Source organism: Aplidium turbinatum, chromosome 3, assembly GCF_918807975.1.
Source record: "Aplidium turbinatum chromosome 3, kaAplTurb1.1, whole genome shotgun sequence".
Taxonomy (NCBI): Eukaryota; Metazoa; Chordata; class Ascidiacea; order Aplousobranchia; family Polyclinidae; genus Aplidium; species Aplidium turbinatum.
The window spans coordinates 14,790,533-14,862,621 of record NC_137474.1 but is presented as its reverse complement, the minus strand read 5'-3'; the positions used below and the strand labels follow the sequence as shown (position 1 = coordinate 14,862,621).

The 72,089-nt window shown below is 38.0% G+C and overlaps 3 protein-coding genes across 4 annotated transcripts in view; 2 read left to right on the top strand and 1 right to left on the bottom strand.

Annotated features, from left to right (window-relative positions):
* Window positions 1-5,300, top strand: part of LOC145766278 (kelch-like protein 12) — a 21,932-nt gene extending 16,632 nt beyond the window's left edge. Inside the window, exons 8-9 of one of the 2 annotated variants that reach the window (XM_082577952.1) lie at window positions 3,142-3,308; window positions 3,802-5,300. In XM_082577952.1, coding sequence (XP_082434078.1) covers window positions 3,142-3,308; window positions 3,802-3,939 — 305 coding nt within the window. In that variant the 3' untranslated portion in view covers window positions 3,940-5,300. Of the gene's footprint in view, window positions 1-3,141; window positions 3,309-3,801 lie in introns of those variants that run through there. The other variant, XM_082577953.1, reaches the window with a different exon arrangement.
* Window positions 5,301-14,692: 9,392 nt separating this feature from the next.
* LOC145766600 (acyl-CoA synthetase short-chain family member 3, mitochondrial-like) lies at window positions 14,693-34,071 on the top strand. Its single transcript, XM_082578318.1, has 15 exons — window positions 14,693-14,806; window positions 23,256-23,389; window positions 24,250-24,394; window positions 25,064-25,147; window positions 26,317-26,426; window positions 26,887-27,016; window positions 27,352-27,573; window positions 28,179-28,274; window positions 29,095-29,246; window positions 29,799-30,001; window positions 30,332-30,477; window positions 30,704-30,826; window positions 31,332-31,431; window positions 31,938-32,107; window positions 32,667-34,071. Exons 1-15 carry the CDS (start codon window positions 14,708-14,710, stop codon window positions 32,742-32,744), a joined length of 1,992 nt encoding a protein of 663 aa, XP_082434444.1. The 5' UTR covers window positions 14,693-14,707; the 3' UTR covers window positions 32,745-34,071.
* A 124-nt stretch (window positions 34,072-34,195) lies between these two features.
* Window positions 34,196-60,320, bottom strand: LOC145766231 (UDP-glucose:glycoprotein glucosyltransferase 1-like). The gene is made up of 32 exons (XM_082577900.1): window positions 60,085-60,320; window positions 57,114-57,333; window positions 53,802-53,958; window positions 53,066-53,230; window positions 52,644-52,709; window positions 51,982-52,169; window positions 51,247-51,332; window positions 49,626-49,686; window positions 48,988-49,076; window positions 47,455-47,608; window positions 46,770-46,980; window positions 46,194-46,327; window positions 45,612-45,718; window positions 44,953-45,085; window positions 44,244-44,430; window positions 43,771-43,855; window positions 43,420-43,534; window positions 42,665-42,808; window positions 41,955-42,161; window positions 41,327-41,459; window positions 40,990-41,192; window positions 40,564-40,683; window positions 40,101-40,329; window positions 39,359-39,609; window positions 38,576-38,682; window positions 38,125-38,323; window positions 37,462-37,571; window positions 37,161-37,254; window positions 36,543-36,682; window positions 35,922-36,153; window positions 35,304-35,439; window positions 34,196-34,955 (listed from the first exon to the last, which is right to left on the bottom strand). Exons 1-32 carry the CDS (start codon window positions 60,210-60,212, stop codon window positions 34,909-34,911), a joined length of 4,638 nt encoding a protein of 1,545 aa, XP_082434026.1. The 5' UTR covers window positions 60,213-60,320; the 3' UTR covers window positions 34,196-34,908.
* Window positions 60,321-72,089: the final 11,769 nt, after the last annotated feature.

The following is a 72,089-nucleotide window of genomic DNA, read 5'->3' as shown; positions in this document are numbered from 1 at the left end:
TTGTTTGTTTGTTGAACAGACCCCAATCTTTCAGCTCGCTTCGCTCGTCTGCCCTTTCTTTCCTAGTAAATGTCCCCATCAATCTTAGAGAGCGATCGGCGCCCATGACTGTAGCCTATATGCTTCTTATGTACTTTCTGTTTTTGGTGTTACAAAGCCATGTATTGTCGTGTCCTGTTGCCGTTTTTCGATTGACTGAATATGATTTATACAAAAACTTTTTGTAAAGTAAGCTATAGTTCCATTTCATGCATCATGGGACAGCTTTTGAATGTATTTCACCAAAACCTATATAAAAATATGTTTAGATTTAATCCATTGGTACTGTCCTGGCATAGCACTTCCGTTACACCAAGGTTGGTTCGAGTAAGGGATGAAGTAAATTAAACTATAGGAGGAGATTCACTTTTGGGTAGGTCTTTCATCATCTTCCCAACTGAGAGCATTGTTAGATTTGATATTTTGTGGTGTCCTAGGACCTATAAGACTTCGTTTTGACCACGTTTGGTCCATGTACTCTATGATGAAATAAACCCACTTAGGGTTACTTTGATGACATCTTACATCACCTTTCCACCCGAAAATATTGTTAGATTTGGTATTTTTGTTATGCCGTGAAATAAGATTTCGATTTAACCTACTTTAGTCCATGTAGCCTACCTTATGGGGTGCAATTAACCTCCTGGGGGGTCACTTTGGGGGAGTCTTACATCATCTTTCCTCCCAAAACTATTGTTAGATTTGATATTTTTGTGATGTCCTGACATAAGACTTCGTTTTGACCAAGTTTGGTCCATGTACTTTATGGGGTGAAATACATCTTCCGAGGGGGTCACATTAAGGGAAGTCACTTTGAAGTCATCTTACATCACCTTTCCACCCGAAAATATTGTTAGATTTGATATTTTTGTGATGTCCAGACATAAGACTTCATTTTGACCAAGTTTGGTCCATGTACTTTATGGGGTGAAATAAACCTTCCGAGGGGGTCACATTAAAGGAAGTCACTTTGAAGGCATCTTACATCACCTTTCCACCCGAAAATATTGTTAGATTTGATATTTTTGTGATGTCCTGACATAAGACTTCGTTTTGACCAACTTTGGTCCATGTACCTTATGGGGTGAAATTAACCCCCCGGGGGGTCACTTTTGGGGGGGTCTTACATCACCTTTCCACTCAAAAATATTGTTAGATTTGACATTTTTGTGATGTCCTGACATAGAACTTCGTTTTCACCAAGTTTGGTCTATGTACCTTATGGGGTGAAATTAACCCCCTTTTTGGGCTTTTTAGGGGGCTCTAGCGTCCAGATCCACCCGGTGCGGTCAATCTTCCATACTTTTTGTGAGTGACATGGTTGACCCCAGTAACTTCAAGGGGTCAAACCTTTTGTACCTTATGGGGTGAAATCTTCTGTCGTAGGCTCTCGGTCTATTATGAGCTAACAATATCAAAATTTTTACGACTAGGCGTACCGCCTGCGTAAAACTAATCGTTTCAAGCAGCGGTTTTAATAAATGCAGTTTGCGACCTAGGTGTCACTATAAACAAGACAGTAAGCTTAACCAAAGACTATTTTAATTGAGTAAAATAGCGTTATGGTTATGACGTCATCACCTTTCTCGCCCCCAAGGTTTTTTGAAAAGTCGGCGCCTATGCACAGACTTAATTGGATTGTTTCAATAACTAATGTGGAAGTTACCTACACCGTTATGGTTAGCGAATCGTAATAACTCGCTGTTCTAGTGAGTCCTCTACCTTGTACTGACTGCCTGGAAGAGCGCTTCTTACTGCATAACCAGGGCTGCGATTTTTTCTGTCTTGTCGAATGACCTAAATTTCTGCGTTTGTTTGTCAAATAATAATATGACGTCACAATTTTCAGATAAGCGTTTGGCCGCGGATTATCGCACAAGTTGTGTGGATGTACGTCAGAGTCACTTACTTAAGTTTTCAATCGCTCGCTGGTTGAGTGTACCTACCGGACGTGTATATTGTTTGTTTTGCTCCAGGAAGAGAACTGTTGTAAACGCGAAACTGAGGATCGCAAAAGAAAAAAGCCCTTAGGCTATACCGCTAGCGTAACCTGCTGCGTGATAGAGATTTTTTCCTTTGGCATCTCTTTAGTTTCGCTTAGTACGTAAATGGTTATGCACGTACCCGAACGCCAACACAGTTGGGCAAGTTACCAAGAAACACAGCGAAGATAAAGCGAAAAATGAACGAATTACATAATAACAGTGAAAAGAACGAACATTAGTAACAAGACAAACATTAATGCCAGGGCATGCTTGCTGCTAGATCTTGATTTTGCTGCCTCTGTATGACTTTAGATCGGAGATTTCCGGTACTTTTTTTTTAAGATAGAAATGCCAACGATTTGGAAACAGGCAGTCAAGTGCTTTTCGCAACAATGGTTTCGCCAGTGAAATCGGTGGGCCGCACATGCCAACGAATTGTTCATCTTGAATAGCTTCGTCAGACAGCGGCCTTAAACGCGAGTCGTGTAGTGCGTAGCTGGAGCAGAATGACTCGACGATACATTCGATGCAACAGCGCACCAGGTACTTCAAGCAGAAGTGCATGAACTCACTTAAATCCTGGATAATTTTTTTCGATGGAAAAAAACTTGCGTAATAAGTATCCCACAGAGTCAATTTTGTCAACTGGAAGTCGGCACTCTTATGATTGCATCACGTGATGCCCCCCCCCCCCCCCCCCGATTGCTCCTCGACGGCTCGACCTGACTTGATGTCCTATCTCAGTTTTTTTCCTTTATTTTTCTGTAAGGCACGGCGTTTGTCGCGTTGATTAGTGACGGCGCGTGTCGAGCGGCATTGCCGCCGAAAAAGTTGACAATCACAGCCCTGTATAACATTCTAGTGATCATGATTTATGACCCTCAAAGCGAAAATCATATGATATCTCGAAAGTCAGAGTGCATTGCAGTTATGCAATTGTAAAGTTTGGTAGTGTTATTTGTATTTTTTTAACAGTATTTCTATGCACATTGCACAGGCTAGTCACAGAAAAACATAGTTATTCCAAAAATTGTTTTTGTTTTTAATAAGAATTTTGACAAATTTTAGTTTGTATCACTAAATGAAAGTTTTATTTATTTTTTACTTTTTATAACAGGCAGAGTTGGAGAATACATTCAGGTCCAGTTGGAACGTCCGACTCGTGTTGTTGGTGTTGTAACTCAAGGACAGCCAAGTTATAATTATTACACGAAAATTTTCACTATTGCTTATGGCAACTCAACAGACAACATGCAAACTATTGCACAAGATGGATCGGATAAGGTAAGATTTCTCGACTTAGTAGCGTGCACTATGCATTGTCAGCAACCTTTATAATGCTTCAAGTGTAATGAACGATGCTGTTTCATCTTTCTCAGTTTTTAACTCGTTGCTATGTTTGTGATGTTTCTTAATAAGTTACATAGTTATTTCAATGGTTATTTCAACTGGCGAAATATTTATGACCTAGTTATGAAGTTGTTGTTTTTCTTTAGTGGAAATGTTATCCCCTTTTTATGGGATCACTTCAAAACCTTAGTCCTAAAACTTTCACGTTTTATTCACCTTCTTACTGACGTGTATCCAGTCACTGAGGTTAACAGTTTAAAATTCCTGCTTGTAAAGTGTTGTTTGCTGCTTTGTTCTGAGAGTTACGGATTTCAAACTTTTTAGTTTTTCATTCACTCGACTTGGTGTCACCAGATCTATCGCTGCAGAGGCCACTGCTGTCACCGTAAGTTAGATGTTACGTTGCTTTATTCTGTAAATGTTTCAGGTATTTCAAGGCAACACGAACGGGAACACTCCAGTCACCAACATGTTTCCTAAACCGGTTACAGCCAGATATTTCCGCTTAATTGTTCAGTCGTGGAAAACCCAACCGGCCATCCGAATGGAATTACTTACTCGTTGATAAACCATTTTTTAAGATGAAAGCCCTTGTTTTCCGGTGATGAGAAAGTTTCTGTTGTTTTCGAACAGTCATGTGAAACACCACAGGATTTAGTTAACATTATGTTGTAACACAAATAAATCATGCACATCAGAAACGTCTAAACTTTTTTACTGGGAGCCACATTCGAAAGGACACCGATATTGTAGCCATTCGTTAAAGGCGCGAGGCTCATATTTTGTGTATTGAAGTTAGTGCATCAACGTGCGTAGACTGTATGGCCTGACTAAATAATTAAAAATCCAATATTTTGAACAAATTTCTATTTGTATTTATTGGTTACGTTCAACTCAAAAGGCCCGTGTGCCCCTGTTGTGCAGTTGTTTGAACACCCCTGTTGTGCAGGGAGTGTTTTGCTGTTTCCACGGAGTCTTCATGAGAAAATCTAAACACCGCATACAATTAGAGGAGGTTTAGTTGAGGAGGCAAGCAATTATAATAAAGACTTGATTGGTGGTACAAAACTTTAAAATTGCGAGTAGAAGGTTAGACATAGCTCGAATTAGCAGATTTTCGTCTGACTCTCTTCAGGAGCTAACGTCAGAATAAGTGGTAACGTCCAGTTTTAATCCAGTGATGTCCCCGTTACCGAGGTGGGCGGATTCACCTCCAAGTGCCGCAATCGTCTTCACACCCTGCCTCCACCTCGATCTGTCTAACGTGTCCTCTCTTGTCAAGCCCATCTTGCTGCTTCCTCCTCAACTTGGCTTTTCCACGTTTTCTTGGGTCTTTCTTGTAAATAAATAAAGTAAACTTAAATATGGTGAAGCGTCTATAGTAGATTTTCTTTATAAATACTTCACATTTATGATGGAATTCACCACATTCATAGTGGAAGAAAATCTATTGTAAGTACTTCATCACATTTAGGTTTATTTTGTTCTGACGTCAGCTCCTAAAGAGCGTCAGACGAGAACCTATTTGCAATCCGAAGTAGACTACCGAGCATCTCTCTCCTAAATGGGAGACTCTCAAAGTAAAAACTTCGGGTAACTTGTCACTTTTTGAATTTCTTTTGTGTCAAATCGCCCTTGTTACACTTGCAAGTGTTGATTGGTAGGCTAGGCCTATTTAATAACAGATAAAATAAAAGTTTTCTCTTTCTCTTCTAGGTTTGGTGCCTGTGCATTTTTAGAATCGAGTTTTTCAAACACTGTTTTAACGATGCATATTTTTAAGCTTTTGGCTTAGTCATCTTTCCCTTTTGTTGGTGTCAAATTCGTGTGTTTACTTTATCGTTCTCTACATGTTCGCGCCATCAATGAAAAATAAAATTGAATTGAATCTCAGGAAGAACTTGCTGATTTATCTTCTGACTAAGTAGCGGGTTGAATTTGCTGAAAAATGTTTTGACACCTTTACATGTTTTGGGTTAACGTTAGCGGTAGCCTACATGACCGTCGGAGATGGAGGCGGTCGCTCTCCCTCTGAAAAAAAACGTCGCAAATTTGGGCAAAAATGTCCAGTTATTTGGGCAAATCGATCTTACTATAATGTTTCGACGTCTTAACAGTTTACAAACTTTAGATAGTTGTTATAACATAACTTTAACTTGTTTATGAAATGAAATAAAATATTGAAACGAAACAAATAGAACTTGCAGACGTGGAGAGTCACAAACAGGCAATACCGTAGTCTATTTAATAAAATAACATGAAATTTGACGTTGCAACTGGCTTTCTTTCGACAGCCGCTGATGCAAAATCCATCGACAGAATTAGGCTAGTAGTTCAGGCCCTTAGGGGCAAAAATGAGCATCTTTAGGCTAAACGTGTTACACGTTGTTTTTTTGCATTTTTTTGTAGCTGATGAATCTAACTTCAATTTTAGTGGGTGCCGCAACTTTTTGGGTCACGTGATCACCCCCAAATCGGGGATTCCCCCCAAGTCAATTTTGAGCTCTTTTCACGGCATTTTTATGCAATTAGATACGTTATTTTTTTACATTTGGACTGACTGCCACTACAAAATACACGAGATAAAAATCGCACAAAATTATGTTATTAATGACGTCATTGTGACGTCATGTATTAATTTTTTGCTTGTTTTTTTCTTATTGTAGTCGCTTGTTTGTTGTTGGTGTTACTTTTTTGGTTACAATAAGTTACCAATGGTTTTTCAACTGATTTGATTAGTATTGAGTGTCAGTACTAACATATTCAAAATCTTAAGGAATCCAACTTCCGGAAAGTGGTTATTTTCAAGATGGCCGCTAAACCATTGAACAAAACAGTAAATTGACCATAACTCGGCCATCATATGACCAAAACATGTAGTTTTGGTGTCTGTATCTAGGTTTTTATACCCTGTGAAGTCAATGAGACTATTCTCAGAATTGTTGAATTATCTGATAGCCTATAAATTCAATATGGCCATCCAAGATGGCCGCCAAACCATTAAAATAACAGTAAATTGACCATAACTCGGTCATCATATGACCAAAACATGTAGTTTTGGTGTCTATATCTAGGTTTTTATACCCTGTAAAGTCAATGAAACCATTCTCAGAATTGTTAATTCATCTGATAGCCTATAAATTCAACATGGCAATCCAAGATGGCCGCTAAACCATTAAAATAACATAGTAAATTGACCATAACTAGGTCATCATATGACCAAAACATGTAGTTTTGGTGTCTATATCTAGGTTTTTATACCCTGTGAAGTCAATGAGACTATTCTCAGAATTGTTGAATTATCTGATAGCCTATAAATTCAATATGGCCATCCAAGATGGCCGCCAAACCATTAAAGTAACAGTAAATTGACCATAACTAGGTCATCCTATGACCAAAACATGTAGTTTTGGTGTCTATATCTAGGTTTTTATACCCTGTAAAGTCAATGAAACCATTCTCAGAATTGTTAATTCATCTGATAGCCTATAAATTCAACATGGCAATCCAAGATGGCCGCTAAACCATTAAAATAACATAGTAAATTGACCATAACTAGGTCATCATATGACCAAAACATGTAGTTTTGGTGTCTATATCTAGGTTTTTATACCCTGTGAAGTCAATGAGACTATTCTCAGAATTGTTGAATTATCTGATAGCCTATAAATTCAATATGGCCATCCAAGATGGCCGCCAAACCATTAAAATAACAGTAAATTGACCATAACTAGGTCATCCTATGACCAAAACATGTAGTTTTGGTGTCTATATCTAGGTTTTTATACCCTGTAAAGTCAATGAAACCATTCTCAGAATTGTTAATTCATCTGATAGCCTATAAATTCAATATGGCAATCCAAGATGGCCGCTAAACCATTAAAATAACATAGTAAATTGAACATAACTAGGTCATCATATGACCAAAACGTGTAGTTTTGATGTCTATATCTAGGTTTGTATACCCTGTGAAGTCAATGAGACTATTGTCAGAATTGTTGAATTATCTGATAGCCTATAAATTCAATATGGCAAACCAAGATGGCTGCCAAAACAATTAAAAATGTACAATAACAATGTATTGTTTATTAATAAACCCGGTAAATTTCTATATGTATTTGGGTTAACTGAGCAGGCATAAAGAGCTCATACGATGTGGTCATGTAGACTCTTGACATAATCAGCGTAAAGAAAGCAAATGGATCAAGTATTACTAATGCTCATCGCTGTGACTCTCGATGTCATCGTCTGTAATTATGTGATTGCTGTATGGACACATGAACCAGTTTGGCATGGTCCACATCCAGCATGGTATGGTAGCACATATCTCCGGCAACTACAGTGAGGTGAACACGATTCGCAATTGCAGTGATCACTTTCAGTAGGTTGTCCGGGGCAGCTTTCATGTTCGTCATGATTGGAACCATCTGATTATTGTCTACTTTCCATCCCCAGTCTAGAGCATCCATACCATCGTCAGTAGCCTACCCATCCTGACCATAATCTGGTAGTAAACTCTGAGGCAGTGGAATTTGGTAAAGGATGATGTAGGTGGCAAGCGTTCAGGGTGAACAAAGGATTTGGCTGTTTTAATTTTCTTGACCAATGTATTGTATCGCTGTGTTTCTAGGTTACTACTGCCATCGTTGCCAAACATAACGGTCATAGCTTTGTTTCCAAGATCCTTAATGATGTGGTCTGTCTGATTTGGGAGAATAAAGCAATTTGCACATTCTTTGATTATTGGTTGACTTTTCACTAGTTTCTTGAAAGCGTCTTCTTCCCGATACCAAATATCCTTGACGTTGAATCACAACCGGTGAATGAATGAATGAAGAGGAGCTGTAAGCATAATTATGTCTGGTCCGATGATTGCTTTAAGTTTGTTGATGTCGTGTATTTTGGTTGCGTAAGCCTTTTCGGAGCGGAAGTAGAGGTCTTTAATGTCTGGGTCAGTGTCAGCATAGCGTAGTATCAATATTAAAAGGTCCGTGTCTTCACCAATTAAAGCCGTACTATGTCGATGAGGGCTGTCCATCTGCCGTCTTGACGATGTCAACATCTGCATCACCTGGAGCGTTCATCACATTGCAGCTTCTATTCCTCAGTTGAGCAGAAATTAATCCTTCCTTGTTGGAAGCTCGAGGCAAGAACTGCTCCTTCTTTCCAATGAACTGGGTGTCTACAGTAAAGTGAACAACCGGGTGGACGTTCATGCCGCGTCTTTGATGGGTATTGTCTTTGATAGACGGACCACCATATCCATCAAAGACCACCGTTGCTAAGCGATAATGACGAATGGTAAAATCTGCATACGACTGTGCAATAGACCCATAACTGTCTCCAGTTTCCATGGCACTCGATGCAACAAGAACCCTTCATCAAGGAATGTAGTGATCGGTTTTCGAGGCAGATTCTTTCACTACTTCATAATCGGCTGACATCACACTGCTGGCATGTTCTGTGATGGCAGTAGCTATCTGAGGCTTATCTTCTGCAAGAAACAGGGTCTGGATGTTACGTGGCTGTCACAAGTAATACTCGTCTTCCTCTCAACTGGTCTGAGTTTTTGGGAAATGACAGCAACAAAACTGTGTTATATCAACTGGTTCAACAAGCTGTGATAACTTCAGTCGATCCAAACTTGTTTACGATTGTTGTAACATCATTAGATACAGCTCTTAACAATCAAACATTGGACATGTCTGATGTTTCCCCATGTGATCACGAAGAGGCAGACACCCGTATGTTTCTCCATGTGAAACATGGAAAATCCGATGCCATAGTCAAAACAGTAGATACTGATGTGGTAATTATTGCAATTTCGTGTTTTGACAAGTTAGAAATCTGTAAACTATGGGTTGAATTTGGAGTTGGAGAAAAAACTCGCTTCATTCCAATCCATGATATTGTTTCATCTTCACCTCAATCTCAGATGATTTGCGCTTCTTTACCTTTGTTTTATGCTATCACAATCTGTGATACTGTTTCGTCTTCGGAAAAAAAGGCTTGGGATTGTTGGATGCTTAATCTTACCGCAATGTGTGGCTTATTTAACTCTCTGAATTTCTCAAGCTCACCTAGTTCTATAAATGACATACAAAAGTATGTCATAGCTCTTTATGGCAATGGTCCTACTATCACGGATGTAGACGAATGCCGTTATATGATGTTTACCAATGGTTGCACTATTGAAAAGCTGCCACCAACGTCAGCTGCTTTGATGCAACATACACGCAGAGCGATACATCAAGCTGAAATACGGACATCAAGCTGAAATACGGAAATCAAGCCTCGTAAATGTTCAGCAACTACCTTCTCCTTTAGCTTGGGGTTGGAAACATAATGATGCAAATCAGCTTGTTCCGTTTTGTCAGTCTACTTGTGGCTCTCGATGTCCCTGTAAGAAAAAATCCATAAAATGCACAAGTCTTTGTTCATGCGAGTACGAAACATGCAATTCGACCACAAAATATCCAATCCTCTCTGATGTTTCATCTTCAATCCACATTGACGTTTCATCTCCAATCCACAATCATCATTCAAGAAATGCTTTTGACTTTCTAAACTCTATCTTGTAACTTGAAAAAACTTGTCGTACACGATTTTTTTTAATATCAAATTACGTATGGTAGGAATTTAACATCGAAAACCGCTAGTTTTTTCATCTTGAATTAACAGTGTTAAGACTCTGACATTGCATCATCTGGGGTCGTGTATTAATTGGATTTGTAGATCATAATTAGGGCTACATAATTATTTTAAATTTTAAAGTGGCATGACCAAAAGGGAAATTCACCCCTGGTAGCTGCTCTTCTGGTTATTCCCTTGATGACGTCGTTATTGCGTCATACTGTACTGGAATTATTGTTATTGCTTGCAATTGTAAAATTTTAAGCATTTGCAAAACTAATAATGAGAGTATTTGATCGCTTTTTTCGGAATAAACTTACCTTTGGTTCCTGAATTTGAAGTTGTCTAGTTTTAATAATGTAATGATGACGTCATAAAAGACGCAATCATGACGAAACTACTTTTAGGAATTGTGAAATGGTTTTAGTAACCGGTACTCCAACTAAAACCAACAGCAAATGACCAAAATAGGTTAAAAAAGCAAAAAAAAGTATTTGATGACGTCACAATGACGTCATCAATTAAATTATTTTGTGTTTATTTTGTCTCACTTATTAGTATGTGCTTTTTAAGTTAAAATATACAAAAATCGAATATGTAATTGCACAAAAATGACATAAAAAGAGCTGAAACGTGATTTCTGGGGAAATCCCCGATTTGGGGGTGATCACGTGACCCAAAAAGTTGCGGCACCCACTAAAATCAAAGTTGGGTTGATCAACTGCAAAAATATGCAAAAAAACAACGTGTAACACGTTTAGCCTAAAGATTCCCCTAAGGACCTGAACTATAGTTAGGCTATTGTTTTTTCAATTGAATGTGTCCTTTTTTAACGTTTTTCTTTTAATTTTTGGGAGTGAAGTGTCAAGTATTGCTTATATCATTACCGGTACTAAAAAAAAAAAAATGTCGTTTTACCATCAAACTGAGCCTTTGGCAAATGTATGTTTTCCGTTTGACATAGCCTACTTAGAAAAAGTAGCCTAGGTAGCCTAGCCTACAACAGAAACTTTTGCCAGCTTGTTTGAGATTTTAGCCGGAGGTAGAAAACAATTAGCCATTCCACTTTACACAAACCAACTTCTGCGTCAGTGATTCAAAGCCTCTACAAGTATGCGAAACTGCCAGGATTAAGCTCTGCAAGAAGCTTTCCCAGTCCGAGGATAAAGATTCAATCAATCAATCAAACTACGGTAGCCACATTTTAGAAAGATAAGAAAAACAGGGTTGCCGGAGAAAACACAAACATTGAAAAATGCGCAAGGAGCGGAGGATCACGCAGCCGTAACAGTGGTAGCTATTTTTCCATCTCTTTCTTATAACAAACCATGCCAAAACACATTTTACTTCCTCACGACAAGCGTTGTGCTCTGCCAGTCGCCATTTTTTCACAGCAAATACAGTTTATAGTTCCCTAACTAGTGCTTCCGATTACAGGGTGCCAAAGAATACGAAACGTGAGAAATCGCGATGCCCCGCGTCCCGCTTTGCCCCGTCTTCCCTTATAGCCAACGATGGCCCAGCAATCAATGTTTGCTGGGAAGCTTGAGAACTGTTCGAGCCATCTTCGCAGGTTCCTCGCGCCTGGGAGCGTTCAAACATTTATCCTTTGAAAATGTTCATTTTACCAAACCCACGCTCTGCTTTTGTTCGAGCTGTTAAGAATGCCGCAGAGACGTCATTCGGCTTGCAGGCTGATGAAGCTTGTCCCACAGGCCCCTAACTTTGAATTGATTGTCAAAACTTCGTTTAATTGTTTTGCCAAAATGAACTAAAACGTTTGAACGCTCCCAGGTGCGAGGAACCCGCGAAGATGGCTCGAACAGTTTGCAAGCTTATGAATGGTGGTTCACGCAAGACAGCAAATGTAGGCTATTTGAATTGATGTCATCACTTGATTGTGGTTAACAGTTTCTAGTTATAATAATAATAATTTATTTGCATCAGACAAAGCTGTCCATATCCAAAACAAAACAACAAAATAATACACAAACTGCAAATGCACAATATCAAATTGTCCAATGATATTGATGTGCATTATTTCTGTGTTGTGTACATGCTATCCAAGTTAATGCACAATACGGCAATAGTCGTTGTCTTTCTTATTTTGTCCGTTCTTTATGTAACTTTATTATGTAATAGGCAATAAACTTATGAAATATTGGTACGTTTGTAAAAAAACATAACAAATACCACTTTAATGAAACGATCAAGTGAAACAGCCAGTGCAAAACAAACATTCTCATGCAGTAACACAGCATTGTTCAATACAATGTAGACAGCATAATAAGCCCTTCAGTTAGACGAGCAGATTTCGAGTTTCACATCCCGTAGCACAGTCTCTATATTACTAATATAGAGACTGTGCTATATTAGTAATAGCACTGCTCTCTATTACTGGTATGTTAGTAATATAGAGCACATAATATACCAGTAATATAGAGCACAGAGACTGTGCTCTATATTACTGGTATATTAGTAATATAGAGCACAGTCTCTATATTACTAATATAGAGACTGTGCCCGTAATATAGAGACTGTGCCCGTAGTGTCAAGATATCCCTGGGCCCATCGTTGATTTTTTAAAACTTCATGCTTGGATGATTTGTCAAATCGCAATCGGATTGCTGGAGCCGAATGTTCTGCTTTATGCAGCATTAATTGCAGCATTCACCAATCATATGTTCTGCAACGTGTTCTGCAACCAGCTTAAAGTGTAGGCCTGTAGGCTGTAGCCACTGATAAAAATGCTTCCACCCAGGTGTAGAATTTTGGCGAAAATTGTACGTTGGAGAATGTGTTCCTCTTGGCACCAAACAGTGGATCGGTAAAAGTAATGGTCCTTGGATATAGCCTACTACCTTTTGAGACCTCCAACCAGACAGAGTACAAGCCAAGTAGATTGATTGAACTGAAGGTGGTTTTGAATTCTGTTAGTTTATTTTAGTGTGCAAATATATTTCAATCCTAAGCAGAGCAGGTGTAGAGACAGTTCAGTGGACACCGAAGTCAGCAAGGCTTGAAGTGATAAATCTGTACAAATACTGGTAATATTATTATTATTTGTATCAGACAAGAACATCCATAATAGTCTGAATGAATAAACTTGTGACAATTATGCAGAAAATAACTCAACTAGTATGTCTTATTTAAATAGAATAGAATGAATGAGTGAGAATAGAATGGAATGAGAATACACTATTTACCGTACAATTAGCCAATGGACAAGAAATATTGTTTATTTTATAAACTCTTTACTCTTTTCTATTTTTTGATGAGCAAATACATGTTCACTTTGCTAAACTGTTCTACTGATATAGGAAAGCAAACAAAAACCAATTTTCCTGTTTATATCAGTTGGTTTCAAAATATATTTGTGTAGGCCTGCCTGCCACATCTGCTTCTTCAAAGAGATGTTTTTCAAGTGCAGGTTTAACTGCCACCAAGTTGAGATCCCGTTTGACTGGTGAACATTTAGAAAGCCTAAATTTGTTACACTGCAATAAGCATTTTTTGTGATGTTCATTGTTTTTGTAAACTCATAAAAATCATTAAAATGTGTCGATGGTTAAAACTGTCGATTATTCTAGAACAGATATCTGTATTCTATATTCGGTTTCGATATTCTAGAATATTCTAGAAATATTCTAGAATACCTAATTATTCTATTTTACCCATTCCTATATATGGCATATTTCTAAAACATGAAAAACATATTTCTGTCGCCTTCTCATGAGTTACGGTGGGTCTTTGTACTTGTAGACCCAATTTCAAGTATGAAAACTGTCATAAATCTATTTGTTAAATTTGTTTTTCTGGAAAGAATAGGCCTAATGGACTAAATAAAATGCAATTGTTTTTGTACAATCTGATAAACCATTGAGTTTGTGGACAAAGAGATTTTAATTTGGTTAAATGCAAGTTTTCATTGAAAGCAACGTAATGATATGTTAACATAATTACACAGTTTACATAGTTTTATAGGTTTTTTAGAAACAATAAGCACTGTTTGGTTGGCTAATACTTGATGTACCCAAATTATACAAAATTGTAAAATAAAATTAATACCAGGGCTGGCGCAAGCATTAGGTGAACTAAGCAGCGGCCTAGGGCATAGAGCTCAGCATGATATAAATTTTGACCAGCATTTAATTTTGAACCGGTGTTTAATTGTGGAAAAAGCTAACCAAGAAAGGCGATCTGGTAGTAAGACATTTCCTCAAGTGGGTGATCTACCTAATCAAAAGCAATCACTAAGAAAACAAATCAATAGTTTTTTTGCTAAAGTTTAAACTTTAAAATCATTTGACTAGGCTGTCACTCACAGTTCAGTATTTCAATAAAATTTTATGTTGTAGAATTGGTTTTCATCCATTTGCATTCATCTGTACAACCAAAAACAAAAAATTACATTTTAAATGAAACTTAATACTGTATAGCTATTTTGCATTAATTTTGCATCTGTACATTAATTTAATTAATAGCAATTCAAGTTACACATAAATCATACGGTAACTGTCATTATTCACTTGTCACAGTCAAAAGCGTTGAGCAATGGGGCACAGAAATTAAAGCTTGCCTAGGGTGCAAAATAGCCGTGCATTGATATTTCTTTCATCTTATCTAAAAACAATTGTGTTGTGTTCATAGAAAGGTTTCAAAACAAATGTTTTATTTCAGGTTATATAAGGTATGAAAACATGTCATTGTCTACCAAACTAAAGTCATGGCTATTAATCAAGAACATCTCTAACTCACTGAATTATTTTCACAGACGGCTTGTTCATGTTGGTCATGAAGTATGTTTTCTTGTTTGTTTACTTTGTAATATTGAAATTGTGCACTGATATATCATAATTATCTGTTGCCATTAGCCAAAGTGTTTTTTTCACTCCATTTTTTGTTTTAATAGTATGAGAAGTTGGGATCATCTGACTGACTCACTAAATGATCTTTTGCTGTTCCTGGCTAAAAAGATTGAATTGAATTGTCCAACACTGAGTGGACTTTAGTGTTTTTCCATGTTTGTGAATGGTATGTTGTTGTGATGTACAATAGGGTGCGGCTGATGCCCCGACCTGAAGCAAAACACCCTAACTTTTTTTTATAGGTGACACTTGGTACAAAAACAATATTTATGAAGTTTAAGACCAATCTATTAATGTTTAGGGGGTCCAGATTTGAATTGAAAATTAAGAAATTGTTGCTTAATCGGGTAGTTTTACAGTACTACACAGTCCTTCATTTATCATGGTAAATTCTGTATTTAAGGTCATCTAGGCTCCACAGTTGCAATGTTTGACACAGCATTATTATGTTCCATACTATATTTTAACAAGTAGAGTTTTGCAAGCAGACAGCCAAACACTATATTGAGAAGTAATGTGGCAACCTATTGCAAAATATGCTTCAAGTAATTGCTGGAGAATGCAAGTATTTAGCAGTAGAACAACATAGTCTGCGTATTAACCAGTACAACACACAACTTTTATTAAATGTGAGTGGCTGAAATCTTCCTGGTCACTACTTGTCAGCTTTACCTTAAGAATCGCTAAAAGTGAAAGTATGCCTCTGTGATGTCATAATACCTTCAAAATGACTTACCACTATTTAGTTCAGTCAAATACCTCCAGTTTCAGTCTAGTAAGTGTAGATCATTTCTAAGGCATTGTTCCCAGGTTGAGATAAGGTTAAATGTAAGGAGAGTCGTTACAGAGTCAGACTTAATTATTGGTTAACTAGAGCACTTCTATTTGAAGACAAGGCTCGATGATGCTGAGCTTGCTGGCTGTAATGCCCTCGGTGTTCAGCTACAGAACGGTGGGCCGTCAGTACTTTTCGACAAAGGAGCTGCCTTGCCCTGAGAAGGGCGTTTTCCTATGTACCCTGCGCTGAACCCGGGCCTGGTTTGCTCGGGTGTGACTAGCTTCGCTTTGCATATCTCTTTTCTGTCTTGAAGATATGGTACTGACAGGAGGGACCACGAGAAGGTGCTCGTTCTTCCCCCCAAGAACGCAGAAGAACTTGGTTTAAGTGCGGAACACTGGACGAACCACATGTGGAGCACGGAGTGGCAAAACCACACCTCCACCCTCCGTGACTTCATACTCGACGCCGATCCCCGTCCACCGAGGATGTCCCCCACAAGGTTTGCTTGGGTCAAATGGGTCAGGTTTAACCACATGCGAATTAATGTCATCCACCACTGCCTAACCCACCGGCCTCCAAACAGTGCACATGGTCTGAGGGTCCTGGACGACGAGACTGCTGAGGGGCTGATGATTTCCTGCCCTGCTATCTAGCCTGAAAAGATCTGCTCTTATGCCGATGATGAAGACAAGGCTCCTAACCATTTTAATTGTGATAACTTAGGAATGGTGAATAACCTTAGACATTTAGTATGCTATTATATGGTGAAACATTTATAGAATCGTATTTATCAATTGCAGATCAGAATCAATACATGTAGTTTGCATTCAGTTGGTAGGATATTTAATCGAAAAAAAGTTTGCTAGGCTATGTCTGTAGTAATTCCTGACTTCGATGGTCAGTAATTTAAACTGAGACACAACATAAAACACTAACTGATAACAACTAAATGGTTTATTACATAACATCAGAATTGAGTAGTTCTGCTGTACTGATATCAGTTGTACTGCTGTAGCCTACCAGCAAATATATCATAATGGCAAGCAGTGTTGCCACTTGATTACAAATAAAAATATATAATTCATATTACTACATCCCCATCGCTTCAAAGAAAAACACACAACGGCCATGGGCCAATAACTGATTTACACTTAACGCAAATGCATGGTAACGTAGGCGATTAACAAAAGATGAAGCGTGCAATACGCTTTTATGATTGGTATCTAACTGGAGTCTTTACAATTCTCCCGGAGCGAGTCTTTCTAGGCTGTGGCGAGATGGTCGGTTGTGGACTTGCATTAGCCGGGAGCTGTGTTGGCTCGGAGGAAAGGACGTCATTGCTGGAATGCTCGCGAAGGTGCACGCGGTTACGCACAATCTCGTTGCCGTTTTCTGTAGCAACTCGGTACGATCGCTCACCCTCTTGTGCGACGACTTGTGCTGGTTGCCATTCGTTTGATCGATTGATGACTCGTACCGGTTGACCTTCATAAAGCATTGGCAATGGTTTCGTTCGCTTATCCGCATACTCCTTTTGCTTTTCTGACGATTTTGTCATTTGGTTGCGGTACATTTCCCCTTTTTCGTCAGTGCTATGGCTGGGCAACGCTGTAGGGATCGGACGACCGAAGATGAGCTCTGCGGGACTAGGTAGAACATTATCAAGTGGGGTAGCACGAATATTTAAAAGAGCACAATCAATATCGTTTCCACTTTTAAAACATTTTTTCATGATCGGTTTAATGTATTTAATTTGTCGTTCGATGAAACCATTAGACTGGGGATATTTTGGCGAACTAGTTGTGTGAGTGATTCCCCATTTTGTACAAAATTCATTATATTTACTCAGAAATTGTGGACCGTTGTCAGAAATGATTTCACATGGAACACCAAACATACTAAATACTTCCTTAGTTACAGTGATGATAGCATCGGCTGTCAGAGATGACAGTTGTTTTATAACAGGGTATCGACTATAGTAATCACAAATTATAAGAAAATGTTTGCTATTAATTTCAAATAGGTCGGTGCCTAATTTCGACCATGGGTGCATTGGTTTTTCATGCATCATCATGGGTTCCTTGCTTTGATGTGGCAGTAGTTCCTGGCAGTGTGTACAGTTCTTGCACACCATTTCTATGTCTTTGTAGATCTTTGGCCAGTAGACGCTTTCCTTTGCCAACAATCTGGTTTTTTCGATACCTTGATGACTCTGATGCAACTGATTTAGAATACAAGTTCGGAGTGTTTCTGGGATTATTACCTGCTTGCCTTTAAAAATTACACCATTTTCGAGGCCCAGTGCTTCTCTGTAGCTCCAAAATTGCCTTAATTCTGGGGGTACAGATTTGATGTTCTCTGGCCATCCTTGGTATATCAATTCGGACAGTCCTTTTAGGATGTGGTCTTTTGAAGTTTCTTCTTGGATCTGGATTTTCTTCTTTTGAGAAAAGTGCATTAAGTCAATTTCAATACTTTCAACGTGTTGGTCGAAGTCAATGTCTTCGCGTTCGTCTGGGTCAGGCAATCTGGAAAGTGTATCTGCTAATGTCATATCTTTCCCAGGACGGTACATAATATTGTAGTCGTAACCTTGAATCTTCAACATCATTCGTTGTAGCCTAGGGGGTGCAGAGTGAATAGGTTTTTTCAAGATCACCTCAAGAGGCTTATGGTCCGTCACCACAGTAAACTGTCTGCCATATAGGTAGTGACTGAAGCGTTGGATGCCAAAGACTATTGCTAAACATTCTCTTTCAATATTTGAATAATTTGATTGAGTTGTAGTGAGAGTCTTACTTGCAAAACAGACGGGACCGTCTTTCTGGACAAGTGTTGCGCCAAGTCCTTTAAGAGATGCATCGACTTCAACGCGGACCTCCTCCTTGGGATTGTAGTACTGCAAGCCTATGTTGTCTGCCACTAAGTTTTTTATAAAACTAAAGGTCGTGTCATGTTCTGTGTGCCATTCAAATGGAACATGTGGTTTCAGAAGATCTCTCAAAACTTCTGCTTGTTTAGAGAGGTTTGGAAGATGGTTTGCAAGGTATGTTGTCAGTCCTAAGAACCGTTGTACATCCTGTTTGTCTTGTGGTCTTGGCATCTTCTTTATTGCCTCGACTTTTGCGGGGTCAGGGAATACACCTTTGTCTGTGTATAGTCTTCCGAAGAATGCAACTTCTCTGGCTTTTATTATGCATTTCCCCGGGTTCAACTTTAGGCCTTCCTTCCTTGCTACCTGAAGGAATCTTCTCAGTCGCCGGTCGTGTTCCTCTTCAGTGGGACCATGTATGACAATGTCATCTGATATTCCGACACATCCTTCACATTGGTCAATTATTTCGTCCATTCTTCTTTGAAAAATGTCTTGACTTACACAAAGTCCGAATGGTAGTCTTTTGAAACAGTATCTTCCAAACGGTGTTCGGAATGTAGTTAGTTCTTGTGACGCTTCTGTTAGCTTGACACTCCAGTATCCGGATTTGGCATCAAGCTTAGAAAAGAACTTTGAGTTTGTAAACGCAGGTGTGATTTCTTCTATAGTTGGAATCTTGTGTGGGCAACGTTTGAGTGATTCATTCAGCTTTTTTGGGTCTATGCACATTCTTAACTTGCCATCTTTTTTTATTGCGTATGTCATTGAAGAGCACCAATCTGTGTGATGATTTATTTTTTTGATTACATCTTGACTTTCCATGTAGTCTAATTCTGTCTTTATTTTATCTTTTAGGTGCAAAGCGCATTTTCTTGGAGCATCTATAAATGGGGTGGCTCCAGGCTTTAAGTAAAGGTTTTCCTCATCCTTGAAACAGCCAATCCCATCAAAGCATTCTGGAAATTCTTTGGCGAGTTGCTCCAATGATGTTACTTTGTGGCTTTGTGGAGGAATCTTCATGTCTGTTTCATCAATATTGAGTTTGACTAGATTTAACAACTGACTTGTAGGGAGACCAACAATTATAGGGCCTGAAACATCAACTACATAGAACTTTTGACATATGTTAGTGTCGCTTCCTTGCTTTTGAAGGTTCAAAAGTATGGAGCCTAAACAAGGTATGTTGTTACCGGAATATCCTGTGAGCTGAGCACTGGGTTCAGGGTTTGCAATACTGTCAACTCTACAATTTCCAAACATTTGCCTGAATGTCCGCATTGGCAATGTGTTACCTCCAGCACCGGTATCAACTTTTACTCGCATTTTACCAAAAACATTAGGTTGTGAATGTTGAATACATAGGGTAGTAAATGCTTCTTTTGAAACAGCTACATGTGATTTTAAATCGTTAATGCAAAGTGGGTGAAATATGGGAGTTTCTTCTTCTTCTAAGAACAACTCATTTTGCTTATTTCTTACCTTTGGGTATTTATCCTTGTCGTAAGGTCTTCTTCCCTGGTATGTTTGCTTTGGGGCTGGACGTGACTGCTGGGACTTCTTTTTACACATGTTTTTCCAGTGATTTCGTCCCCCACATGCATGACAGGTCGCTCCGTAGGCTGGACAGGCATTCTTTTGGTGCTTCCGTCCACAACGCTGACATTCTCTATTTGCTCTAATTGCATCAATGTTGTTCATTTGTGAGCTTTTCATCTTTTGCAGGGAGGCATTGGAGGCTTCTACTGCTTCATATTGCAAACCTCTTTGCTGAACTTCTACTATTGAATGTCCCTTGGGTTTGGTCATAAGTTCCTTTCTGAATTCTTCATACTTGGTTGAGACTATGACCATTTCGATTAATCTTTCATCTAGTTCGTCATCGTTAAACTCACATCTTTTGGCTTTTTCTCTTAGGTGAGATAGATATGAGGTAATTGATTCATCTCTTTGTTGATGAAGCTGAGAGAATTCGAGTCTGTGAATTCTGAAATTCACTTTGCTTGATACATCGATTTGTGATTCAATTAGATTCCAAATGTGGGTTGGATCTCTCTGTTGTGCTGCTGTCAGTCCTGATGAAAGTATTCGCCTCATACCTTCATCTCCTAGGGCTATGCGGATCTTCGTAGCCTTTCTATTAGGGTCGGTTATGTCATTATCTTCAAAAAACAGTTCGATTCTCGCTTTGAAAGCATTGTAAGAGTCTATCAGTGGCTGGTGCTGCCAGTCCATCATTGGCATTTTTGAAGCCATGTTTAATGATAGCCCAGTTCGATGCCTTAACTCCAACAGGCTGCTTGAATGCAGGTTATTTGGTCTTCTTGACTTCTTAACTTGCTTTTACCGCTGCCACCATGTAGTAATTCCTGACTTCGATGGTCAGTAATTTAAACTGAGACACAACATAAAACACTAACTGATAACAACTAAATGGTTTATTACATAACATCAGAATTGAGTAGTTCTGCTGTACTGATATCAGTTGTACTGCTGTAGCCTACCAGCAAATATATCATAATGGCAAGCAGTGTTGCCACTTGATTACAAATAAAAATATATAATTCATATTACTACAATGTCTTCTCATGCACAACATGACCCTCGGTATGTTTTACTCGCTACGGTTCCCACAAACGTAGATCAACATATCAAAGGTAGCAAGTTACCAACCTACAAGTAAGTGATTTTCAAAGTAATTCAAACAAGGTTATCAGGAAGGCAGCTAATTGTACAGTTGAGCAAGTTTTTACGTTTTATGGTTCAAGCCTGTTCTGGAGATTCTTTGAAGCTCAATCTTCATCCATCTCAGTCACACAGATACAGAGTTGAAACAGCGCAACATATTTCAGAAAAAATTCTCTCCGCGTGGTCACCACCTGCTGTTGGTGCTTTACATTGCGATGGAAAACTTCTGGAGATTTTAACCAGCAAGTAAAAGAAAGATGAAAGGCTCCCAATTTTGATATCTGGCATCGGTGGCAGTAAATTGTTGGGTGTTCCAAAAATCCCAACCCATTCAACAGAAAAAGATGGAGCACTTGTGTCCAAAGTTACCATGCAGTTGCTTAAAGATTGGCATTGCAAAGATTTTGTGACATCTCTTGCTTTTGACACAACAAGCTGTAATACAGGGCATAAAACTGGTGCTTGTATACAACTTCAAGAAGATATGTATGAAGTATATACATACTTCAAAAGTTTGCCATAATTCTGCAAAAATTTCAGAAATTTTGTTGTAGGAAGTATGCAAAATTACCTCTAAATTGACACACTGGTTCTAAGTGAAACCTAAGTTGCTGTTCGCAGCATAAAAACTATAATTTGCAATGATTTACAAAAATTAACTGGTATCACATGAACATATAAAAATTACGCAAATTTTGTTAAACATAAATCACTCAATTTAATGTCAAAATTGAAATTTGGGAAAATCGATAATCCTATAAAAGTTTGATTGCAATCTGGACCCCCTAGACCTTATTCAATTTTGCTGAAACTTCATATTTAAGCTTTGTACACCAAGCCTCACTTCCAAAAAAAGTTAGGGTTGTTACGATCAAGTTTTAAATTTTACAGGGCATCAGCCACACCCTAATGTACAATAAGCATATTGTCATATAATCTGATTGGCAAATAAAGTTATTTCTTTCTTACAAAATTTGCCATATCCTATTTCAAGTTACGGTACCGTAAGTACTTTATTTACAGCAAACAACAGCCATACTGACATGTATATGGCTCTACTTTTGTGGTACAAACTATGCTCCTGAATGCTGTACTGTAGCAGATGGTGGTGATAACATAATGCTCTTTATTGAAAATGTTCAGTAAAATACAATGTTTGCAGCGAGTTTCAAAATTATCTGAATGTGTCTTATAATATTTGAAATATTATTGTTGTGCGTTGCTCAAGCATTTGCCCTGACAGTCAAACCATTGTTGCTTGACTTGGTGGTGTTTTTTTCACTAAGTTGGGCACTTATTCAACTGTGTTATTGTGGCAGGCAATGATTTGTATCCATCAGCCCATACCACATAAGAATGTTTGCATTGACCAAGTCAATGCTGCTATCGCACACAAGAAATTATTGCGTATACCAGTGTATGTTGCACAATTACAAATGAAAAGCTCGATGTTATCAAGTTATACAGTTTTCACGTTAAGCAGTGAATAATTTTTCTCTTACATAAATGCATGGCCTTTTTGTTGAAATAACTACTGGGGCAAGACTATTTATATATATGAGATAACCCTTTTTATGGGCTTATTTTTGTGTGTGTCGATGTGTAGCTAGCTTAATGCATAATTATATAACATTTTGAATGATAAAAGCTTGACAAGTTTCATGGTGCATCATGTATGAATTTCATTAATTATATTCGTTAAGTATTACTTTTATTGATTACAATTTTTTCGTTATTGAATTGTTGACATTTTTAATAGGCCTATAATATTCTACTTTGATAAATTTTTTTGTCACCATCATCATGTAGCCTACAGTGCCCAGGAGCGTAGTTTGCAGTGTAGATATGATACTATGTCATCATGTTCCTTCCTCGTATTAAGGGTTGGATGCAATGTGCCATTGTTCACAATCATGACCTTACGTACCTCACCATTTTCGTAATTTAACTTTGTCCAATTGGAGATGGTTGTTGTCCAAGTCATTCCTGTTCTGCCAATTTTTCTCTTTCCATTTTATTTACTGTTTCTTTGTTTTCAGCTGTCATATAAAGAGCATTACAGAAGAAGTATTTATGACACCGAAAGTTATTGGGCAGAAGCAGCTCATAAATTGGTTTGGAACAAACCTTGGAACAAAGTTATAGATAATTCCAATCCACCATTTACAAAATGGTAAGCCCAACCTGACAGATTGTTAATTTGGATTCAAAATTACTTGTAAGTTTAAATCTTTATCTTCGGACTGAGAAAACCTCTGATATGTTGTTTTTGGCACTTGTAGAGATTTTGAACCACTGACGCCGCCCAATTGCCGAAATTGGCAGAGTGAAGCTTCCAAAAGTTGTTGAAGTGTTGCTGTCTGTAAATTATCCCATCCGGTGAATGGAAAGCAATCATGTATCACTAGAATCTTGTGACTAGATGAAAGCAGTCCAAAAATGCATTGTTGAAGCATACACCTTGAGAACCAAACCAGCATCACTTGATCTTTTTGTGTGTACAAGGTTGGTGCTTAACCACTGAGCTATCGGGGCAGACATGCTTCCACCTCACCTACTGCTATTCCCATAGCTTCACTGCTTGCAACTTGCAAGCATAAATCATTAGTACAGTACTCAAACAACCACTGAATATTAGTTTTAACCTTACGGGTTTGACAAGTTGGTTTTTAATCCATTTGGAAAAGTCCAGTGTCACTGTCATTATTTTCCACAATATCATTGTCAAAGATATCTCATCTAGTCTGTGGTTTTCTTAAACAGATTTTTTGTTGCAACTTAAGTCATTATTTTTCTAATAGAAATTTGTATGAATTTCATAGTTTCCTCACAAAAATATGATATAAAAACTTCTATTTTTACAACACATGATTATTATGTTTGCACAGTATATTATAGCCTGCCCTACAGTATGCTATTGCTATAATGATCATTGATCATGCCGATTAACTTTTTTTTTCTGTGTAACGGCATCGTGAATGGTGTAGGCTTGCAATTTTTTTTGACAGATTAAACGAATTGCTAACATGACAGGTTTACAGAAGGAGAGATTAGCCATTGCTACAATTGCGTGGATCGTCATGTGGATGAAGGAAATGGCGACCAAGTTGCGATCATCCATGATAGTCCTGTCACTGATAGCATTGAGAACGTAACATATAAAAGTTTTCAAAATCAGGTAGTGTTGTTATTATTTTCGAAGCTTTTTCCATGGACTGCAAACTTACACGACATTTACAGACTGTTTGAGTTGTTTTGTTTGATTGTTGGAGTTCGCCTCGGCCCTCGAGAGCTCAGCGGTTAAGTGCCCGACTCAAGTTCACGCGGCGCTGGTTCAGTTCTCGGGGTATGCGCTTGAGCAGCGCATTTCAGGATTGCTCTCCTTTCAGCGGCACCTAGTGGATGGAATAATTTCCCGGCAACAACACTTCAACAATCGGAAATTTCACTCTGCCAATCTCGGTAACCGGCCCTGCGTCAAAAGCCTCTGCAAGTATGCAAAACTACGGTACCAGGAGTAACCTAACAAACGCTTTGTCAGTCGAAGGATAAAGTTTCAAAACCAAACCAACCTTTTTTAAGTTTTCAGTAAAAGCTATTTTAAGCATTAGCTTCATGGACTCATGGCATTATATTATGTTTTATGTAAAACTATTTGATCTGATTTATTCACTTATTAACTGCTTGATTGAAAGCTGGAAATTGATTTTTCAATTGTTTTTTTTTGACAATTCATTAAACTTGCCTGTAAAATATAACATTGATGTAAACTTTAAAAAACTAATAACTGCTTTTTTATTGTGCATTATTATTGATTGTATGCTTTCATTTAACCAAATACTTTCAGGTTTCCGCCCTTGCTGGTTCTTTGTCGGACATCGGTGTAAGAAAAGGAGACAGGGTGATGGTCTACATGCCAATGGTTCCTCAGGTTGCTATTGATTGCTTTTTAAGTGTGCCTTTCATTTGACTTTAAATCAGTGGTTGTTTACCCTTTTCGACATGCAGCACATGTAAAAACTATTTTTAACATTTTGTTACAAGTTAAGTTGTAAATAAAGCTTCATGTTTGGTTTCATTTCCTAATTTTTCTTTGGAAACTTTGCTGTTGAAAAACTTATTTTGAATATTTGTAGCAAATATATAGTCTTCAATTGTCTTCTCGTAAATTATGCAAACGCAATGATATTGACTGAACTCGCTCCTCCTTCGCTTGTTATTGAATAGACTATTATATATTTATGTTTGCAATCTCTTTTAACGTTATTTCAACATTACATTTCGTTTTTTCTATGGAAATACAAGCGTGACTGTGATTTTCAAAGCACTAATCGTATGCTTGTGGGTGGTTTCACTTCCTATAATTTTTCATGGTTGTTTTGCACACTTACAGACTGTTGCTCTTGAAAGTTTTACTGTTCGAACCTTTAGGTTCGATAAGATGTGTTTGAAAAGCAGAATTTAATCTATCTTGCCGTAGTGTAGTATCCAGGCTTTACGCCAAGTGGTTAAAGATTTTTATTAAGTGGATCGAAAGGCAAGAAATTCAATCTTGTATCCAACTTCAGTCACACCTGTCAAGGCCTTGTCATAAACAAAGCCTCATGCTCTTGAGCGGTGTCAAACCGACTGCTTTCGTGTGCCATACCAGGACTTCCACCTCTTTATTATGCACTACGCAGCCGACGTAATGTAGTCATAGAGCAAAAGTTTGAGTGTTCAAATGACGATTAGCAGACGTTGAATCAATGTTAAAAAAGCCGGATTTCCTGGCTGGTTGTATTTTATAGATCTGCATTTGTGTGATAACCGCTTTTGTGTATCATACAGTAGCTGGCCACTTGCAAGCGAATTATGACAGTTTTGTAAGGTTGTATAATTCGAATACTGTACCTGCAAGAATTATAAACTCGGGTCTCATTCATTGTGTCGTTCAGTAAAAGCATTTAAATGCCCATTGAAAGTTTCATAATTATCTCTGCAATGTGCACAAGTTCACTTTGTAACTTTACATTCGCACAAAACGGTAATATATTTTATTTTCGAATGAATTATGTTGAAGATCTTGGACTGTCGAAGTTCAAAATCTATTATCTTCAGGCGGTGGTGGCAATGCTTGCAGCGGTGAGGCTGGGTGCCATCCATGTCGTTGTATTTGGTGGATTCGCTGCCAAAGAACTTTCTGTTCGTATAGACAACTGCAAACCAAAGTAAGATGATTTTCTGATAGATAGGCCAGACAGAAACGCTCCGACTGTTCAATATAATTATGATGTATGCTGATAAGTACACTGACGTCTTTGGATCGACAGGTACAAATTATGTGAACACTGAACATGTTTCTTGAATATGAACGAAAGGGATTTCATTGATCATGGTTTAAGCCTACCGTTTTGCTTTAACTGAAGTAGATTGAGACGAAAGTGCCTAACCCACACAATTGTATAAGCAAAAAAATAATAAAGTCCAGGATACATCTATAATTCTATATTAGATAACCTATTGTAGACTCCCCAATTACGTCTAGCACACAAATACGTGCAAAAGTAGGGTTAGGTTTTTCGAAAAACATCTTAGCTTCCTGATGCGTCTTTACAAAATGAAATGTTGTCTGATGCACCAGTGCAATACATGACACGCTGCTTAAATTGTGATATATTTTCAATGCAGAGTTATAATCTCTGCCAGTTGCGGGGTAGAGCCATCTCGTACCATCAACTACAAACCTATCATTGAACAAGCCATCTCACTGTCAAGTCATAAACCGTTGAAAACTATCGTATACCAACGACCTGGATTGGTAGGTGCCACGGTTTCGCATCATACTCACGACTTATCCATATTAAGCCAAACGTTTGATGACGTTAATGCAGTGTTAAAAGGTTAACTTTTTCTCGGTGGGTATGGGCACTGGGCAGGGTAAGTAACTCTGATGTTACTCTTTGAGATAATGAATGACCTTAAAAACTGTGAGTTAACTTTTGTAAATCATTTCTGATGTTGTTGCTTCAAATAAATATATTTTATTTCCATAAACATGTTTTTAAACCTGCTTTTTACAAACACATCGATGGGTGATGACATTCTATGGCGCTACAACAGCGGGAATACTACAACACTTATTTTGTTTTTCAGGAGCGGGCAAAGTTGGTCAAAGAACACGACTTAGACTGGAGTGAAGTCATGAGCAAGGAAATGCGACACGACTGTGTTCCTGTTGAATCAAGTCACCCTTTGTACTTGCTTTACACTTCCGGTACAACTGGGATGCCAAAAGCTGTCGTCAGACCTACTGGTGGACATTCGGTCGTATTGCATTGGAGCATGAAGAACATATACGGCGTTAACCCTGGTGAGGTATGTTTGCGTTTTTAAGTTTAAATATGTTTTTTGGCTTATGAATTGTTTGTGTTAAGTTGTGATTAGCTGTGTTCATATGCAGAGCGATACCCACCCAGCAAAGTTTCTTCTTTACATCGTCTCAACTTTGCCAGACGTTGAAACCATTCAAAAAGGCAACTTTTGTTGACTAAATAGTTATTTAGTGCATTTGTACATATTACCTTGATGGCAGGTTTTTCACTTCATAACACAAGATCTTATGACTTTGTGTGTTACATCATGTGAGATGTAGTTTCTTTGAAGGTTTGTTTATTGAATTTTCAATTGAAGGTATTTTGGTCGGCTTCAGACCTGGGATGGATTGTAGGGCACTCCTATATTTGCCATGCTCCTTTGGTTCATGGGAACGCAACCTTAATGTTTGAGGTTTGAATCGCCAAATTTGAACTGGATTTACACGATTTAATTCATGAAACAAAAAGCAGCAAAGCAAATCGGAGTTCACTTCCTGGCTCAATTATGCGTTTAATTCCTGCAGACTCTTAACGCGTGTATTATAATTTCTTTCTGCTTTTCTTGCCTGCTCTATTGAGATGTAATTGTTGACTTGAACGCCCCAGGTTTTCTGGGCGGCCACTGACATGGGCTGGGCAGTGGGCCACTCTTACGGAGCGTACGGCCCAATGTTGCAAGGATCACAATCCATAATTTACGAGGTGATGATTCGCATGCTGCGTGTCTTTGCTGCTTTTTGCTTTCGATATTCTTTTGAGTTGTTTCAGTTTTTCTGATTAACAAAATTGACATGAACTGATACAACAGACAAAAAAGACTGATCTTCCTGGCTCAGTAATAGCTAAAAAAGCATTAAAAAAAGAAAAAAAGAAATTTTGAAATTCAAAAGCTTGAAATGCCATAGCCATTAGCCACTCAAAAGAATTTGAAAGCTTTTCAAGTCAAATTTTTTCAGTGTTTTCTGTTGAGAATATTTTTTAGGTAAATGCATGGCTAATCGTTGCATGTTCGTTGTGGTGTCAGTATACATTGTCATGAAGCACTTTTACCATTACTAGATGACTGACACATTTCTTATGTCAGCCCATAGATTTAATTGTATCCTTCCATTAGCTAGATTAATAAACATTCAATTGTCACAATGAAATCAGTTCTTGTTTGTTACATAATGTTATTAGGAGATAAAATGGCTGCTGTGCAAACTGAACACAATTTCAGCATCATCCTTTGCTAAATATTATGTATTCTGTGACATTAACAACAGCATGTGATTTCTTTTACCATTTTAACTCAAATTAAACCCAAATACATATGCTGCAAGTGTTGAAGTTATCAGTATCAGTTACAAAAAGGAGTGAAGCCAATAGGTCAGATGTGTATGACTTTGATAATAGATGTTCTGGTAATTATCTTTTACTACATTTACCGTAAAATGCATTCCTACACGCTCAGTTGTGTCCTCTTCTTATTCAAATACAATTTTGTTATACATCTAGTTTTCATCTTTACGCTCTTAATCAGGGTAAGCCTGTTGGCACACCTGACGCTTCCACCTTCTTCCGGGTGATAAGTGACCACAAAGTGGCAGCATTGTTCGTTGCTCCCACCGCGCTGCGTTCAATCAAGCGTGAAGATCCGAACGCCGACATTAGTAAAAGCTACGATTTGTCCAGGTAGGGCTTTATGACATTTCAAATTAAAAATTTTCTTGCGCTGATGTGTGCTCTGTATAAATGTGCTTGAAAAACATCTAAGGGCACTATTTTTTTCTTATTTGTGAAAACTTCAACTTGGTAAATTTCTATCATGCATTGCCTTCAAGCGACTGGGTGAAATCATATTGACACATTATGTTTACCACCAACTTGACCAAGGCAATGGCATAGCAGTGATATGAACGTAGCCGTGCACAATACGCTGCGCCAGTGCCATTTTGATTTATTCTTGACAATGCAGTCAATAATTTCCTGTTCAATTGACGCGTATGTGGCATGTACGTTGGTGGAGTATTGACTTTATAGGTAGAGAGTTACTGAGAAGTCCATACAATTCCCCCAGTTGAACATGTTTACCTGAATCACAACAAAATTAATGACTTGAGCTAAATTAACAGGCTACACATTTTGTTAAATTATTTGAAATATGCCAAATGAATGTGAATCAGCCAGCGCAAGTTGAAGTCTGTTTGTAGTGGTTTATAAATGTAAACATGTTTTCATTGCAAGTATGCGGACCCTGTTTGTCGCCGGTGAACGCTGCGACACTGACACAGCCAACTGGTCCCGAGAAGCTTTTGGGAAAGTGCCCGTTCTCGACCACTGGTGGCAGACTGAGACCGGGAGCCCTATCACGGCCTCTTGTGTCGGGCTGGGACACCGCCCTGATCCACCAGAAGGCAGCACAGGAATGCCTGTGCCTGGCTGGGACCGTAAGTGAAGTGGCATGTCATGCATATATTTTTTTTTTCACTTTCGATTTAATTCAATCTAACAAACAGCTAATCGAACTGATGCGGGGAAATAACATATCGAATTATGTTGGATTTTGTCCAGGAAGGGAGAAAACTACTTTAAAACATATCTTGTTTGGAAGCAGGTTTAATTGTTTGCTGCTTAGTACCCAGATTTTCAATGATATATGTGATATATTTTATGCCTATTTTCTTACTTGTTTAGCGAAATGAAACGGATTGCTACAAGTTAAAAAAACAAAATTGTAGTGAAGACAAGCTGCTTATATGACATTATCATCTCCTCAGTGAAGGTTGTCGACAACGAAGGTAAAGAAGTCCCCAGAGGCATCCTTGGCAATCTTGTGGCAAAATTACCGCTACCTCTCGGCACGTTTCTCACTCTGTGGGAGAATGATGAGAGATTTTTGAACACCTATTTCACTAAGTACAAGGTTGGTTACTTGTTTTCTCTGAAACTAGAAGTCTAGAATTTATGCGAATAAGTTTCTTTAATTCCACGCGGTAGGTCTATGAATAACAAAAAAATCAAGTTTGCAGACAATTGTTTGAAGAGAATAAAAAAAAATTGCTGCCTGAAAGGCAGATGAGGTTACTTTTTAAGACGGCTACTTACATTTTGTCGACGCTTTTCATCGGATGAGTATCGTGTAATTATAGGGATACTACGACACAATGGATGCTGGTATCCAAGATGAGGAAGGATACATTTCTGTGATGTCACGCACCGATGACGTCATAAACGTTGCGGGTCACCGACTGTCATGCGGACATATTGAAGAGGTGGGGCTTGACTTATGTGACTGAAAAGGCAGTTTGTCAACGTAGATAGTTTGCGCTTATTTGCTGGCGCTCCTGCACCAAATGAACGGATTTGTTGTTAAAAGTTTATGGTCCTTGAGAAAGACGTAAAGAAATTAAGTTTTCACGGAAAGTTTGGTTGGACCAGGTTGAAACTTATTTTCTTAATTGTTTTCTCGAAAAGTTGTTTATTTGATTAGGCTTGTTATTTTTTGTGGAAAAGTAGCTTTGCTAAGAATCTAAATCGGCTTAGTTGTCATGAAAAGCGTTAAACGTATTTGGACGTTTTTTTTTCTTAAGATTATGACGTTGATATGTAGATGACAGGTAAGCTAATCTTCAAGTAAATTTTTCGTTTCTTTTATGGTGATTTTGACTCGCAACAAGCCAAAGTGCGGCTGTCAATCACCTCTTATTGACAGTTGGTGAAAGAAATATCATTGGTGGGAACCGAACCCGCAACCTCGTATTTAACGCTCATCTTCAGGTGATCAGTTCTCTTCATGGAGTGATCGAATGCGCGGTTGTGGCGAAAGACGATCAATTGAAAGGCTCCATTCCATTTGGATTCGTTGTAGCGAAAGCAGGTGATAACCGCGTGTTTAATTGCTTTCCTTCAAATAGGTACAGCTTGATTGTGTTATCAATTATATCCTGATTCAGTCGCTCTGTTTTCGCCCCTTTTTTATTTTATGATAATTACTAAGATTCGAAACGACAACTTGACCTCTAAGGGGTTTTATGACATCTCAATTAATCACAGACCCAACAAAAGTTCTCCTAGGCTTTGACACAACCACCAGAAAATGACGGTTCACCGCAAACCGCATAAGAACAAAATAAATGACAAATTTTCCGATAGGGGATGACAACTCGAACAAACTGTCCAAACTGCAATGCCCGAAATCAGTTCACAGACCAGTCTCATATTTGAGTGCCCAGTAACTAAGCTTCAAGTAGGATACCTCACAGCCCGCCAATGCAACAGCGTCTTCATGGATTGGCTAAATAAAAACTGCTTGGACTTCTGGCGTCATACGAAACAACAACATGATGACATCTGCAAATATTTAATAGTTTCTTTTAATTCCAGACTGCGATCACTCCGTTCTTCTGAAGGACATCATTGCTTGCGTGCGGAACGAGATTGGGCCCGTAGCAGCGTTCAAAGACGCGGTGTTCGTTCCTCGGTTGCCGAGAACTAGATCTGGCAAAACACCCCGCAACTCGCTACAAGCCCTCTCCAATCAGAAACCTTACAAAGTAGAAACAATATTTCACAGTTTGAAGTGGTTTCGTTATATTTTTATTAGGATTATGAAGCCAGTTTGTTCTCCTTACATAAAAGCTTTCGTCTGTCCCGTAGCCACTCCAGGAGTATAAAGCTGTCTTTCTGAGACTGAGGTCTTATAGATTACAGAGTGATTTTCCGGGAGCATTAATCACATCAGAGGTCGCGCTCAAATTGTTTCATCATTTTCCGCATTCACAACAATTTCTATGCAAAATACAATTCAACTCAGCTGGTTTCAAAGTGAAGTAACAACTAAGACTTGCAGCATCTGTCTGATCCAAAACAGAAGGCTTGAAATCTAACGTTGAAATTGAACCTGTGCTGAAACTAAGCTGTGGGCAGTGTGGGGTGTGTACAATTGCAGTATATAAAATGCGTCTCTATTGTTGTTTGTGTAACATAGCTAGTCAGTTTATTGCATCTGCAGCATAGCAAACTGTCTATTGTTTCTGACAAACCCACCCTACATTTCACAACAGTAGACAGCGCCAAACCCGCCAACACTAACAGTGATGTTTTTTCTTTTAGATATCGCCAACCATCGAGGATCCGAGTGTCTACCCGGAATTGGAAGAAGCCGTCGCCCGCTACCTCTCCAGCGCCTGATCACCGCCATGTTTTTACAAGATGTTACAAATAATTTGTTGCTTAAATTTATCATGCAGTAATTGTAGTGCAATAATGCTTCAAGGTTTTGTGCTTTTACAATTTATGGGGTTAGTATTTTTTAGCACGTAGTTGGGAATTATTATTTTACTGAAATTGCGCAGAGTGTTTTACAGTATATCAAAATAGTGGTGTTTTTATATGCCGTACAGTTTACATTATGCAAGTTCTTTCGATGAGATCAACTCAACATTCTTACTTCATGACGTTTGTTCAAGTTTTTGGTAGCCATTACATATTTCTTCCTCTCTCCGTAACGTTTAGTATCTTCTGCTACAGTCACAAGAAGTTGCCTCATTAACATTACGCCAGGGTGCTCTTTAAAGGAGGCCTGTACTACATTGTTGCAGAAATGGGGTACCGGTAGCTAAAACTAAATCCACTGCCCACGCAGCCTCACTAGCGAAGTTCCGCAATGTTATAGAAGTCTAATTGTTGAATTAGAATCATTTGAGTCTTATTTTATTTTGAAACAACAGACGAATACCATTTATGCACAAGTTTTGTTTCTGATCAAACTGTTGCTTGATTGCGTACCATCACTGAAGTGGATATGTTTTTCGATGCTTCTGCGAACATCAGCGAATGTTCTTTTTTTTGAATCCTTGAAAATTGAATTTCTATCGTGTTTACTGTTGCATTTGCATGCAGTGTCGCCCATACAATTAGTACTGTATGGAGTGTATAATCTTCTCGGCAAGCCACCTTTCAGCCCTGTGTCGTTTCAACCTTCGCGAAACCGACTTTGTTGCAACTTTGACTTACCTGACCATTCCTTCACCTAGCATCGCAACTGTACTGCCTTTCATCAAGTATTTAACCCGATAAACAATGTATTCCGGGACGCAACTTTACAAAAGGTACCATTAAAAAATCCCCTTTGAGCAACAAAAGAAAAAGGCAAATAGCGAAATTAACTCATCGGTTTGCCACTGCCTGATTTGGCGCAGAGGGTTAGGGCAGGGCGGTGGTGCAGATAGTCATTACTTCGATGTGGGTTTGATTCCCACCAGTGCTATTGCTTTTTTTTCTTCTGCAATTACCAAACAAACTTCGAAGGGGATTTTTTAATGGTACCTTTTGTAAAGTTGCTTCCGGGACCTACCAATTGCTACTGTTTGGCTGAGAAAAGGAATATAATATGGCGTTTTTCTGAATTTAAAACCAAATTTCTGATATCCTCCGCACACGTGTGTGGTAGTAAGCGAATTTCATAGTACTTCTGTTCCATTAACATTGTGCTTTTGATGCTCATACGTGACTAGTTTGTAAGCTTTCATATATGTAACGTTTATACAATACATAGCGATTTTTCTTCAAGTCCTAAAGTTTCCTAGGCAACTGAAAGCAAACAGAAAGGTGACTGGTATCTGTCAATGGTAGTACCGCTGTTGGGGATGAAGAAATTTATTAAATATTAGAAAAAAACGACAGGTTTCCCTATTTTCTGAAAAACTTTGTTGGATAAAAGTACCACTGACACTGTCAACCTGTGTTGTCAGCATTGAAAGAAAACATGATTAACACCACAAATCTTGACACAATGTTGAAGCCTTCGACAAAATTTTACAATAAGGTCATTTGTGATTACAAATTTGTTTTTAGAGCAAAAACCACACGTTTTCCGATTCCAACGATCCGTTGCCAACGAATGTTCAAACTCGTAATATAAGAATCCATCGAACCAGGAGTGAACTAAGCGGCAAACTAGTTATCGACCTGTATCATGCAAAGCCAACAACGGACAATAGATTTTATTAATAATTGAGTTTCGATCGCCTGAATTTTATGACTTTAATACTTTATGAAAGGCTTTTAATTCCTTTTGAACTAATGCAAAATTTGAAGCAAATTTTTTACTGCACTTCCAAAGATCGTACCAACCTTTGGCATCGGACAATTCAAACTACGTACGGATTTAACTAAATAAAACACGATTGATTTCAATAGTTCTGTAGTAATTGTCTAATTTGCTAGAACACAATCATATAAATAATAATGGGCTTGATCTGAGGACAATCCAATCGAGACAATCTGGGTTTTTGCTATCACAAATGCATAGCTACTGCGTACAACATGTGGCCGAGAAACATTCATCCAGAGATCACAATTCTTCATGTTCTTTCACTTTGTTTTTAGATGGTTCTTCATCTAGAGAAAAAAGCGATATGAATGAAACCATTCCACCCAATCTACCGTTTACGTACATCTAACGGTGTTTGATCTTGATATAGCCTAATGCTATTTTTTGTTCAAGACTTTTACAATGTGATGCCTGAATTCTGCCACTCAATAGATATAAAGTTGAATGTTTTCGCGTATTGCAGTGCTGATCACTCGAGTTTATTTCAATCCAGCTTCACATGAGGTAACATCATACAAAAGTAGAAAACAAGTCAATGTTAAAACTACCCTGTAAAGACAGCGAGGAAAACACAAGGTTATCTAAGTCAAGGTACTCTCCAAATGTCAAAGTTATGAGATAAAAACACCACTTACCTTCTTTTGCTTGAGTTACAGTTTCTCCATTGAATTGAGCCTGGAGAGCTTTGATCTCCTCATCATAAGTTGCCCATTCGGGAGCGATGCGGACGGCAGCTTGGAGTTTCGGTTCTTTTGTCAAAGGGTTGTTGCACTACGAACACAACACATTTCTCAACCGAAAGCCTTGCAAACATTATCCAACCTGCTGTTTCACTCATTTGTTAAATTGCCATTTTACTAAAAACTCTTATTAATGGCTTCCTTATCAAGTACAGTACGGTGATGGGCAAGCCTCCATCTCTGGGAAGCAGCGCCACGGAAGGGGGATTGGTGTTTGCTTTGACACTTTCTTCTTGGTTAGTGGTTCTCAACCCTTTTCTGCTCCAGAACCTAAATTGCGGACCCCAAAACCTTTGAAGACTCTATCTGAAAATCGTGCTGCAAAATTACTTTCAAAGCATTGCGATCAAAACAGGTCGCCATGTTTCAAATACCGTATGTGAATTATTATATTAGAACCTTTCGTATTAAAATCAGTGCATTTACGGACCCCGTTTAACTTTCTTTCCAAAGACAATGCAGTCTAGATTTTGAACAAACACTGCTAAAATATATTCCGCTCGTTATTCTCACCAAATCAATGGTTTTCGCCTTTGCTTTGGACTCCTCGCTGCACCAGGTGGCACACCAAAGCCACTCCTGCGGAAGAGACTTGATGCCAACTTGGTGAATCATGTTGTTCGGAAGATCTTGGTCAAGATTGGCAAGAGAGTTAGGATCTTGAGAGAGTCCTTGGTATTGACCACGCAGACGATCTCCTGCAGCAATCTGTCGAAATTTCTTCAAATCCACGACGTAGATGGCGCTGCAAAGTAACTGTATTAGCTAGGTGACGAAATGACAGAGGTTGCACGAAACAAGTATGGGAAAACTGCATCTGTGTTTTTACCTCAAAGCAATTCACATTTTTCGTGTTGTAAATGCATTTTATGTTGTTTGCAGCGACTTTAAGTATGATTCAAAAGCAACTGAAGATTGATTGTACGCGATTATCGATCAGGAAGTCAGCAACGATTGTTGAGATAAATTTAGTACTGAAACTTTTGCATAAAGCGACGCCATTCCCCTGCGCATTGTGCATCTGATTACGTATGTTGACAAATTAAAGTCATTTCAAACGTACAAAGCATTCGACTGGTGTTTTGAAACAAGTGCATACTGCATAGTGTTGAAATGGAGAAGAATGCAAATAACCTGATGTGATATTTCCTCCCTGCCAAGTGACTCGCCCAGTAGCCGCCTTTCCAAAACCTAAAGCCATCCATCTCCTTCCTGTCATCACAGAATGGTGTGTACCCGTACGGGTTGCCTTCCAAGTCCAAATCTCTTAGTTCCTGAGGTAGGTATTAAATCAAGATGAACATCAAACAGTAAAAAAAAAGATAAAAAACACGTTCCCCACCCTCTATACAATGTGACTTTTGCTCACGTCTTTTCCACCATAGACTGGGTCTTCAAAGCTACATCCGACTAGAAGACAAAACCAATGCTCAGACACGAGCTAGAGCCGACGGCGACGAAATGAAGATGAACAAAGTAACTGGTTTTTGTAACTTTCCACATGTAATTGGAATCAAGTTAGATTACAAGATGAAAGCAGTGAGCCCCCATAATGGCTCGCAGTTTAAAAAGCTGACGTGTTTTGAGACACTTGGTAATGAATATTTAAACTCAGTCGTCGGAAAAGCAAGAAAGCCTAGGTGCTCGGCTGGTCGCCTTCAAATCTAGGTGTTCACCTTCAACTACCGTATGTAATAAATGTAGCAACACAAAGTTGGGTTCAAATACCCGCTGTACTATTAAAGCGTTTACCTTGAGGTCGGCACGAACAATCTGATCGGCATCTACAAATATGATCTTGTCAACGCTCAAAGGAAACAACACGTCGAGGAATAAGATCTTGTACCTGAAGTGAGAAATATTAATTAGCAATGAGTTCTACGCGGGGCAAGAATAACTTTTTTGTTTGGCACCGACGTACCGCACCAATGTTTGTTGATACACCGTCATGGTTCTTGTGTCATAGGCAAGCAATGGTTCTTACAACACCCTGCACTCAAAGGTGCAGTACTTCGGTTGCGCATGATACTTTTGTTGATCTGACCAAACTCACCCCCACATTGTCCTCTGCTTTTCCGATTGCTGTCGAAGCCACCTCGGCCACTTGTACTGCACAAGCTCGTAGTCGAAACCGTATTTCTTCGCATAGTATGGAATGAAGTGCTATAAAAAAAACACATGATTTAGCTTTTTATGTTTTCGGATTGATCAAAGTAGAAAATTGACTTTTTAGTCGTATCTGGTGTTCAGGCTTATGCCTGGTGACCGAAGATTGTAACAAGAAGTGGGGATCGAACCCGTAGCCTTTTGACGATGAGCCAGCAGCTCTCACTGCTTAGTGCTTAGCCACGCACTTGAATGACATTTAACGTGCTTGTGGTACCTTTGATTGCTACTTCGGTAAAACAATAGCCAACTACACTTACAGACAAAAAATCGTCTGTAGACGTATTTTTTGTCGTATCCAGGCTTAAGCCCAGTAGTTCAAGATTTAGTTAGATCTTCGTGTTCACCTTCAGGCATGCATTTAAGTGTCTTGCCAAAGACACAGCTACATGTTCTTGAGTGGTGTCGAACTGGCGCCTTTTCGAACATAGAATCAGGGCTCTCGGCCAATCGGCTATGCAGATGTTGAACTAATGTGTAGCCAAAAACACACGACTCCACTAAGGCACTAACATAAAATTTCTCATTAACTTAAATCATATGAACTGACTTTAAACTGCGGCGACAGGTAGTTCTTCAACACCCAGAACTTGACTTTGGTGTCGGTCTTCGATATGACACTAAGCATCATGATCCGCATCAGACGCTCGTACAAGTGTCCGGATGCGAGGGAGAAGATGTTGATTACGTCCGATGAATTGCCACTAGGTGCCGCTGCGGCGGTATCATCACTTCCTCCAGAGAAGGTGCTGCAAGAAATTATTTCATTAGAACTCTTTTACAGTTTATGCAAAATTAATTGCGCTCCCTTTCAAAGTTACAATACATAGACCAACATTTGTCTTTTTAAATGAAAAAACGTCGTCTTTTTCCTCAGTTTTAATTCCAACAATAACCCACAAATTTCATCCAGTTTAATGCTCAACATTTCTTTAAACATTATTTTAAAAAAAAGTTTAAATTTCAATAAAAATATCAGCATGACACCAACAACTTCTTACTTGGCCAAGGAATCCCAGAGCCCTCCACTTTTTTCTTCCTTCTTCTCTTGCTTCCCTTCGTCATCTTCAATCAAAGATGCCGATACCTTGTCTGCCTTCTTCGCAACCTGTTGATGAATTGTTGATTTAAACATAGAAAACGAAACTGATTTGCATTTATTTGAGCTGTTCAAGTATTCATGGTATCTTTCACGATAATGCAACAATACATGGGTGGTATATGTGCAGAAGACATAGTTACCACATGAAGAAAAAGAGATAAACAGATCTACCCAGACAGCAAAACCCATCATTTTTGCTGCCCAGGCACTGACATACTGTACTAATTGGAGGAAGCAAGTCTTTTGAGTCGACGCTAGTGCAGAAAAAAGCGAAAGAAGTCGATGTGATCCAAATCGACTTTCATCAAATACGATATAAACAACATGTGTTCCAGGAATGGGTCTGCTACTATTCGGTGAGTCCGATTCGGTGAGTTCCTAACTTCTAACCCCTAATCCCTAACCCTAAAATGGCAATGATAATTAGGCTACGGTACCCGATAATTTAAAAAAAAAAAATTGAAAAAATCCCCCGTTAAGGGATCGGACTCACCGAATCGGACTAACCCAAGCCATGGACTAACCTAATCGGACTCACCGAAACGGGCCATTCCGTCCAGGAATAGGAAGCCGCAACGTACATACGCAGGACGTATAATTCGGAATATTCACTTAAACAAATAAACATGCACGGACAATAAGAAAATATTAACGTGTTTAGACAAACTTTAAACCAACATACCTTCACAAGAATAACTTTGCTTTTGAAGCTGTCCATGAGAACGATTGCGTCATCGTTAGTGGAAGCTTCCGTGTTCTCGTGGCTGACGACATGATAGATGTCACGTGACTTGCCTTCGCGCAGGTTCAGGTACCACACGCCGGGGTTGGCTTTGAGTTGAAAGTAGCCCAAGTTTGCCATGACGATGGTATCCACGGCAACCGTGTCTTGCGACGCGCCAAGAGTGAATTGTAAGCCCCGTGGAGGAGAACCTGAAATGACGAAACGTTTGAATGAGAAACATTTGAACAAAGTTGAACGTATCAATAAGATTAAAACATTGAACGGGGTTAAGAGTTTACACCAGATCAAATGTCTGAAAACCGTTAAACATTAGAATTTGATTAGTAGTCCAGTTTTAAGGATTTTTAGGTGCATGTTTTTCTACAGGGAGCATGCCCTTGCTTACCCCCAACCTCCATTTAAAGACCGGAGTGGTCTTGATGACCGGATGCCTCTGCACGACAACTAACCAGTTCGGCCAACCCGGGTTTGACTTAAGTTTAAAATTAAACGTTTAAATATATTATACAGTTCGCTTGAGGTGGGGCAAGTCCATCATGTGAGTTTTCTTCATCTAATCCTGGTTTGGGAATCGGCCGGGCTGCATCTTACTCTGACAGGTCTTTCAATCACTAGTACAACTGAGTATATATCAACTGAGAGTATATCACTAGTACAGTCTTTCAACATTCCTACATACCAGAGGTAAGGTCCTTGGCATGACCTTCCAGTACCAGATACTCCAGCTCGTAATTGGCAGACACCACTTTGTTGGCAACTTCCTCGAGCTTGATGTTGTCAAGGTCGTAGATTGCGTCAACGGGTTCGACCATCCAGCCCTCGGGAGGGTGAACGTTCAGTGTCAGGATGGACTTGGCAGGCATGTCGGAGAAGCTGGCAACAGGACCATCTGAATGACTGTTATCAACCTGGAGAAAATATGGTTAATTTTTTAACGAAAAAAGAATGATTCTTAACAGTAGTATTGAAGAAATTCGAAGTACAGTAGATTTTGCACAAAATTTTCATAATTAGCTCTGGCGTCTAAAATGCTAATTATGTAGCCAATATCTTCTCGTGTCATATTTTTCAAAAACTCATATCTAGCCTTACAAAATAGACATAGAATGCCAAACAAATACAGTATTGTTTGATTATTTTACCTTGAAACTCATCCCTGGCTCCAAGACGAATCTGTAGAAACGTTTGACTGGGAGCTCGGACAGCTTCTCCCGGCAGTTCATGAAGATCTTGACATTTGCATCAAGAACCTCTTGCAAAACCTAAAACGTGAAAGTCGAATCAGAGAAAAGTGCTTGCGCAACACTAGAATGGTCATCAACAACAATAGAAACAAAGGGAAAGAAGATAGCAGAAAGATGTTTTTTACGCTGTCAATGTAATGTGGAATTGGTATACCTTTTAAAATATAGATTTGAGAAGTAATTATTTCTTCAAACAAGAATCCGTAGTAAATAGTGGCATTAAGATATGTAGCGTACAGTAACTCTTTGTAGCATGAAAACGTTTTTTTTTTAAACCTGTTTAATATTTATCATAGAATTTATGAATAACTAATAACGCATTACCATAACAACAGGGACAATTTCTTGAGCCTGGTTGGTAGCCGGGTCCAACACCACCGTGATGTCATAAGCTGAATTGTCGCCAGCGGTGCTGGCGATCTTAATGGCGCTGTGTTCATCATGAGGGGGAGAGATATTCCTTCGTTCTGATTCACCATCAGTTTGGGATGAAAGATGAGAAGTCAGCTTCATGATCAGGTCACTCACTGACGATGAACAGTTGATAAAACAATTAAAAAGGTGGGTTTTTACATTTGTGGCATCTTGTCCTGTAAGCCTACTTGATCTGTAGTGCAGGCATTCACGAGGAAAAAATGCTTAATAGAAATAAAAAACATACTTTCGGGGGGTTCGAGTGTGTTGCTTTTGAGGGAGCCTTCAATCTTTTCTGCTGCGGATGAATACACAAAAGACTCCACCAGATGAAAGTCTTCTGCTATGAATAGCTCTCCAGGATTTAAAGGCCCAACAATCTAAAGAAAAAGGATGGAAAATCTTTTGCTTTGGACAAGCCAAATTAAACTTTTATATTGAAATCTCCAGTGGTGAGGTAATTTTCAGCTTAAAGTAAGCCATTGTGACATTGATTTAACGTTGGCAAATCATGGAAACGTTGTTAGCTCGTCAGACTAGTTTAAAATTTATCAATACTACAAAAGCGAAAAAATTACGAAGCTAAATTTGTTTACAAATCCAAAAAACAAAATCATCCTCAGTGTAACAGCCTCAATGTCACTTGAGAAAAATGCAGTTCGCTTTTATCGCATGCATCATTGCAAAATATTTTTGTTTCCAAATAATGATTTTATTACGCAACTCACCTACTGACATTACCAGTTAACCGTTTTGCGGAAACAGAAATTTGATAATTGACAACGGTGGGTGTTTATTTGTTTAAGTGTCCTCTTAGCAACGGGCGAGTCGCATGCAGTAAATAAAAATGTTAGTACAATGACAAGCTTCCAAACCTTTCCATTGACGATGACCGCATTCTGACCAGGTCGCAGTCCAACCACTGTCTTTGACCAAATAGACTGAGATGCGATGTAAGGTAACGTCTTTTTAACATCAGAATCCATTCTTTCCTCAAACGCATTCTCATCCATCCCGCCAACATAGAAATCCTTCAATGAGCTATCACCAGAAATCAACTTTGCAGCATTTTCTTCCTTCATCTGATGCAAAAATACGGAATTACAATGTTAATGCACCAAACAACAAGGTTTAAATGTCAGAACAGGTTATTTAAAAAATGAGGCAAATAAAACATAACAAACCAAGCAGTGTGCAAACGATCTGTAGTTTGATCGTCAATCATGATGGTATAAAAGTAAAATAATATGACAATAATAATAAAATATTAAATTATGCTATCGTATGAAAGGCCTTTATCGCTTTACACAGCAATACAGTTTCAACAAGTATGTCGTCACATATTTACTTCACAGAAACCTACAATTTATCGCTAATCATTAGAGTCAATCAGTTCTCTGCAGCAACCAGTTACTTGAAATCCATTCCATCAATGCCAGGGGATAAATAAGAAAAATTCCAAGTGACCAGAAGGTTTTCGGTACAATCTGACAAGGTATCGAACCCGCGTCAACTGACTGCAGACATCTACACTCCACACAGAAACTGATGGAACCATAGTAGTTTGCAATACAACTGAACCCACCAGCTTAGTGATGAAACTCCTGGCATGATTGCTGGATAGAGTCGCCAGTGCCGCCTCTACTGCTCGAACGAAGTTGGCATCGGCGAGGCCTTCAACATCCTTCGGGTTGTGAATGATAGCCACACGAGACAAGCTGCTGGATTTCTGAAAGAAACAGAACAGAAAATAAACGTAGGCTACAGGAAAGGTGCCTCTCAACTATTGAAAATAGTGTGAAACACGCGAACGGTTTAGTCAAAAATCCTTTCTAGTCGTTCATATCGCTGTCAGCAGTCCACAAACCGTACAAATCGAGACTCTTTTCATCTTTTTTCTTTATTTAACTTTACCATTTCATATGATTTAGGCTACATTACGTTGCTTTTCATTATTACTAATATGTCTTTAATCAACTTAGTTTATTTCAGAATAGCTACACATTCAGTTCGATCTGCAGCAGCAGAAAATCTCACACTACTTTTATGTCCGGGACGAAAAAAATATATATAAGCACGTCAACGAATGAGAAAAGTAGCAAAACCCCAAAGGGTTTAAAAACGGGCATGAACAGTTGCTTAGGTAGCAAGGTACATGTCTGTAGCTTGAATGACCGTAATCACAATCCGTAATGCGACACGCATCACTGAACATATTGAAAATGTGATTCAATCGTGCACCAACAATAAGCACAAATCGCATGTGATTGAATCTAACAACTCAGCTTTGTGCAATGGAAAGACAAAAAAAACTTTTTTGTTAACAACACACAAACTCACAATGTGCTTCATAGCGTTGTATACGAATCGTCTCCCATCTTTAGACTCGACATCCGCCACGGCCCACATCGTGATGGGTCTGACATATTTATTCTGGGCGCTCTTGGATATGTAACTGCAAAAACGTAATGTTTTGGAGTGAGTTGAGCAGATTCTTAATAGGTATCAAGTTTACGTTTGTCAATGCGAAGAGATCGATTTTGTTCCCTGCAACGCACATGTTAAAAAACAATTTTTTTCAAGGGTGAATAAAGCTTCAAATAGATTTTAAGAAAAAAGTTTACAGTTTTACCTTCTGCGATATTTGTAGGCCTACAGCAGAAGGTCATACCCATGAGTTGTCCAACTTACAGTTTTCCAACACGTTCAGCAACTGTCATTGTTTTATCAACATCCCCAAGTTTCGAGAATTCTTCGGCGTTTCCATAGACTTCCACTGAAAATATCGATGAAACTATTCAAGATCAGCTGATGGAGAGTTTTTCGCACCACAGTTGGGGTTTAAACGGGTTGTTGCAAATAAAACGTCGACATCAGAGAAGTGTGTCTTACAAAACATTGGTAAATGGTAATGCAATAATGTGTTTTGCAAACGTGAGTCTAAACGAGTAATCGCTCGTTGTTTATGTGGTGTGAGATTAATAGAGACGAATTCCACACGTTGATTTCTGGAAATTAGTAAAGCTATCTAAAACTTAGTATCAGTTGCAAAACTATGAACATTTTGGAAAAGTATACGAGCAAATAAAAAAGAAAATATCAAATACTCAAAATGAACTTAAGCTAAAGCTATTGAGTTATTAGCAACGACATTCACAATGCACCTTTCTGCGGCTCGCCAAGAAAACTGATCAATTTATCAGTGGAAGCTAGCACTCGGTCGTTGAATCGGGGCACCACTTCTTTCCTGTCCAGCAGGTAGTCCATGACCACCATGTTATTTGTCAGCTCGCCCATGTAGGCCGCCCGTTGTAACGGAGGAAACCCATCCAGTATTTTTTCTATCACGCTCTAAAGCAAAAAAACATCCTTGGTGAGGAAAAGGACTCTCGGAGCGGAAGATACGGAAGAGTTGTGTGACAACCACATACTTAGGTCCAAGCTCATATGTTGCTGTATCATCGCATAATATTGCGTCGCGTAAATGCAATTTCGAGAGTTTATTTTGTACGTTACACGTTCTGAGGATGCGCATTGTCATGGTGCACGAAACGTCAGTGAAGCAATAAAATAATCTGTATGTTTCTGCTTTTACTTTCGCATTCATCAAGTGAACGTTACAACTATTACTAGGAATGATAAATTGAAGGATTTTAATTCTGCAAATAAGTCCTCTCATAATAATTCTAGAACTGCAATCAATCCGTTGTGTACCAGACGAAACACAATGTGACTACCTTCACTATACAATTGTGTTTCTTTTTCTCGGCTCGTATTAGAAAGGCAAATAAAACAAACATCTCTGTCACTAACTTATTAAAGAAAGAAATTACAAACTAATTAGTTAATATCCGGATAAATGAATGGACTAACTTGTTCAAAGTTATCGGGAGACAATTCCTCATCAGACAACAGCGCACCATTAACAAGCACATTGACGTCACCAGAGAGACCAGCTCGAAGGAAGAAAGCTTTGCCCAGTTTTCGGTTCTCGTCAAACTCAGACCTGTGAGTAAGCATATAGAACGCACTGATGAGTGGACGCATATTGAAGGTACTAAAGAGTGGAGAAATTTTGAAGATACTGAGTCGAACTCGAAACCTATTGAAGGTACTGATGAGTGGAGACTGGAGACATATTGAAAGTATGAAGAGTGGAGAAAACTGAAAGCACTGACAAGAGGATGTATATTGGAGGTAATGATGAGCGCAAAGTTATTGAAGGTACCATATTATGCTGATATTGTTAGCTTTAATGTTTCAACCGACAAGAGAGATGGTTTGAAACTTTGCTTCACATTGTTAAAAGTTCAATCTTTCAAAAATTTAAATGGCCCTTGTTTTAAGTTTATAAATTTTCAAAAACTGTGGAAAAAAATTTCACCATTGTCAGTTCTTTCTTGCAATGTAAGTAGTGGAGATACGCAATTACGCATCGGTTCGCGTGGTAACTCAGATGTGTGCATATGCGGAAATATTTTATATAAAAATTTACTGCTAGCTAATACTATAGAATAATATTGTATTCTTACTTTGATCCCAATATGTCTTCTACATCAGCATCTTTGAACTTCTTCAACAAACGGGATTTAACGTGGTCCACGGTCAATGGCTCTTTTTCGGAAAGGGACTTAAAGATCTAGGGATAAAGCAAAACAACGATGCAAACTGGGGTATTGTTTTGTAAAACTCGGAATGGCCCGTTTCGGTGAGTCCGATTCGGTGAGTCCAATTCGGTGAGTCCGATTCCCTATTAGGTGATTTTTTTTTTAAATTATTGGGTACCGTAGCCTAATTATCATTGCCGTTTTAGGGTTAGGGGTTAGGAGTTAAGGGTTAGAGGTTAGGAACTCACCGAATCGGACTCACCGAATAGTAGCAGACCCTGTAAAACTTAAATAGCCACTGGTGATACTTGTCACGTTGTAGAAATTGTAGCATTCATAAGAAATGAAGTTAAAAACATCCTAAAAAACTAGGGTCTGCTATTATTTGCAATTTCTTTCGATTTTACCCAACTATGAATTCAAAAAACATCTTATAAAATTGGAGTCTGTTATTATTTGCAACATTTTCCGCTTTTAACACTACTATAGCACAAAGAGCTTACTCACCCCTGACAAAAATTTGAACGATTTGTCGTTATCCTCCAGTTCATCCCTGGCAAAGTTGAAAGCTCGGACGAGAGCAACGCCTGCGTCATCCTCTCCGTGGATGTCATCCGAATCATCGACCAGGAAAGACAACCCTGGAAGTTGTGAAGATGTTAAATTACGTTTATTACCCGTTTGATGTCGAGCGGAGAGTCAGAGATACGAAATTTTGTAAATGATCAAGTGACAATGGTTCCGGAGTGTGCGGCGAACACATCTGAGTTATTCACTCTTCTCTTCACCACTCTTCAAAGACACCTTTCCTTTAAGAGGCAGCAAATAGATGGAATAATTCACAGACAACAACACATCAGCCTCAACAAGCATGCCACCAAACTGCCAGACATAAGCTTCCTTGCTCCAAGGAGAAAAGTATTCGTTGAATCTTCAACATTATTCTAAAATACCAAATTTTTTGAAGCATGAACTGGTTTATATGTTGTAATAACAATGGAGAAAAAATATTAGCACTTCTGCAGTGCCCCCCAATCAAATGAGTCATGCTACGCCACTGGTACCACAGAAGTGAATTCCCACCTATTCTCACTGGAACATCATTGGCCCAGAAGATTTCGGCGGATTCAATGATGTATTTGGCATCCTCATGGGTCGGATCGATGATGATTACCAGATGGAACAGGTTCTTTCGAATCCTCCTCAATGTTCCAGGGAATGCAGGTCTCAGCAGCTCGTGGATACTTGCGGGCCACCGTTTGTATTTGTCATCATTTTCTATGTCGTTCATCCACTGTGTGGACCAAAACAAAATTGAAATGAAGTTTAAATCGCTTGATACAACGCTGTATTTATTTCGATGAGGCAAACCGGAAACAAGAAAACGCTGACCGTAAAGTGACATTGGCAGAGCAAATTTCACGCCATTGTGATTACGAAGTAACTCTTCATAAATTTGCTTATTCAAATATAAATTTACACAACAGAAAGCACAGCTGCAACGACAACCGTGTTATGTGTAATGCACAATGAACGTAAATAGATCACATAAAACACTTAAAATTTGAAACTTCAACGGCGAATTTCACATAAAAAAATTAAATTATTATGCTCATAAAATATTTTGTATTGAACGCAATGCTTTCCCAGTGGTTGCTTTTTGAAGTGAAACGGTAAGTTGAGGTTTGTAATTTTGCAGTCCACTTTTTCTTCTTTATTAATTAGCGGGTGGAACTCGAATTCAATCTAATGCAGAACATGAACTCACAATAACAGATGGGTCTTTGAAGTTGAGGAGATAATTTTCCGTTGTCTCTGCTTTCACGTTCAGCTTCATCACTTTCTGGAGAGCCGGTCCATGAACTCGCAGCTTCTTCAATCCACTGATCAACCTCTCTTCTCCACGCAAGACGTCAAGGAGCCTGTGTAGTGATGCAGATATATTGTTAGGCTAAAGTTGTTTTAACATTCAAACAAGATTTCTTTTATTTTTGCCTTGAAATAATTTGTTGTGTACGTCAGAGCAAGCTCATTTTCTTTCTTACGTAACTGATCAAATCTTATCAATTGATAAACCAAACAGTGGAGCAACATATCCCCATCAGTAGCTTAAACATCGCTGCGTTGGTTACATCAAGCAAATTATCTTGGCTTGGCAAAGAAGCTGGTATTAAGAATAACTTCATAAACTTTAGTGACTATGAAAAGAACCACTTAAAGAGAAGCTACCACATGACACGTTCCGCATTGACAGATTTCGCTTCCAAGCGCAAGCGTTACTGCTGCAAGGGAAACTACGAAAGATAGATGACTTTCACAAAACAGTGCAACTCACATAAGTGAAGGTTCGTGGATTCAAAACTCAACAAAGGTTCTTGTTGCTTAAATTTTTCGTATTACTTTGCAACATCAGCATTCAGCAATGATTACAGTTTTTCTTTGAAATTTATCATACCAATGCAATCGCGGTCTACTTGCTGGTAACTACAATATGATCATATCAACATACAGATTTGAACAATCCTACACACAAACCACTACCACCAGTGTATTGTGGCTACTTGCCAGGCACCATTTCAAAGGGAAACACATCATAACACAGAGCACGACTTTTAAGCTCAAACAGTTAAGCACTTGCTAGGCAGGCACCCACGCTGTGACGTCGAGACATTGAAGACCAGCATCCAGTAAAATACACTTTACTCGGAATAACACCGAAACCATCTAAGCCCTACAGTAAGGCAGCTGCTAAATATCTCGGCGTCATAGTATAAGGGCCTACCTGACAGGTGCCTAACATTTACTTGAGCCTAAAACTCATGGATTCTCATTGCACTACATGTCTGTTCGAATCTACTGTAGTTACATCCCAGAGCTACACCCACCAGTTACTAATGAAACGTCAAGATGGTAGCTGAAGACGTTTCTTTTGAAATTTCTTTCAACTGTACATCACTGCCGCAACTCACGCAAACATATCAAACTGCTCAAAGCCAAAGACGAGTTGATTTATACTGACGATATTTTGCCCTGGCCCGATACGGAATCTGCGTAGTCTCTGGCAAAGCAAAGGTGACGGTTTTCAATTGAATTATCATTTCATTGTTCACTACAATAAATGCAAGCAGAAACATGAACAAAACAATGAAAATATACAATAATTTTTAAAATTAAATATCTTTTAAGAACAGTTTTTTAATTTTTGTTTCTTGTAAATTTATACCTAAGTTATTTTCAATTTTGGATTCCTTTTTATCATGTTTCTGCTGCTCCGAACAACTAATTAAAACATGTTGCTTACTCAAATGTGTCGGTTTCAGACACATCGATCTGCCTCCCATTCAAGAGAAATATGGAACCTCCTGCATCTAAATCTAAGTCGCCAAACGCCTGTTGATAAAATACAAATGCTTTGCCATAACCTACGAGTAACTTGCAAAACAAGCAGAATGGTATTCAAAGAACCTCTAAATCACATTAAATCTTGAATCAATCATGAGGCCTTGAAAACAACATAGGATAAAATAACAATAAACGCCACTAAAAAAATTATTCAATTGAAACAGGGAGATTAAACAGAAAAAGTGTGTGTAACAAGCGATAGCTGTCTATGGCTTCACACGGTCTAATTTGAATATTTGAAGTTATGAGCCGTTTTTCCAGAAAAGAGTTTAATAGTAGCACTAGCAACGACTCGCAGTGTTCACCTGATAAACTGAAAGGAAAAATTGGAACAAGTGAGTTGTTGTAACCTTAACTGTCAGTGATGTACGAAACGCCAATGCAGCTCTAAATCAATTTAGATATTTCTGCTTTTGCTTTTTAACTTATGGAGCAAATACTGGATTGTCAGCTAGAAAATCTTGAGGTGCACGCAAACTCTTTGGCATTATATAAAATTATGTCGAAATAAAAAAGTAGAAAAGTGACTCCACATACTTCTTGGTTTTTCTTTATTTCTCTTTGCAGTTCCGAGTTTACTTGCTGCTTCACCAATGACCTGAATTATGAAAATACGAAAAAGAATTAATTATTAACCAACGTTACTTTAAACTACAAATTTAAGAAATAAGTTCTTTACTTATTTTGAATCTATTTATTCTACAAACGCAACGACAAATCAATTGTGCAAATATTGCCAACCAAATCCAATCTAGAACAGGAAAGCGACGGGCGCTGGGTCTTTCAACATGGCCAGTCAGATGTTGGTATTAATCAATGCATCACATCAATTCAATTTCTTCTTGATTCTCGTGTACAGTAGACCAGACAAAGCAAATGAAATTGACACACAATTAATCGATCCCAATGTTGTCAGATGGAGTCAAATAAATGCGTCTTCTCATTGCAAAATCGGTCTTGAATTATTTTAAGGTGATTTACAAAAAGTGTTCTTTGCCATCTTGAACGATGATGTTTCCAGTCAGTGTTGCCATCTAGATTTTTTTAAAATAAACTAGATGAAGCTAAAAAAAAGACCAGAATAAACCAAATCACAGCAGAACTGTACCGGTAGGTTACCAGTTATATGCCATGGGTGTTTTTTTGCCACAATTGACTTTCTAAAAAGTAACGCGTTAAAATAGTTTTTGAAAATTTTGTAATTTGCGGTGTGTGGTGCGGTGCAGTGTCAAAGTTCCAGATAAACTGCGGTGTGTGGATAAAAATTTTGGGTTTGCTGCATCTCTAACATACAATACTGATGACAAATCACATTACGACACATGAAGCTAAACAAAACAGACCAGAATAAGCCAAATTGAAGCAGAAATAAACTAAAAAATAAGACGTAAAGTATGTCCAAAAAAAACAAATATGAACCAAAAAAATAAAAAATAAGCTAAAAAAATAAACTATAAACCAAATCGAAAAAAAAATAAACCAAACGGTTGCAAAATAAACCAGATTTGGTTTAAAAAAGACTAAAATGGTAATACTGTATTCCAGTCTACATATTTCGTTTCGATTTTGCTGGGACCTCAACATTTAATTCAGTTACAAGTTTTTCCCCAATGACCTTGAAATTCCTCAGAGACAAACTCCCCACTGTCTAGTTGCAATTAGGTTTATCGTTTCATCACAGCTAAAGATTGTTAAGTATTTGTCGATTTTCAAGCTCATGCGAAGTTGGATCAAGCTGCAAGGCCAGTCTAGCAAGCAAGGTTGCTGAACTCAAACAGAGTTGGCCTTCCGATTTATATCAATGCTTAAAAAAATCTGTGCTTACGTGGTAATGCATAGTGGTCAGTGCAACATGCTAATTAGGCTTATTGCTGCTACTGCAGATACCCAAATTACTGGAGTTCAACTACCCAGCTAAATACGTCTTGTCTACTATACTTGCACAGCCCACCTGTTCAATTTTCAAACTTGTTTGGCTCCTAAATCAAAACGTTTGCCGATGTAACACACAATATTAGATTACACAAAATGATGTTATAGTTTTTTTTATGTGAAGATAGCCTAACTTGCGATCTTTTCTTTTGTAAACTTACTGCTAACTGAAGCACTTTGTATCATAACAAGGGTGCGATAATGAACTGCTGCATGGGGGACTTACCTCACTCGAAGTGGAAAGTTCTGGCTGATGTCTTTCAACACCTTCATCTGCTCTTCCGGTGGTGAGCTCAACACACGTGCAGCAGCCTGCAAGCAAGTAATGTTGTTTAAAAAGTATGTATTTATGAAGGACCAAGACGCAAATGACTTCCAGAGAATCATTGAGACAACTATGATTTAAGGTGACACCAAATAGCTTGACCTGTTATATAATTGTATGGGCAATTATAATTTATACGAAATATTTTGCGTTGGTTGTCGGGCTTTCGAAAAATCTTTCAATGTTGGACATAGGTGTTGCACTTAAAATAAATGAACACAGGTCGCTGAAGTTGACCATTTATTAACATTTTCTGCTGTTGGACAAAAATGACCTTATCTATTATATACGCAGTGCCTAAAATGGCATTCGCAAAGCAATTTAATGTGCTCTGTGAAAAATCATGCAACACTGTCCCCACTTTACATCCGTCAATTAAAACTTGCATTCAATTTTTAAGTTGCTAGCTTTCGATTTGGTTAGAAAGCACAAATCAATTAATTGACGATTTGTACTGATGCGATATGTGACTTTCCTGAGAAGATACGAAACTGCATTTATTTTCCTTTTAGAGTTACGGAACTACGAAAACAAGAAGACCCTTCGAGTGTAGTGGATAAGCCAAAAGCAGAAGCAGTTTCCCATCCTTAAATCTAAAATCCGTTTTTCAAGCGATACAAAGTCAACACACGCTACCTGAAAGCTGAGATCTTGCAGCTGCCAGACTTTCATAGGCTGTATTTCGTTTGTTGAATCAATGAGATGATCACGAAACGCAGTCAACTCTGAGGACAGGTTTGGATGCAGATGACGGAGAGTGGTGAAGTCAAAACCGTCAACTTCGACGTCATCTTGGTCCGTTGAGGCACCAGCATCGGATTCACCTGGTTTGATTGTACAATAGTATACAGTGTTGTTGTGGTTTGGAAAGGGCTTTTCATTAAAAAAAACAACAAGATTTTAATCTTTGTTGTTAAGTTCTTTAAGCGGTAAAACAGATTGGAGGTCACGAAATCTTGGAGCGGGCTAAGGGCAGTAATTACATTTACAAGATAAAGGGAGAACGTAAAAAAGTTGACAAATAAACAAGCAAAATAGCATTCAAAATGTGATTATTTTGTTCCAGCGTGTCTGACGAGTTTAACTCCAATAACGACAGAGACATTAGACACAACAATACCATTACAAAATTAGCATCATTTTGAACTTCATTCTAAAACTTAATGTTCTTATAAAATGCAAAGATCTTGTTTGTGTGGTAATAGTGGTGTGCAATTTGCATACAACAAGATGTAAAATATGGTAAATTCTGTTCCAAAAATGCACTGGCTAAAGCGGATTTAAATTCTATATCATACCTTTTACTTCACTATCATCAATGGCTTTGTACTCAGTGCTTTTTATAGCAAGCTCAACTCCATATCCTGAAACAAAGTTGATGCATTGGAAAATAAACTGCACAATGATTCACTGCTCAGCATTTACTTTTTCATCAATGAATGTCTAAAGTAGGCTATTAACTACAGTGCCATTAACAACATGGTGCCAACAAGGACCCCATTACACAAGCAAGACTAAACCTACAATACATTGGTGAACTCTGAACACATCATTTGACGGTTCAATTGTTAGAGCAAAATAGGGCTATCGTTGGGATGTAAATTGCAAAATCATAACCTGTCTATTTTTCACATCACATTCTAGTTTTTAAGAAAAGGTAAAATTTCGATAAGGTGTGACGACCACTACACGCAGCAACAAGATGCTAATCAAACGCTACCTGACATTCGGACTTTTCCTTGTGGTCGCGTTCGCACATAATGGCGCAGGACGTACTTGCACTTGCCGTCTTCCGCCATGCGTTTCATATATTCATGCGCCGGCTTGAACTCAGATGTAGCCATGTCCCCATAGAGAATGATGGTGACAGGTGGAGAACCAGGTGCTGAAGTAACATTTTCATTTCAAATAAGTTAAGTATTTTACATGCGACAAAAAATGATATACACTGCAAGATACTTTCAAACAAGACAATGCGTTCTAATCTCAAGAAACATTCTTTAAAGTTGAAGATTTAGTATGGGCAGAGCACTACTTTGACTTCTTCGGTCTTGTAAGTGGAGTACCCATAAGCAACAACCAGAATGCATGAACAGAATGAGTATGGATTATGCAGTAATGTGCAAATCGTCGTAAATCTTCAAACTTTGAGTTAAAGATGAACCGCTAATATGCTCAGTTGAAGCTCAGTCAACACTTTGGATGTCAGAAATAATAATTAATCCAGCAATATAAAACTAGCAAACCTAGTTGAAAAAAGCTTGTTTTGGTTAACTTTAAAAATGATAGAGGTAAGTTTTTCTATCAAAAACGTAGAAATTTTGGTTAAGTGATCGTGTACTGTAAAGCGAGCTTCCTAATCATCATAATTATGTTCAAAATTTCAGAAACATAGCCCTCAGTAGTTTTTTGAAAATTTGAAACTATTTTTTGTCTAACAAAATATGAACCGGTACCTCGATAAACGTGGTCTGGCTTGAAGGTTGCTGATGCATCAGCTTTGTCGTTTAGAACTCTCTCGACAATTTCATCTATCTTTTTGTAATTGCATGTGATCCTTCCATGAATATCAAAAAAGATATCACAATCAGACGGAGCCACATGTTCAGCAAGCTGAAAAACAAACCAGGTTATTATATAATTTTTAGTGTACACGACTTTTAGGCTTAGACACTTTGGCATCTGCCAGGTATGCAATGCATGCATGCACACTGTGACGCCGAGACATTTAAGAGCCGCCTCACTGTGATCTCACGTGATTTCGGCGCCATTCCGAGTAGCCCACAGTGCGTTTTACTGAGTGTTTTGTGTTTATATATTACAGTACTTAGTTCCCGCTTACTAAGCCCAACTGGGCGAAACCCACTTGGGCGAGACCATCTGGGCGACAGTAGCGAAAGTTTAGCCGTTTGGAACGGTGGTGACCTATATCGATGGTCGAAAACAAAAAATGTTGTAAGTGCATTTTTACACTTTGGAGTAAAAGGCAAAAACCCATTTTTTTTCTTTTTTAAATTTCGTTAATGCTTTTACTTTGAGCACTAATATCTGTAACTATTAAATGAAGCACATTTCTATACTGATTGCACATTTCTTTTTCGATAAAATTTTCAAATAAAAGGAATAAGAGCAACTTCATCTCGATATTATATGAACGTATTCTGCAGATGTGTTACATACGTCTTTTTTGTTTTCAAATTTTTCATGAATGACTCGGGCTATTTCATTATACAAACACGATAGAAACAAGCTGAAAATAGTAGTAGATAGCCCTAAATGCATAGGTTTTGAAAATGCAAAATTTCTCAAAAATGTCACTTACGACTTTCTTGTTTTCGACCGTCGATATAATTTATCTAGTTGCTATGCGGAGTCACGGTTTATCATGAAGCGAGAAACCCCTCAGAAAAGAAACAAACAAATGGCGAAAAAGTGGTTGACGTCAGTTATGAACGCTCCTTAACCGTTATCGAAACTTGTCAGTCGCAATACCGGTGCTGATGGTGATGGTGCTTTCTGTTGAAACATTTTTCGGTATAAGCGACAGGCAGCAGAATCATACGGCAACCACTGCGAAGTTCTGATTCCGTGTGACTTCAAGTCTTAATCTAATGACTGTCACAATGTGTTCTGTAAACTGCTGATGCGCCTACGCAGCGTCTAGAGCAGTGGTTCTTCAACTTTTTGAGACACGCCTCCCTTTTACAATTCTAACAAAATTCGCGCCCCACCTTGTTACAAAATCAAAAAACATTAAGCAGAACAGCAATTCGTTCCCAGATAAGTTGCATTAATGCGAAGGATGTAACTGTTTTTTGGATACTAAATGTTTAATTCGAAGATTAGTAGCAAAAAATGCACATCTCAGATCGGCTTCACAGTCAAGTTTGTGTCTAGATTTTGTCTTTATGTTCATGAGAGTAGAAAAAACATTTCCGCACAAGCAAGTGGATGAAAATCGAAGAAGTGTGCGTATAGCCACAGCACCCACACTCTTGTAAATGTCTGTACATGTTTCACCCAGAACTCAGTTAATGACATTGCTTCAAAGTCGTCCCTTTCAGTAGAATTTCATGTTAGCTCCACGAATTCCTCTTGTAAATTATCTGTGGGGTTTCTTCTCCCGAGCTATCATGTGAGCAATTCCGAAAGACGCTTCTACTGCTTCCGCCGACGACAATTGGCGAAAGCACTCGCTACTTGCAATCTTTATTTTTTTTAAAGAGTCTTTCTTGCATTGGAAAAAAGCTAGAGGTTTATTTTGATGGTCAAGGTGTTTTTTTTTTCAAAATGACGCTGCGAACGAGTTGGTCTCAAAGCGTTGTTGCTCAGATTTTGAAAACATATGACGCATTGTGGTACAACTTGGTCATTTACTATGACATCTATAAAGTCAAAATTCAGGTAATCTTTGTCATAATTTCTCTTCATTCCAATCATTTTATGTTAATAGAATTGACTAATTAAAAATAAACTTAATTAAATCAATGTTAAAAAAAAGTTTACTCATGGTAAGTTACTGTTGTAGAGTTCAGGATACTGCTGCACTTCTAGCCACTGTCACTTGTCAGTCAGTCGTTGCCATTATTATTACAATTAGACCTCGAGGCTGCTGTGCCAGAAAACCGTTGTGTTACGAGAGCTAAGGGGTCGCAGAAACATTTAGCAACGTCTAAAACATCACAACGAATGCAAGATGTGACAACAACACGCTCTACAAACACTGGTACTGCTGTAGCACAAAGTTTCATCTCCAACAATCGACTGTCCAGCGTAGTTGTGAAGACATGTTTAGTAATAATTCATGCAGAGTTTTTCAATTTCTTGCGCCCCCCTTGTGAGCCTCACACGCCCCCAAGGGGGGCGCCTCCCAGTTTAAAAACCACTGGTCTAGAGCATTCGGATTAAAAAATATCAGTTGACGTTCAGTAGCAGAGGACACAGCTTCTTGTACTAACCACACGCAAATCAGTAACTCTCACGTCCATGGGAAAAATTTTTAAACAAAGTGGTATTGTTATGCATCACAAAGGATCATTCACAAAGTTTTTTTGTCAATTACAATAACAAAGAAACAAAAATTGAAGTGATATTGCTAGATTAAAGCAAAGCTGACTATCAGTTCAAGGGCCAAAAAACGGAGCTCGCGGGCCAGGTTTGGCCCGCAGGCCTGCAGTTGGACCACGCTGCTCTAAATAAACAGAAGCTGTCGCTGGATTTTCAAGAAATGGATTTTCTCTGAAAAAGACTGTCTTAATGTCTCCGAATTGAGATTTCTCTGAATCGGCATCTTCGAAACGGGCCATGCCGGAGAACTGTCTCCCATTTAATAAGCCCAAAATCGTCCGGTCCCGAGGTGGACTTAATGAGCTTGAACTACTGTATTTTATATGATATATAATATTATATTATTATTTCCTATCTCTTGTTTGTTGCCAAAACACTGTTACATAGAAAGTTAAGACACAAAACTAAATTTGAAATTCTACAACTCATGAAGAGTTTTTCAAAAGGGTAACATTTCATAGGCTCTAATCAAGACTTGTTTAACTTTATTTTCTACTAGTACAACAGTTGAAAAAGCCTTTTAGCCAATGCAAGTAAAACCAAACACTTTCATGAAAACAGTTGCTTTTATGTTAACCCAGTGCCAGTACATAGAAACTACAACAGCAATTCGATTATAATACACAGCATATATTAAAGTAAAATGCATCAAATATTATATTGATTTTTTTTAACTGACATTATACATACATATAACTTACTTGATGAAACATTTCAATCTTTGGTGAATACATTCGAAGACCAATTGAAAACTTAAGTAAATTAAGTTTTAATTTATCTTGGCCCATTATCATTGTAGCAGCTTTTACACTTCCATCATGTAAAACTCTTGGTGAAGATTCCGAGTTGTATATTTGAAAATCGACGATAGAATTAACAAACCTCCAAAAGAATTCAGTGCTTTCTTCTGCCATAAACTCGCTGAAAATTGAACAAGAGTAACAGTTAGTAATGAATGATACAATGCACTTGCAGGCTTTATATTGCGACTTGAAAGGAAACAACAAGGATGCAGTAAGACATAGTCATAATTTTACTAATCAAACTACATTGACAATAAAATTGTAGGTACATATACAGTAATTAATAAAACTACCGTAGTAACAATTCGTCAATTATGTCAGTCATACTCAGTGTTGGGCGCGATAACTCATTTTTCAGTTAAGCGATAACGATAATCGATAAACGATAAATCAAAAAAATATTAAGCGATAACGATAAATTATCGCCGATAATGTCCGATAACGATAATTTTTTTTTTTTCTTGATTAGCGCTGCCCCACCCCATGCAGCACGAACTGTTTTCATCAACATGACGAAAAATCGAACATAATGTACTGTAAAGGGACAAAACTTTTTGTAAGTTATGCATGAATAGAATCGCAACAGCGGCAGTAGGTATCGAATCTTCAACCTCTTGATTCAGAATCAAACCACTGAGGTAACCGCAGTGCTTATAATTATACCTTCAGAAACCAGTTGGATGCTTTTATCAATTGAGTTACACTGCCGCTTACGTGCAGTAGGCAAAATAATTAAATCAAATGAAAATACCATAAAAAATTCCAAACTTTGTATTTTGCTTTCTACGGGCTGTTTCCAGCAAAGTCAGCAATAATTGAAAAAATTCGAAAAAACGCAAAATGCTTGAAAAGATATCAGTAATCTTAAGCGTTATTGGTAATAAAAATGTGCATACTGTGAAATCCATCAAGCTTGTCAAATTAGGCGTGTTTGTTCAAGAACAATAACATAATTATCGTAATTTACTGATAATTTCAGATAATTTTTGTTGTTTTCTTTGTGAACACTATCATTAAAGCAATGGCAGAATGCTGAGTTGTTGAGATAAGAATTACAATATAGGCACTGTATTATTAGCGGGAATAAAAATATTTGATTAAGCGTTGGCTATGTCGCATAGGTAAATCGTCGTCGTATCCAGGCTTACGCCCGGTGGTTGAAGACTTAGATTAAGTGAACGGAAGGCAAGGAAGCCAATCTTTATGTCCACCTTCAGGCATGCTTTTAAGTGTCCTGCGAAAGATAGTGTCCTGCCCTTTCGATTGCCGTTCCAGCGCTCTCACCACTCGGCTATGCAGCATAGGTAAATGAGAAAGGTTATACTGTATTCAGTAGCGTAGCCAGGAATTTTCAATGGGGGGGGGGTTTCGACGACCCAGCGGCGGGGAGTCTGGGGGGCCTCCCCCAGAAAATTTTGAAAAATTACTTTGAATTTGGTGCATTCTGAGAGCATTTTCAACAAAAATGTGGGTATGAATATTCCTGTAAAATGGTGCTGTCCGGTGGCATAGCAAAAGGATAAGATCATGTTTTCTTCGGAATTTTTCGGAAATAAAGCTAAGTCTCTATGTTTTCTTGTTGCTAATTTCTGGCTGAGATGTTTGAATGTTTGGTATTGGCAAAACTTGCTCATTTAATGCAGTTTTGTTTAAAATTAGGCAAGTTTTTTTTAGACTGAAGCCATCATTCTCAATATCGTGACGTCACACGCGTGCCAAAGGGGGTGGTTGTAACCCCCAAAACCCCCCCTTGGCTACGCCACTGACTGTATTTAGCATAATTTTACCACGCAACTCGATACGCAACTGTATGCATAGGTAAATGAGAAAGGTTATACTGTATTTAGCATAATTTTACCACGCAACTGTATGCTCATGAGCGGTGTCGAACCGGCGCCCTTTCAATTGCCGTTCCAGCGCTCTCACCACTCGGCTATGCAGCATAGGTAAATGAGAAAGGTTATACTGTATTTAGCATAATTTTACCACGCAACTCGATGCGCCTATTGTCATGCAAAAACTACTACAAGATGCAAAAAGTGTGATGTCGGTCTGCATGTTAAATGCTTCAAGCAATATCATATTCTGCAATGACTTGTTTCAGTGATGGTGGCGCGAAAGACCATGTTTCCGATGTAAAAGCGGCCTCGTATTGCGACACTTTCATAAACCACTTGCCAATTTCTTTCGCTTCACTTCAAAGGAATCTGTACCGCCTGTGCGCTTACATTTTAATTGTAAAACTCACTCGCGATTGCCGATTGCAGAAAAACAACAAGAGACTTGTTGCATGCATTTCATTGCATTGCAATTTGCAACTCTAAAAATTATTGTGTTGTCAGGGCCGTCGCTGCAGGGGGCGTGCCCCTCCCATGACAACGACCTGTGCACACACACTTCAGGCACTGAAGAAGAACTGGTTTTAATTTTAGTTTCATGAACTAGGTGGCTAGTAAAAATATTACTTTTCATGTTCTTTACGCTTGTGTGTTGATCCGAAATAAAATTTATCGGCGATTAATTATCGGCGATAATCAAATATTGCCTTTGGCGATAACGATAAACGATAACTGAAAAAATAAATAAGCGATAGCGATAAGCGATAAAAATTTATCGCCGATAATTATCGCCGATAAATTATCACCGATAATGCCCATCACTGGTCATACTTAGAAGGATTTTTTTTAGCAGCTTGTTCAGAATGCGTGACAACAATGTGAACATTCATAGAGTAAAAGAAAAAAAATGTTCATAAATAAGCACTACAGTTCATTTTACAACCTCATTGATGTTTTATATAAACCTGGCTTGAAATCACACCAATCGTCCAATACATTTACTGTTGACAAGACAACACATCAACACTTACCTTGCTTCTAGCAAAATTGGAGTATTTCTCCACTTGGTGTTTAATCCGGCTACAACTGGTTTTGACTTTCCTTCAGCATAATGAAGTCCAATTATGCAACAAACTGTCAATATGATCTCACTGTACATACTTTCTCTTCTTTCTTCCAAAAACTTTTTAATGTACACATACAATATGTACCGTACACACTACACAGTACACCAAACGTATGTACACCTATTTAAAGTACACCTGCAAGGTGATCTAAAAATTTAAATAAATTAGAACAAACTGGTGAAAAAAGTCCACTTTGCAGTCAAGTTTGTGTTACAACTCAATCTTCAAGAATATGCAATAAAAACACAATAGAAAAAGCCTGAGTAAAGTACTTGTGGTACAAACATATTCAAAACCAAAACTCAGCAACCTTGTTTGCATCTGACACACAAAACAGAACATCAATCCCCAATTCCCTTCAAAACCAAATGGTTTATAACAATGTGTACAGAGATGGGCAAGATCACCAGTATTGGTGATCTTGAAGATCAAGATCACCAAGAATAGGTGATCTTGAAGATCAAGATCACCAAACTATGTGATCTTGAAGATCAAGATCACTTTCAAGATCACTTTTTGTGTACTTGAAAAAAAATGAAGTTTTTGATCAGTGATGTTGCAAAAAATAATTACTATAAGCAACCTGGGTAAAGGTATATAGTTGGTATAGCTAACTTTTACTTTTAACTACTCGATCGCTGGCCTAAGAATTGTGATAAGTTAGTGACTGTTGCTATTAGGCCTATCAATTGTTGATGTAGTTTGCGTAGAATCGCAACGTCACACCCAAGGCCGAGGTTAATTACAGTAGTTCTGAAAAAGTCGCAAAATTTGCAATTAGTTTTATACGTTTTATTTATAATAAATAAATAAAAATAAACTTTGAACTGCATCATTTTTTACCAAATTTTTGTCTGGTTCATGTGGGAGTTTTTATTCGTGTTACTAAGCAGTTTTAACTTTCACTGTATTATGTCACTGTTTATTGCACCATTTACCTATCTGGCAACCTTGATGCTGTTGCCTGCTATCAAAAAAGTTCAGAGGCCTGCGGTCAGACAAACCGCTCCATACTCAGACCCTAAAATGGCTAAACAAGTCTTGGTCTGGTTGATTTGCTGCAATAAACCACTTTACATGACCAAAATCGGCGTCCTAGAGTCCAGATTTTTTAACGCCGCCATTCTAGAGTTTTGAAACATCTAAAATTGGGTCAAAGAAAGAAAACATTTTTTTTAAATTCACACATGGAAATTGTGAACAAAGTTATATCATTTTTTATTATACGTCAACATAAAGTACACGGTAGTTGACTTCTTTATTATGATCAACACAGAAAACTTTTTCAATTTTGAAATGGCAACACTGACCAGATTAGACGGAGACTTTAAATCGTCTTTTGTTGGACACATATCATATTAACAGTGGCTTAATGTTAGTAGTTGCCACTAACTGCTTTGTACAGTACAAATTCTAAAAAAATGCCTCTATTTAGGAAGTAAAATTCAATTTTAAAGTGATCTTAAGAAAATAAATCAATAGCTTTTTTTCCTTGGTCTGAACCTTAAAACATTTGACCAGGCTAACACTCACAATAGTATTTCAATAAGATTTAATTTATGAAATACTTATTTAAATACTTATTGAAATACTATTGTGAGTGTTAGCCTGGTCAAATGTTTTAAGGTTCAGACCAAGGAAAAAAAGCTATTGATTTATTTTCTTAGTGATATTGCTTTCTGTATTAGGTAGATCGCCCATTTGAGGAAGTGTCCATTGGCGTAATTTTTTAAAAAAATTTGACGAACTTAGGGGTGCTCTAAGTTATCTTATGAAAATTGTCAATATGGCTAATCAATTGAAAACCTGACCGATGAAAAATGTTAAAACAAATGACTCAATCTAATAGTAAATTCAACCATGTTTAGCCTACGTCATGAAACGTCGCATCAACATAAAAAAAGATAATTTTGTCGTATGTGTAATCGAATAGACTGCAGCAGTATGTCAAACGATCAGATAGAAATGAAAACAAGTATTAGGCTACATGCGAGGCGAAAGTGATCTTACATTGAATATTGAAATATATTCGACTTTAATTGCTTTAATTTGTTCACGTCTGCCTTATAATGCGGCTTGCTATAAATTAATCACATCCAAATTTGTTTCTGCGGGTCGTTGTCTTGGAAACAAACTCTGTGACAAGTTCTTCCATGTTTAATTTCTCCGCCAATTCGCGATGACTACCTATAACGGCCAAATTGTTCAGTCGTTGTTGCGTTTGAGTGCTGCGAAGGTAGGTCTTCAAGCGTCGTAATAACAAAAAGGAACGTTCGGCTTCACAGGAAGAAGTCGGCATAACAATGTAAGTTACCAAAGCTCAGGGTTGATCTCTAAGTGGTCTAAACTAATTTTGACCACTAAGCGGTTTAAACCTGGTTTTAACCGGTGAAAACTAGGTTTAAACCGGTTAAAACCCAGAAAAACATTTTTATTATATGTAGTGAATGGTCGGCTACCTGGGCTATGGGCTATTTAGGAAATATATATAAAAGCAGTTGTGAGTTGTGACCATTTTGATATGCAGGCCTCGAAATAGCTGGCGGCCATGGCCGCCTGAACTTTCATTAATGGCTGCCAATACCGACCTGTCAGGCAGCCACAGATGGCTGCCTGTAAAGTTCGTACGAAAGATTATATTTATCTTGAATTTTTCTCTTGTTTCAGCGCCGCCAAAAACAAGACATCAAACAGCGCTAAGACTACTACCTTAAATTACATGTCGTGCTACGTCTTCTGTGCTACGCAACGGGAGGGCAAATGTTGCGCAACTTTTATGGCAAATGTTTTTCATAAAAAAAAATTTGTTGGAATAAATTCTTGTACTTCAGTTGGCTGTGCAAATGGTTCATCGTTCTACCAAGCATTTTTTGGTTCATCAGAAACTTATCTTTAGAATTTTCTCATTAATTAAAATAACCAACTGATTGAAATATCAAAAATAAACTGAGAAATTGAATATTTTTTGTTCCAAATCCAGCATTTAGGTTATTGTTGATCAAAACAAAATATAGTTGAACATCATTACTATTACCATTCATTAACATGGAGGGTAATATTTTTAATTCAATTGAAAAGCAACTTGATTCATACACTAAAGGGGTTTTGACCAGTAATAGGTGGTCAAAACTGCCCGGTTTAAACCAGGTTTTAACCGGGCGGTTTAAACCGCCCCAATTTAAACCGATCAACCCTGCCAAAGCTGCATATATATTTGGCATTATATCGACCATTGACGGCTGTGGAATGAATTTCTGACGTAGCATATTCACTGTCACAACATCACCGTCACGTTTGCAACAAGCGAACCACTGTTTGCGTTCACGCAGCAAATCCTTGCGTTCTCAGTCCCCATCATAAAATTTGCTTACTTTCGTAACATCGGCTTCTTTCATTGTGGGATTCTCTAGCAGCTCTCGTAGCAAGTCTGCCATTCGGTATGATGAAGAGGGGAAACGGCTAACGATTGCATCTGACGCCGTTTGCAGAATGTTTTTTTAGACGTTTGAGTAGAAAACAGCAATTTTCTTCAAGCCAGACAAATTGTTTTCTCTCGAACGGCACTTCTTGACGCAGTGCGCGTGTTTGTGCTTAATTGTTACGCAATAGTACAATCACGTCTGCCTTTGATATGTGTGGCGCTGCGTGCCACACACAAATGTAAAACACTGAAAATATTGCGCTTTGGTGAAACGACTTTCAAGAAAGAAAAAAAAAACGTTATTTAGCAATGCAAATTTCCATTTGAATCGGTGTATTTTGTATGCAAACCAGGGCCCAGGGGTGCTCTCTCATTTATGTTGTTACCTCAGATTTTTATTTTGGGGTGCTTAAGCACCCTTCGCACCCCTGAAATGATGCCTATGGAAGTGTCATAGTACCAGATCACCTTTTTCAGTTGGTTTTTCCCATTTTTAAAGTGATCTTGATCTTATTGTTCTTCAAGATCACACAAAAAAAAGTGATCTTAGATCAAGATCAAGATCGCCAAAAAAAAAGTGATCTTCAAGATCAAGATCACGCCCATCTCTGAATGTGTATTATATTGGACTTTGCTCTTTCCAAATCAACTAGTTTCTCATAAGATCAATTGACTATACTCTCCAAAATGAATGCATCTCCTAACTTACGTTGTCCAAACAACAGCTTAAAAAACGCGATTTTGAGACAAATAACACTTCAGTTTTCAAGGAATGAATAGGGGTTGAAACTACTTAAACATATAATAGTAAAAATAGCTTAATCTTGCAGTTTATATTCTGATTTATTATGCCATTCAAAGCTATGTTAGAAAATTAAAAAGCTTTGAAAATTTGACATTTTAGCACTCAGTTATAATATATAATATATCATAAGCAAAAAAAGTATAAGAAACTAAACTAAAAAACAGTCGTTTTTACAAAGTTGCAGAAAACTGAAACAAATGGCTTGCTGTTTCTCTCGCCCCATGTGCCATCAAACTGTAAGGGATATAAATACACATAAGCAGTGCTCAATAAAAATAAAATTATGTGATCCTTATGTTGACCTAAGAATGCATTGACACAATTGAAATTAAAGAGCAAGCATCTCTCAAGTAACAACTACAAATTTAGGAACAAAACATTAGCAAAGCAAGTTTCACTGCAAAGTGCAAAGTAACCATAAAAACTAACTAAATATAAATTTTACTCTTGTTTCTAACAAAATGATTCTTTAGCAGAATGATGTAAACAAAAATGCATGATATTTTTTGGCTTTCAGCAATTATTTGAACAATATCATTCAAAACTGCAAGTAAAAGTAAATGATTCATTCAAACAATCGTAACAGCATGTAGTACAGTAATCTTTCTTCTTGTTTCATTACAGCAGTGGTTTCCAACTTTTGCTATGCATACCATGATCCACCAATGATAGGAGACTTTTGAGATGGCAGAAGACATCGAAACTGGAGAGGATAAGCAACTTAGATGTTCAGATCATTTTTTCATTGTGTGTTATTTGTGTAATATTATATGTACTTGTACATGCTCAGCACACCACATCTCCATCGATTGCAAAACATCGCAAAGGACAAAACAGAATGGAGATCCTATCAACCTTGTTGAAAGACTGATCAAAGCCAGCGGAAGCCAAACGATTTGGCTACACTGGCGGTGGAGACAGTTACAATAATAATGATGTTTAATTCACTGAGTATTAGGGAATCTATGGAACTCCAAGGCATTTTATAAGAAAAAGGTTGGCAATCATAGCACTATAGCGAGGAAGTGAATCAGTACTTTATCAAAAATAACGAATAGTAAAACGTAAACCAGATGAATTTGAAGCAAGAAAGCATGGACAAAATCAATGAAATCAGTAAAAAATACGGAATGAAACTCAATTTGAAGAAAACAAAGACAATGCTCATCGAAAAAAGCAATGGAAGTAATAAAATAAACATTAAGCTGAAAGGAGAACAATTGGATCAGGTCACCACATACACATACCTAGGGTCCCTCATTACACAAGATGGAAGATGCACCAATGATATAAAAAGAAGAATCGGTCAAGCAAAAGCGTCATTTTGGAAAGGCAAGGAATTTTTAAGAGGAGAAATAAATTTACAATTAAAAGTGAGACTTCTATCTTGTTACATCAAACCAGTCATGTCATATGGAAGTGAAAGTTGGACCTACAGCAAAGAAATTCACAAAAAAATTAATGCTTTTCAACTCTGGTGCTACAGAAGAATATTAAAAATATCATATAAAAAACACATTACAAACGAAGCAATTAGGAAAAGAATTGGAGTGCAAGATACATGGGCAAACGACTTGGCAAAACAAAAGATGAAATTCGCGGGACATATTTTGAGAGGATCGGCAGGACAGCTACATCAATTGGTTATTGAAGGTATGGTGGAAGGAAAGAGGTGCAGGGGAAGAAGGAGACGAACATGGGGAGATGACGTGATACAGTGGGCTGATTTGTCAAGCTTTGGAGAAACAAAAAGAGTAGCGGAAGAACGTGACTTGTGGAAGAAAGTGACAGCCAACCTCCGGATCGGAGACGGCACGTGATGATGATGAAACCAGATGATTACAAAAGCATAAAACAAATACAGTTAAATAAAGCTTGAAATCATCTCATCTGCTCACTGCTCAGTATGATACTTTTTGAAGCAATTTTCTATGCACAAGGGTGGTTTAAGAGGACAGCCCTGGCAAAAAAAACTTGTATCTTTACGTTTTCCTTCTTTAAGACAAACACGACACCGTTTCCGCATCGTTTTCCCAGCTTTATTAGTTTTTAGTTTGGATAAAACATGCAAATCATCATCAAGTGATCTTTTAGCTGGAGTAAGACGTTTTTGCATGGGAAATTGAGATGATATTGAAAACAGTTCTTTAATGACTTCTAGACCAGGGGTGGGGAACCTTTTTAGTATTGCTGGAGTAAGACGTTTTTGCATGGGAAATTGAGATGATATTGAAAACAGTTCTTTAATGACTTCTAGACCAGGGGTGGGGAACCTTTTTAGTATTGCGGGCCACATAAAATGAGAAATAACACAGGCGGGCCACTAAAAATTTCGAAATTTTAGCTAGTAGCTTGACAGCAGTGACAATGCATTCTTTCACGAATTCTCCATCTGCATGTGGTTTCAGCTTCTTTGCTATCAGTTCAGTAACTTCATAACTCGTTCTGACAATATCTTCATCCTGTTTGCAGTAGCCTACCTTGACAAAGTGCTTTGCTGCGCTTGTAACTCTCTTCTAAGGACACTAATCTTATCCTGCTTCGCCTGCCCTGTTAGCTGTTTCAAATAGCAGCAGTCAAAATGATGCTTTAAATTTGATTTCTTTATTGCTGCTACAGATTTACCACAAACAATGCACACAGGTTTGCCACTTCAACAAAGTACAAGTTTGTCCAATCTTTCTGTAACATTCTGCCTTCATCACTAATCTTTCTTTTCTTTCCAGAAGCCATTATACAACGTAAAATTTTGCTACTTTGAGAAGTAGGCTACTCTGCAAAACACTTTTCACGAATGGCATAACTGACTGATTAACAATAACTGGTCACATTGTTGTTACAAATTGCTTTCTATGATGGATTAACTAGTCATAGAAGGCCATTCGCAATATACCGAGAATGCAGAGCCTAGCCTACTCTTTTTTGAGCTGTTGTTTCAATATATTTTGGGTAAAGAAATATTGACGCGGGCCACATGGAACGGTCACGCGGGCCGCAGGTTCCCCACCCCTGTTCTAGACGATAATCATAATACTCTATCGTTGTTAAGAAACATTGTTGAAATAAGTAGAAGCTGTTCAGCATCATCATCTGTATGTAGTAAATGCCAAGCCGCACATACCAATGGAGATTTTCTTTTTCACATGGATAAAAAGCCAGCATTAAATCTTTTCTGTCGCTGTTCATCATACATTGAAGATACCGTGACACAGCCAAAGGTTTGCAGGGAATTGATTTTGTGCACTGGACATCAATCATTTCATCATGGAGCTTCTTTGAGGAAGCAAATAAGTAACTTTTATTTTGCCAATTGGTAATTTGAATACCATTGGAGAAGACACAATTTTCACCTTTCTTCACTTTAGGTTTTGCAACTTCGACATAATCATTTTTAGTATCTGTAAGTAAACCAGTGCAATATGTTCCACTATCAAGCAACAAACAAGCAAGATGGTAACTGTTCAAAATACTATCCAGATATAAAGAATGTCCTTTGCTTAGCTTTCCATTCATGAGATTTACAATGACATTATCAGCATGACCCTTTTCACCAGTGTAATTGATCTCTTTGCGATATATTAAACTCCTCAAGACCAAGCCTGAAGGTTCTATTAGCTGATAAATTTTCATTAGATATGTTTCTTTTTTGCTTCTTGATTTTGCATGTTGCTGAGAAATCAAATGTCCTTTTGATAAAACTAATGGTTCATCAATTATGAGATCCTTGTTAGGATAATAAATTGAATCCATTGTTGAATTAAAGTGATTTTGAAGGGGCTTTATTTTGGAAAGCTTGTCTGTTGGATCCCTTTCAGGTTTAGGACTTGTACAAAAATATAAACATTTCATTATCGCCATAAATCATTTCATGCTCATTTGATTTGAAAAGCATTTTAAATCAAACAGGTGGTCGGATTTCCAATAATCTGATAATCGAGGAAGTTGTATATGACCCATATGCAGTAATAAACCTAGAAATGTCTTTAATTCAGGCTTAGACAACTCGTTCCATTCACCCATCTTGAAAGCATATTTTGTATGATTTTGAAACACACGCTTAGCATGACGATTTGTCTCATTAATAACCAACTCATAAAAGTCATCATTAGCAAACAAGCAAAAAAAATTGTATGGAGTATTAAGTCCTTTAATATTGCATTTAATCCCCGGTGTACCAGCAAATGACGAGTTTTCCAAGTCTAGTGGTAAAACGGAGCAAGAACATTCATTTACATGAACTTCTTCATGCATTTGATAATCACTGCCACCGTTTTCTAACATAAAATCCTTTGTGTAACAATCTGATTCTGAAAGATATATAACATTCAATATCGTCACTATCCGAATTCAATAAATCATCAGAAGAGCTCCAGTGTTCCAAATCATATTTTTCAAATGAAGAAACTATACTGTTTGTAATATCACTGCTTTTTGCACCAGAAGATCTGAAGCATACGTCTTCTTCACTTGGAAACACCGGAGACAAAAAAGAAGGTAAAGTTTTATCGTCAACATCATGAGAACCATTGTCCATTGCACTCTTAAACAACCAACTAACAACCACCTGCAAGGCAAAGAATATTGGAGTACTATAAGTAGAATACTCAATTATTATACAGTTAGTTGCTACAGCTGGTTAGTTTAAATCTATATCTTTGAAATGAAAAGCTTGTAATAAGTTATCCCTGGCCTTTTTGCATGCTGGTACAGACTTTTGAAACACTAAAGCATGCCACTGAGATATACAGAGTTTTTGGCTGTCTGAGTATTGTAGTTTGTGAATTATTCCATTTTCTAAGCGTGACTGAATGGGGAGCAGTCTTTGAAATGCATTGCTCAAGTGCACACCCTGAAAGCTGAATTAGCGCAGCTTGATCTTGAAGTTTGTTTGTGTAGAAGATCAGACCAATGAGCTACCCAGATGCTTAACCGGTTCGAACTGACAGGACATTTTGGTCCGATAGCACAATTTATCATATATATATTACATAACTTAAAAAGTGAAGCCTTTTTAACTCGTTGACAAATTGTTTATCAATGATATAGCAACCCTACCAAAGCACAAAAGCGTGCTCTTGCGTTTTTTTTTTGTTTCTGAAGGGAGGCTTTAAAGTTTAGAAAGTTGAGATGTTTCACAAACAATAAACCACTGTAAATTCACATTGAAAAAAGTAAGTTTTAAAAATCAACAACAGTGTTGTACAAGTATTATTTTATCCCTGCTTACCACATTATCAAACAAAAGTATTTTTTAAATATGAAGATTTATAATTTATAATTATACAAAGAGGACTTTTGGTCTGAAACATTGTTCACTTATTCAGTTTTATGAGTACTTTTATTTTGAAATTACGTTTAGCATCTGGCTAACAAACAAATTAGATTGCAAAAGTTTCTGGTTACTTCCAATGAACTTATTCAACTATTGCCTGCTGGTGACTTGATATATTTGGGGATGACTTTGTTGATGAGGAAAGTTAGATGTTCTTCGAAGAAGAGACGGTAAATGACACTGAACGAGTAGTCACCATAGATGATGCTCAAGCAAGCACTGCCTTTGAAATTCCAGCATCTTTGAATCCTATAATCAACTTGAAAAAATATTACTTCCTGTAGATTCCAGACTGTAACTTAGAAGGAAAAGAAAACTTCAAATATTAACTTGAGCCAACCTCATACAACGAGATGAACAGTCTACGACTTAATGGTGCGGTTCAAATGACGGGAACACAAATGATGCCATCCCTAGGCCGCAAGGCAAGAATGACGCGAGACTTGATTATTTCTTGTTGGGGTTTGGGGTTAAGGTCTTATTTCAACGTTTACCGACGTTAAAACGATGTAAAAGCAGCAATGATAATTAGGCTACGGTAACCGATAATTTTTAAAAAAATTCAAAAAATCGCCGAAAAGGGCTTTCGCCAAATAGGGCACTCGCAGCATCGGACTAGCCGAATTGGACGCGCCGAATAGTAGCAGATCCTAGGTGTTTGCAGAAAGAAGTAGATCAGCATAGTAGAAGTAGTAGATCTAGACTTTGTTTTTGTTGGATGAGTGATGTTTAAGTATGACTCAATCACATGGCAAAGTTTATACAAATATCCTAGACATCAGCTTACTGATTCTGGAAATAGGCAACTTTCTGATATGAATTCACTGTTTGCCATGGTAGTAAAGATGAAATCGGTTAATAGTACACCGCTTAAACGTATCAATCGTTTATTTGAATCAAAACCTGAAATCCCAAACCAAATCCAATCTAATGTTAAGTAAAAACATCGGTTGAGCGTATACAGCTTAATAAAATAAGTTGGATAAAAGAATCAAGATTTGCTTCTCGTTTGCATACTTCATTCATTTAATCGTATAATTGTACCCGTAAGCGAAATAAGAATGTCTCTTTTTTTGCTTTGCACAATTGTCTGCAATGTTCAAAGGCGAAATGAAGCAAAGGTAAGACAGACGCATGCGATCAAAACAAAGACAAGTGTCTATAATCCCAGGCCATAATGTTATGGTCTAGACATCGCGCTACAAACAACCAATTTTCGCACAGCAGGGCTTCATTAAAACAGAAGAGCAGACAAAAGGAATTATGACACTTCCCAATAAAGAAGGTTTAAATGCTTTTGATGTCATTCGTCGGGTGACTAGCCTTCCAAGGAATGGACAGTGGACACAGACAAATTATTTTGGCTCGAGAGGGAAGTGTTGGAAAGCATGTCCAAAAGTTTAAACCAGAAAATTTTGGAGAATTTTTTTAAATTGCTGAAAAAAAATAGCCTACTGTTGTGAAATGCAATGTATAATTTCGTTTGTGCAGTTTCAGAACAAGTTCAGTTGAAGAACATTGCAAATTAATTAATTGTTTTACCAGACAGCGTAAAAGACTTAAAAAAGCCTTTGCAATTTCAAAACAAACAATGAGTGTGAGCCGTGTTTTTCTACCATAACCAGTTACCACTATTTTCGCAGGCCACGTTCTATACTATAGATTGGTCGACCCCTATGTGCACAGCACCCCAGAGCCACCCCGCACACACATTCTTAGACGCCTGCAGAGACTCATATTTAAATCAGCATGTCCTCAAACCAACTCGAATGAACCCAAATGGTCAAGGTAACATTCCAGATCTTGTCCTCACTGACAATGACAACTTGATATGTATATAGTGTAGAAATTGGACCCCCTATTGGCAAAAGTGATCATTGCTCCATTGATATTATTGTAAACGTTGATAAACCTATCTGGAGACACAACAATTATAAACAATTTTTTCAATACGAAAAAGGAGACTACAATGGTGTAAGGGAATCTCTCAAGAAGGTCAAGTGGGATCTACTGCTCGAAGACAGCCGGGATGTCGAAGAAATGTGGGAGAGATTTAAAAGCAAAATATTGGAACCAAGAAATAGTCCAAAATCACAGGTCCTCAATCATCCCCAATACGAGTGCAAATGGATGAACACTCAGTGACATTCTGAAGAAAGTGAAAGAAAAACGAAAACAATACAGAATCTGAAAAAGCACACTGACGCAACTGAAATTGCTAATGCTCTAAACCAGCGGTTCCCAAACTGGGGTATGCGGGCCAACTGGGGTCCGTACAGCAGTTTCAGAGGGTCCGCACTGAGACTTTATATTTTTAATGATTGTGATTCGATAATGAAGATTTATCAGGT

Bases quoted from the DNA above. Each gene is read 5' to 3' on its own strand.
- LOC145766600 (XM_082578318.1), top strand. From the start codon at position 14,708: ATGTCATTGTCTACCAAACTAAAGTCATGGCTATTAATCAAGAACATC. The intron at 23,390-24,249 runs GTAAGCCCAACC...CTAACATGACAG, and splicing joins AATCCACCATTTACAAAATG to GTTTACAGAAGGAGAGATTA. The intron at 28,275-29,094 runs GTGATGATTCGC...GCTCTTAATCAG, and splicing joins CACAATCCATAATTTACGAG to GGTAAGCCTGTTGGCACACC.
- LOC145766231 (XM_082577900.1), bottom strand. From the start codon at position 60,212: ATGTACAGTGAGATCATATTGACAGTTTGTTGCATAATTGGACTTCAT. The intron at 49,687-51,246 runs GTAAGTCCCCCA...TTCATAATTCAG, and splicing joins AACTTTCCACTTCGAGTGAG to GTCATTGGTGAAGCAGCAAG. The intron at 37,255-37,461 runs GTGAGTTTGGTC...TTCTCACTTCAG, and splicing joins AAGCAGAGGACAATGTGGGG to GTACAAGATCTTATTCCTCG.